At 44.0% G+C, this 72,089-nt stretch overlaps 3 protein-coding genes across 5 annotated transcripts; all 3 read left to right on the top strand.

Annotated features, from left to right (window-relative positions):
- The first annotated feature begins 954 nt into the window (after positions 1–954).
- LOC106604230 (septin-8-A) lies at positions 955–24,666 on the top strand. 2 transcript variants are annotated; one of them, XM_014198693.3, is made up of 10 exons: positions 955–1,309; positions 6,045–6,159; positions 6,407–6,602; positions 8,300–8,486; positions 9,253–9,414; positions 10,231–10,327; positions 11,746–11,914; positions 12,656–12,788; positions 13,558–13,739; positions 23,949–24,666. In XM_014198693.3, the coding sequence occupies exons 1-10, from the start codon at positions 1,280–1,282 to the stop codon at positions 24,001–24,003; spliced, it is 1,326 nt and encodes a 441-aa protein (XP_014054168.1). In that variant the 5' UTR covers positions 955–1,279; the 3' UTR covers positions 24,004–24,666. The 2 variants fall into 2 exon arrangements, with proteins under 2 accessions (XP_014054168.1, XP_014054169.1); XM_014198694.3 differs by lacking the exon at positions 23,949–24,666 and adding an exon at positions 15,486–17,836.
- Positions 24,667–29,797: 5,131 nt separating this feature from the next.
- On the top strand, positions 29,798–36,691 carry LOC106604232 (cyclin-G1). Of its 2 annotated transcripts, XM_014198696.3 has the most exons (7): positions 29,798–30,038; positions 32,354–32,617; positions 32,926–33,179; positions 33,843–33,921; positions 34,261–34,371; positions 34,578–34,672; positions 35,149–36,691. In XM_014198696.3, the coding sequence occupies exons 2-6, from the start codon at positions 32,354–32,356 to the stop codon at positions 34,647–34,649; spliced, it is 780 nt and encodes a 259-aa protein (XP_014054171.1). In that variant the 5' UTR covers positions 29,798–30,038; the 3' UTR covers positions 34,650–34,672; positions 35,149–36,691. The 2 variants fall into 2 exon arrangements, with proteins under 2 accessions (XP_014054171.1, XP_014054170.1); XM_014198695.3 differs by lacking the exon at positions 34,578–34,672.
- Positions 36,692–43,906: 7,215 nt separating this feature from the next.
- Positions 43,907–67,872, top strand: LOC106604218 (gamma-aminobutyric acid receptor subunit alpha-6). Its single transcript, XM_082974985.1, has 9 exons — positions 43,907–43,914; positions 44,710–44,816; positions 45,026–45,093; positions 45,682–45,902; positions 46,718–46,800; positions 47,436–47,579; positions 53,991–54,143; positions 64,509–64,651; positions 67,639–67,872. Exons 1-9 carry the CDS (start codon positions 43,907–43,909, stop codon positions 67,870–67,872), a joined length of 1,161 nt encoding a protein of 386 aa, XP_082831111.1.
- The last annotated feature ends 4,217 nt before the right edge of the window (positions 67,873–72,089 follow it).

Below are 72,089 nucleotides of genomic sequence, written 5' to 3'. Positions count from 1 at the left end.
TATATTGTCAAATTGCAGTGGTTGTGTCTGTGTAAAGGAAAGTAGTTGTAAAATATAATTCATATTAACGAGTACAACGTTGCTGCAGTTTGACAGGATTTTCATCCTCTCTAGGGCCAGGAGTTTTTCCAGAATTTCTTTACAACCATGTGACCTGTTTAGAACGTATCTGTATACCTAGGCAGCAGGTATCATAGTGGTCAATGGTTCGAATCCCTGAACTGACTAGGTGAAAAATCTCCCGATGTTCCCTTGAGCAAGGCACTTAACCTTAATCGCTCTGGATAAGAATCTGCTAAATTACTCAAATCAAAATCTGGTCTCACTCCCATCATTTCCCATATAAATACCTTTTTACAACTACTAATTAATCACTGTCAGACCCTATAAGGTCCTGATTTATACCTGGTTATGCTACCAGATTAGGAAATGCTCTGGGCCCCAGAGAAAACAATTTGCCCCACCACTCTGTGACCTGTGGTGCCACCTCACCGGTCTAAAAAATCATTGCATTGGGTTTCAAAGACTATTACTTAACCCGGACGACGCTGGGCCAATTGTGCGCCACCCTATGGGACTCCCAATCACGTCCGGTTGTGATACAGCCTGGAATCGAACCAGGGTCTGTAGTGACGCCTCTAGCACTGAGATGCACTGCCTTAAGACTTGAGACTTGCTTAGGACATGCAAAAATTGTGACTTGGTCCCATCTCTAAGTTTTACACCTTGGTTTTCTTTAGCAGAATAGTTTTTTTCATTTTGTCAGTTCATAAAACACCTGTTATTAGCCTACATGTTGTAACGAAGTAATAATAATGCGTAATAATGCATACTTGATGAATAATAAGAATAATGCATACTTTTTTTTCCAGGTCTTTGACTATTAGCCTATAATAAAATTAAATCACTTTCCAACCTCTTGATTTATAGTCTGTATTTCCAGCTCACCATCAGGACCGGCCCAGACCAACACAGCTCAGGTTGTCTGTGTTTCTCCTTCTCCGTGCGTAAAACTGTTCTCAAGGAAAACCAAGCCGCACCATCCGTCTCCTCGCTACAGTACTAAATCAATGCAATAGAGGCTCCACCGTGTACAGTACCGTCTTACTACATGTGAGACTATAACAAATTGCATTTCAGCACATAGGGGGTGTTGCCACAAAGTAGCCATATTGAATGAATTGAGACGTTCCACTGTCAACCATCGCAGTCAACCCAACTAGGTCCAGATGAAGACAGCTCCTCGTAAATTCTACTCCCCACACTTTTCTTCTTCACGATGGCCGCCACGGACATAGACATTTTCGCTGTAAGTAGCCTAGAGATTTGCTGCGTTTCACAAACATCGTGAATTAACAGCCTAGTGCATTATGCATAGCCTACGTTGCAGTGTGCCTACTGGTATATTCTGGTATAAGGTAGCTGCTGATTAGACGGATATGTTACATCTAAAGTGGGGTATCATCAACACCGGGAGAGCAGTGATTTCCTTCCCGTAGACTAGATAGCCTTTGGAGAACTGTAGCCTACGCTTGACGCATAATTGTCGACCATGTTCTAGGTTGTTTATAAAATGTTAATTGATGCTAGGTATGCAATTGACGCATTTTATACGTTGCACTCTGATATTGCTGATATTGACACCTCACTCTGCTGTCACTCAGAGATTAAACCAATAGCCACTCGATGCTACATTGTATCAATTCGGTCCACATATGCGTCATTTGCCACTGTCAGTGAAACATTGTAACAGTTTTAGAACGTGTTTATTATAGCCACGCAGGCATTGCATGTTTGTCGAGAGAAGAGGGTTGATACATTGTAACTACATCACTACAATGGAAGGAGGGAGAGTTCAACTGTCAGTGCAACACTAGCTAAGAGGATAATTAGTTTGAGTTGTTGTGAATTGAAGCTAACCTGCGGATAACAGGATAAGTAGGTAAGTAGCAGCCACTTGTCTCTCCATGAGGGAACTGAACGAATCCTCAGTTCAACAGGATAGGAACACACACACTCTGAGGACGTGTGTATCTGTCAACATGACATCCTTCAATGTTTGTTCGTTATGGCAGCCTACTGAATTTGAAATTGATCCCAAGGCCAGAGGGGTCATAATTTAAGGTTTGAACACAAGCCACTTGTCTTCATATCCAAGCTACTTATTTTCATATCCAAGCTACTTATTTTCATATCCAAGCTACTTATCTTCATACACAAGCCACTTATCTTCATATCCAAGCTACTTATCTTCATATCCAAGCCACTTATCTTCATATCCAAGCTACTTATCTTCATATCAAGCTACTTATCTTCATATACAAGCCACTTATTTTCATATCCAAGCCACTTATCTTCATATCCAAGCTACTTGTCTTCATATCCAAGCTACTTATCTTCATATCCAAGGCACTTATTATCATATCCAAGCCACTTATCTTCATATCCAAGCTACTTATCTTCATACACAAGCCACTTATCTTCATATCCAAGCTACTTATCTTCATATCCAAGCCACTTATCTTCATATCCAAGCTACTTATCTTCATATCAAGCTACTTATCTTCATATCCAAGCTACTTATTTTCATATCCAAGCTACTTATCTTCATATCCAAGCTACTTATCTTCATATCCAAGCCACTTATCTTCATATCCAAGCCACTTATCTTCATATCCAAGCTACTTATCTTCATATCCAAGCTACTTATCTTCACTCATTCTGAGCACATAGTTATTGAGTTAGTCCTTCAATTAATCACTGTAGTTCAGTTTGCACCACACACACACACACACACACACACACACACACACACACACACACACACACATTACGGCACATGGATGTGAAGCGGATGACAGATTGTGTTTGTTAAGGGTGTGAAATAACAGCTACACAGAGGGATCTTTGTGCCCGTGTGTACGTGTGTGTGTGTGTAGAGCACTGGGCCAGTGGCACAGATGATTGTTGTGTTGAGCTCATCCTTGTCCTCATGGCTAGTCCTCTGTGCTGTGAATAACAACATGCTGTCTTTCTGAAGACGGCCCAGCCTTCTGAGCTGTGAATAACAATACATTTTTTATTTAACCATTATTTAACTAGGCAAGTCAGTTAAGAACAAATTCTTATTTACAATAATGGCCTACCCTGGCCAAATTGTGCGGCGTGTTATGGGACTCCCAATCATGGCCGGATGTGATACAGCCTGGAATCAAACCAGGGACTGTAGTGACACCTCTTGCACTGAGATGCAGTGCCTTAGACAGCTGCGCCACTCAGGAGCCCAAACATGCTGTGTTTCTGAAGACGGCCCAGCTCTCTGTGTTGGGAATAACAACATGCTGTGTTTCTGAAGACGGCCCAGCTCTCTGTGTTGGGAATAACAACATGCTGTGTTTCTGAAGACGGCCCAGCTCTCTGTGTTGGGAATAACAACATGCTGTGTTTCTGAAGACGGCCCAGCTCTCTGTGTTGGGAATAACAACATGCTGTGTTTCTGAAGACGGCCCAGCTCTCTGTGTTGGGAATAACAACATGCTGTGTTTCTGAAGACGGTCCAGCTCTCTGTGTTGGGAATAACAACATGCTGTGTTTCTGAAGACGGCCCAGCTCTCTGTGTTGGGAATAACAACATGCTGTGTTTCTGAAGACGGCCCAGCTCTCTGTGTTGGGAATAACAACATGCTGTGTTTCTGAAGACGGCCCAGCTCTCTGTGTTGGGAATAACAACATGCTGTGTTTCTGAAGACGGTCCAGCTCTCTGTGTTGGGAATAACAACATGCTGTGTTTCTGAAGACGGCCCAGCTCTCTGTGTTGGGAATAACAACATGCTGTGTTTCTGAAGACGGCCCAGCTCTCTGTGTTGGGAATAACAACATGCTGTGTTTCTGAAGACGGCCCAGCTCTCTGTGTTGGGAATAACAACATGCTGTGTTTCTGAAGACGGCCCAGCTCTCTGTGTTGGGAATAACAACATGCTGTGTTTCTGAAGACGGTCCAGCTCTCTGTGTTGGGAATAACAACATGCTGTGTTTCTGAAGACGGCCCAGCTCTCTGTGTTGGGAATAACAACATGCTGTGTTTCTGAAGACGGCCCAGCTCTCTGTGTTGGGAATAACAACATGCTGTGTTTCTGAAGACGGCCCAGCTCTCTGTGTTGGGAATAACAACATGCTGTGTTTCTGAAGACGGCCCAGCTCTCTGTGTTGGGAATAACAACATGCTGTGTTTCTGAAGACGGTCCAGCTCTCTGTGTTGGGAATAACAACATGCTGTGTTTCTGAAGACGGCCCAGCTCTCTGTGTTGGGAATAACAACATGCTGTGTTTCTGAAGACGGTCCAGCTCTCTGTGTTGGGAATAACAACATGCTGTGTTTCTGAAGACGGTCCAGCTCTCTGTGTTGGGAATAACAACATGCTGTGTTTCTGAAGACGGCCCAGCTCTCTGTGTTGGGAATAACAACATGCTGTGTTTCTGAAGACGGTCTAGGTACACTCCCAAATTGCACCCTATTCCCTATGTAGTCACTACTTTTGACCAGGGCCTATAGAGCTCTCATCATAGCTAGTGCACTACATAGGGAATAGGGTGCCATTTGGGACTCTGAAGACAGCGCAGGTTCAGTATCTGGCTATGGGAAAATGGATTGCATGGACTGCATGCTAATATTCTGGGTTAAATATAACCTAGCATTATACAGGCCTTCATCCTGGTTTAAATATAACCTAGAATTAGACAGGCCTTCATCCTGGGTTAAATATAACCTAGAATTAGACAGGGTTCATTCTGGGTTAAATATAACCTAGAATTAGACAGGGTTCATTCTGGGTTAAATATAACCTAGAATTAGTCAGGGTTCATCCTGGGTTAAATATAACCTAGAATTAGTCAGGGTTCATCCTGGGTTAAATATAACCTAGAATTAGTCAGGGTTCATTCTGGGTTAAATATAACCTAGAATTAGTCAGGGTTCATCCTGGGTTAAATATAACCTATAATTATAGTCAGGCCTTCTTCCTGAATCCTGAAATTGCCAAGAAACTGAAGATCTTGTACAACGCTGTGTACTACCCCCTTCACAGAACAGCTTCATTAAATAGTGCCCGCAAAACACCAGTCTCAACGTCAACAGTGAAGAGGCGACTCCAGGATGCTGGCCTTCTAGGCAGAGTTACAAAGAAAAAGCCATATCTCAGACTGGCCAATAAAAATAAAAGATGGGCAAAAGAACACAGACACTGGACAGAGGAGCTCTGCCTAGAAGGCCAGCATCCCAGAGTCCCCTCTTCACTGTTGACGTTGAGACTGGTGTTTTGGGGGTACTATTTAATGAAGCTGCCAGTTGAGGACTTGAGGCATCTGTTTCTAAAACTAGACACTCTGATGTACGTGTCCTCTTGCTCAGTTGTGCACCGGGGCCTCCCACTCCTCTTTCTATTCTGGTTAGAGCCAGTTTGCGCTGTTCTGTGAAGGGAGTAGTAGACAGCGTTGTACGATATCTTCAGTTTCTTGGCAATTTCTCGCATGGAATAGACTTCATTTCTCAGAACAAGAATAGACCGACAAGTTTCAGAAGAAAGTTCTTTGTTTCTGGCCATTTTGAGCCTGTAATCAAACCCATAAATGCTGATGCTCCTGATACTCAACTAGTCTAAAGAAGGACAGTTTTATTGCTTCTTTAATCAGGACGTCAGTTTTCAGCTGTGCTAGCATAATTGAAAAAGGGTTTTCTAATGATCAATTAGCCTTTTAAAATGATAAACTTGGATTAGCTAACACAACGTGTCATTAGAACACAGGAGTGATGGTTGCTGATAATGGGCCTATGTAGATATTCCATAAAGAATCTGCCGTTTCCAGCTATAATAGTCATTTACAACATTAACAATGTCTACACTGTATTTCTGATCAATTTGATGTTATTTTAATGGACAAAATTCTTTGAGGGGAAAACAAGGACATTTCTAAGTGACCCCAAACGTTTGAACGGTAGTGTATATTTTTGGTTTACACATTTATAACATGTGATTGTCTCTCCACAGAATGAAGGGGAGCGTTGCCTGGAGCTGGGCGGCCATGTTGGGTTTGACAGTCTTCCAGACCAGTTGGTCAGTAAATCAGTCACACAGGGATTCTGCTTCAACATCATGTGTGTTGGTACGTAACGTCTGAGACCATTCCAGCCTGCAACATCTTACCGCGTCTCAGTTCTCACTACAGATACAACTCCAGCCTTAGTGCCAGTCTATTTCTACTGTAGCTAAAGGCAAGGATGTTTTCTGAATGCAGGAACATTCCGGTACCCAGGCTAAAACATCTTCAGTCACAGCATTTTTATTTTCTCACTCACATCTTTTTAAAATGTTCATCGTATTTTCTACTTTTCTCTTTTTCTTCATCTCAGGTGAGACAGGGATAGGGAAGTCAACGTTGATGAACACGCTATTCAACACACTGTTTGAGGCTGAGGAGGCCAGCCACTACCAGAACGGTGTGTACCTGCGGCCCAGGACCTACGACCTGAAGGAGAGCAACGTTCAGCTCAAACTGACCGTAGTCGACACCGTGGGGTTCGGAGACCAGATCAACAAGGAGGAGAGGTGATAGTACAGGAACAGCTGGATAGGAGGTGGTTTGGTGAACCACACTCACGTGATGAGTAACCTTGCCTGACATCTGGTTGAGATGTTTAGCTCATGGATTTGTGTAGGTACTGTAGGGAGAGGAATAGCATCAGGACTGTTCAGTTAAGGGTTCAGGTTGGGGTTCAGGTTGGGGTTCAGGTTAGGGTTCAGGTTAGGGTTCAGGTTGGGGTTCAGGTTGGGGTTCAGGTTGGGGTTCAGGTTAGGGTTCAGTTTGGGGTTAGGGTTCAGGTTAGGGTTCAGGTTGGGGTTCAGGTTGGGGTTCAGGTTAGGGTTCAGGTTATGGTTCAGGTTATGGTTCAGGTTATGGTTCAGGTTGGGGTTCAGGTTGGGGTTCAGGTTAGTGTTCAGGTTAGGGTTCAGGTTGGGGTTCAGGTTAGGGTTCAGGTTAGGGTTCAGGTTAGGGTTCAGGTTGGGGTTCAGGTTAGGGTTCAGGTTGGGGTTCAGGTTGGGGTTCAGGTTGGGGTTCAGGTTGGGGTTCAGGTTAGGGTTCAGGTTGGGGTTCAGGTTAGGGTTCAGGTTAGGGTTAGGGTTCAGGTTAGGGTTCAGGTTGGGGTTCAGGTTAGGGTTCAGGTTGGGGTTCAGGTTAGGGTTCAGGTTATGGTTCAGGTTGGGGTTCAGGTTAGGGTTCAGGTTAGGGTTAGGGTTCAGGTTAGGGTTCAGGTTGGGGTTCAGGTTAGGGTTCAGGTTGGGGTTCAGGTTAGGGTTCAGGTTAGGGTTCAGGTTGGGGTTAGGGTTCAGGTTAGGGTTCAGGTTGGGGTTCAGGTTAGGGTTCAGGTTGGGGTTGGGGTTCAGGTTAGGGTTCAGGTTGGGGTTCAGGTTGGGGTTCAGGTTGGGGTTCAGGTTATGGTTCAGGTTGGGGTTCAGGTTAGGGTTCAGGTTGGGGTTCAGGTTAGGGTTCAGGTTAGGGTTCAGGTTGGGGTTCAGGTTAGGGTTCAGGTTGGGGTTGGGGTTCAGGTTAGGGTTCAGGTTGGGGTTCAGGTTGGGGTTCAGGTTGGGGTTCAGGTTAGGGTTCAGGTTGGGGTTCAGGTTAGGGTTAGTCATTAAAATAGCACTTCTTCTTGGATGGTTTCTAGATACTGAACCTACTTTCATTCAGTGGTTAAAGGTTATTAAGACAGGCTGTAGCTATAAGAAGACCAACGGTGGACATTCAGCATTCCTCCTCAGGCCCTCTCAACTAGTGGCCCTCCAGCCAACACACATACAGTGGAAAGGATTGGCATAGCTCAAGGCTTTGGGTCTTTGTGCAGCCATGAATGGGAAGGAAGAGTAGGGAGAGGATGATTAGACGAGCTAATGCAATCTGAAAAGGAACTTGAATAGTCTAACAACAGGGACTGGGGAAGTGAATTTTTGGAGCGGTCTTATCGTGGGGGTTTGTAACCCAGATACTCAACTATTTGTTTCTTGAATAGCAGGGAAAACTTTCTACGATATTTATTTTCTGGTGAAAATTTGAGGTTGAGAATAAATACTGTATATGTTTTCAGACCGTGTATTGTTTTATCACTTTTCTCAGGGATGTGATTGTTCCCGGTTTAATCAGGAATTCCTGCTTTTCTAACATTCTCCATTCACTTGTAATTGAAACTGACCTATCCCCAAAGCCCAAATCCTGACCACATTCATGTTGGTCTTTCTGTGCGCTGCAGCTTCAAGCCCATAGTGGACTACATCGACACCCAGTTTGAGACCTACCTGCAGGAGGAGATGAAGATCAAGCGTTCCCTGTTCGACTACCACGACACCAGGATCCATATCTGTCTCTACTTCATCGCCCCTACTGGACACTCTCTCAAATCCCTGGATCTGGTCACCATGAAGAAACTGGACTGCAAGGTAACGTTTGAAATACACCATATAAAAGTTTGTGGACACCCCTTCAAATTAGTCTATTCGGCAATTTCAGCCACACCCGTTGCTAACAGTTGTATAAAATCGAGCACACAGCCATGCAATCTCCATAGACGAACGTTGGCAGTAGAATGGTCTTACTGAAGAGCTCAGTGACTTTCAACGTGGCATCGTCATAGGATGTGACCTTTCCGATAAGTCAGTTCTACAAATTTCTGGCCTGCTCGGGCTCCCGAGTGGCGCAGCGTTCTACGGCATTGCATCTCAGTGCTAGAGGCGTCACTACAGACCCTGGTTCAAGTCCCCGCAGCAATGTTCCAACATCTAATGGAAAGCCTTCCCAGAAGAGTGGAGGCTGTTATAGCAGCGAAGGGAGGGACCAACTCCATATTAATGCCCATGATTTTGGAATGAGATGTTTGACGAGCAAGTGTCCACATACTTTTGGTCATGTGGTGTACACATATTGTTGTATTAGGAGCTGCTCTTACACTGTCGCAGGAAAACATTTTTGGACATTGACGTGTTAGCATCTGAAGCGTTGGACATCATAGAGTTGAACAGGTGCTGTAGGCCTGAACGATACTGACAGGTGTTCAGGCACAACCAGTTCATGTTTTATATCAAAGTAGAGCTGCATTGCATTTTGATGCTTGTATTTGTGTCAGTCCAGAGTTAATATAAAAACCATAGTAGACCTGATGATTGAAACGCTATTGGAATGGAAAAGCTGCTCCTCCCTGTCCTCCAGGTAAACATCATCCCCATCATTGCCAAGGCAGACACCATATCTAAGAGCGAGCTGCACAAGTTCAAGATCAAGATCATGTCAGAGCTGGTGAGCAACGGTGTTCAGATCCACCAGTTTCCTACTGAGGACGAGGCTGTCACCGAGATCAACTCCTCTATGAATGTGAGTCTGACACACACACACACACACACACACACACACACCCTTGTCACATCACAGTGCAGTTGTGTATGCCAGGCACCTGTACACTGTAATCAGTTGTGTATGCCAGGCACCTGTACACTGTAATCAGTTGTGTATGCCAGGCACCTGTACACTGTAATCAGTTGTGTATGCCAGGCACCTGTACACTGTAATCAGTTGTGTATGCCAGGCACCTGTACACTGTAATCAGTTGTGTATGCCAGGCACCTGTACACTGTAATCAGTTGTGTATGCCAGGCACCTGTACACTGTAATCAGTTGTGTATGCCAGGCACCTGTACACTGTAATCAGATGTGTATGCCAGGCACCTGTACACTGTAATCAGATGTGTATGCCAGGCACCTGTACACTGTAATCAGTTGTGTATGCCAGGCACCTGTACACTGTAATCAGTTGTGTATGCCAGGCACCTGTACACTGTAATCAGTTGTGTATGCCAGGCACCTGTACACTGTAATCAGTTGTGTATGCCAGGCACCTGTACACTGTAATCAGATTGCTTGCCTTCCTGATTTACTGCGTCAGCCGAGGAGCCGATGATTGATTGATTGATTGATTGATTGATTGATTGATTAAAAGAGACAACAGTGTCTTCCTCTTCTTCAATGCCTTAAAGAAACACCAGCTTATTTGTGACACATTGCTGTGGTCTTGTGTTTTTCAACAAGTCATTGTTATATTATAACAGGGGTCATACATGCTCATGACAGTCTTATCATGCGTTATAAAGAGTTACTAAATGTTCCCATATTAAATGAAAACCTTTGTTCCAGGCCCATCTGCCCTTTGCTGTGGTGGGGAGTGTTGAGGAGGTTGAAGTGGGGAATAAGATGGTAAAAGCCAGACTGTACCCCTGGGGAACTGTACAGGGTAGGTATATCTCTATTGATCCTGTACCCCTGGGGAACTGTACAGGGTAGGTATATCTCTATTGATCCTGTACCCCTGGGGAACTGTACAGGGTAGGTATATCTCTATTGATCCTGTACCCCTGGGGAACTGTACAGGGTAGGTATCTCTCTATTGATCCTGTACCCCTGGGGAACTGTACAGGGTAGGTATATCTCTATTGATCCTGTACCCCTGGGGAACTGTACAGGGTAGGTATATCTCTATTGATCCTGTACCCCTGGGGAACTGTACAGGGTAGGTATATCTCTATTGATCCTGTACCCCTGGGGAACTGTACAGGGTAGGTATATCTCTATTGATCCTGTACCCCTGGGGAACTGTACAGGGTAGGTATATCTCTATTGATCCTGTACCCCTGGGGAACTGTACAGGGTAGGTATATCTCTATTGATCCTGTACCCCTGGGGAACTGTACAGGGTAGGTATATCTCTATTGATCCTGTACCCCTGGGGAACTGTACAGGGTAGGTATCTCTCTATTGATCCTGTACCCCTGGGGAACTGTACAGGGTAGGTATATCTCTATTGATCCTGTACCCCTGGGGAACTGTACAGGGTAGGTATATCTCTATTGATCCTGTACTCCTGGGGAACTGTACAGGGTAGGTATATCTCTATTGATCCTGTACCCCTGGGGAACTGTACAGGGTAGGTATATCTCTATTGATCCTGTACCCCTGGGGAACTGTACAGGGTAGGTATATCTCTATTGGAACTGTACAGGGTAGGTATATCTCTATTGATTCTGTACCCCTGGGGAACTGTACAGGGTAGGTATATCTCTATTGGAACTGTACAGGGTAGGTATATCTCTATTGATTCTGTACCCCTGGGGAACTGTACAGGGTAGGTATATCTCTATTGATCCTGTACCCCTGGGGAACTGTACAGGGTAGGTATATCTCTATTGATCCTGTACCCCTGGGGAACTGTACAGGGTAGGTATATCTCTATTGATTCTGTACATTGATTATACATTTATATAACCATACAAATAATTTGGAAAGTGGACAACACAGTAGCAGATCAAATAAGAACACACAGTAATCACTAAAAGTCCCTTTTTCTATACTACTGATGCAAGCAGAGCAAGACCTCAGAATCAATAGGCCTGGGCTAGAAAAGTGAATACATATCATCAATGCAATCGATATTACGCAATCGCTAGAGACCCGTATCATTAAAGCATCGATATATTACACAATCACTAGAGATCCATATCATTAAAGCCAATATAAAAAAAATACTTTAATTGTTATTTTCTCAAATGCGTATTGTTGTTAACTTGCTATTGAATGACCAGTCCCTTTCAAACTATAAGTTATTTGTCACCATATTAAACCAACCATATAACTCAGTCCTGTTGTGTTGATCAGTGGAGAACGAGAGCCACTGTGACTTTGTGAAGCTGAGAGAGATGTTGCTGAGAGTGAACATGGAAGACCTGAGAGAGCAGACTCACGCCAGACACTACGAGCTCTACAGACGCTGCAAACTGGAGGAGATGGGATTTACAGATACAGACCCCGACAACAAACCCTTCAGGTGAGACCAGCTCTTGTTCAATGTTACATAGCGGGCAGGTTGTCTACCCTTTTTTTGGGCTGAAGGTTTGTCATCAAATATGCACAATATAAACTGTAATTAGACCAGTGATAGAAGTGAAAATACGGCCAAAGCATCAGAACACCTGGCTCTCCAGGGGCCGCATCAGAACACCTGGCTCTCCAGGGGCCGCATCAGAACACCTGGCTCTCCAGGGGCCGCATCAGAACACCTGGCTCTCCAGGGGCCGCATCAGAACACCTGGCTCTCCAGGGGCCGCATCAGAACACCTGGCTCTCCAGGGGCCGCATCAGAACACCTGGCTCTCCAGGGGCCGCATCAGAACACCTGGCTCTCCAGGGGCCGCATCAGAACACCTGGCTCCCCAGGGGCCGCATCAGAACACCTGGCTCCCCAGGGGCCGCATCAGAACACCTGGCTCTCCAGGGGCCGCATCAGAACACCTGGCTCTCCAGGGGCCGCATCAGAACACCTGGCTCTCCAGGGGCCAGTGAGTACATCTACAGTAAGGAGCAAAAGCCCATGGACGTCTCACAGCAGTCAGAGACCTAATACACATTCTACAATGAAATATAGACACCTTATTCCCTACTTAGTGCACTACTAATGACCAGGGAACCCTGTTCCCTATGTAGTGCACTATATAGGCAATAGGGTGCATTTGGGATGCATCCATATGCCTGTTTAACTGTAACTACCTTGTCTTCCCTCACCAACCAGTCTGCAGGAGACGTATGAAGCCAAGAGGAAAGAGTTCCTGGGGGATCTGCAGCATAACGAGGACCACATGAGACAGATGTTTGTCAACAAGGTGAAGGAGACCGAGGCAGAGCTGAAAGTAAAGGAGAGGGAGGTAATCATTCACGGGTACTTCTAGGAGTTTGTTTTGTTTAGATTATGATGTTGTTCTGCTCCCTTTCATACTTGAACTCATCCTCATTTTGTGACCGTGTGTCTACAGACATAAGGTTACGGGGCACTTTGTGACCGTGTGTCTACAGACATAAGGTTACGGGGCACTTTGTGACCGTGTGTCTACAGACATAAGGTTACGGGGCACTTTGTGACCGTGTGTCTACAGACATAAAGGTTACGGGGCACTTTGTGACCGTGTGTCTACAGACATAAGGTTACGGGGCACTTTGTGACCGTGTGTCTACAGACATAAGGTTACGGGGCACTTTGTGACCGTGTGTCTACAGACATAAGGTTACGGGGCACTTTGTGACCGTGTGTCTACAGACATAAGGTTACGGGGCACTTTGTGACCGTGTGTCTACAGACATAAGGTTACGGGGCACTTTGTGACCGTGTGTCTACAGACATAAGGTTACGGGGCACTTTGTGACCGTGTGTCTACAGACATAAGGTTACGGGGCACTTTGTGACCGTGTGTCTACAGACATAAGGTTACGGGGCACTTTGTGACCGTGTGTCTACAGACATAAGGTTACGGGGCACTTTGGGAGCTTCTAACAGTTCGGACCCTTTTCATTTAGTTTGAACTGTTTGCTCAGTGCAGCACTCCGAGACATTTCCTTGGATGTTCCACTGCCTATGTTATTAGACGTTAAAGCACAAAGTGCCTATATGTTACCATGTTACCAACCCCTCCAATCCAGCTCCATGAGAGGTTTGAGCAGCTGAAGAAGATGCATCAGGAGGAGAAGAGAAATCTGGAGGAGAAGAGGAATGATCTGGAGGAGGAGATGAATGACTTCAACAGGAGGAAGGTGGCAGCTGAGACGCTGATTGGTCAGTCTCTACAGGGATCCTCACAACCATTCAGAAAGGACAAGAAGAAGTAAGTATTTTCTTTCTCTATCTCTCTCTCTCTCTCTCTCTCTGTCTGTCTGTCTGTCTGTCTGTTGGTCTCTGTCTGTCTGTCTGTCTGTCTGTCTGTCTGTGTGTCTGTCTCTCTGTGTGTCTGTCTCTCTGTGTGTCTGTCTGTCTGTCTGTCTGTCTGTCTGTCTGTCTGTCTGTCTGTCTGTCTGTCTGTCTGTCTGTCTGTCTGTCTGTCTGTCTGTCTGTCTGTCTGTCTGTCTCTCTCTCCCTCCTTTACTTTGTTTTTCTGTTGTTTTTAGCATTGAATCCATTATTTGATATACTATAGCACTAGTGATAGTATAGCATTCACTAGAGCCCTGAAGCTCTGGCCTAGTCATCTGCTTGTCTCTATGGGACTGACACTCGCGCAGTTGCAGTCAGGAAGTGACTAATGATATAGCATTACAGTGCCAGGAGACATCTTGGCTTGGAAACTGTGATACAGGGGACGGATTGAGTCTGACATTGTTTTCCCAGACAGTGGAGGAGGTCACAGTTTGGCCTGTCACCGCCTGATCGCCTGATGCTTGTGGTTCTGCAACACACACACATTCAAACACAATAACACACACACATTCAAACACAATAACACACACACAACACACCACCACCAGACTGTCTCTGCCAGTCTCTGTCTGTCTCGATATCCGCTAGGCTGGGTCACTGGTGTTTAGCTACACACAAAATGAATTGATAGGGTAACACTAGTCTTTTCTCACAGCCTCAGTGTATGACAACAGAAATATGACTAGACTGTGATAACACCAGTCATATGTAGCTAGGCTGAGGCTGTGGACTGTATGTGTCATTCACTGTTTGGGTGCTACCAGAAACATAGACTTGTCTGTGGGTGACGCTTAGATGCTTCAGAGTTAGACATCTAACTCTGAACCATCTAAGATGTCTAACTCTGAACCATCTAAGATGTCTAACTCTGAACCATCTAAGATGTCTAACTCTGAACCATCTAAGATGTCTAACTCTGAACCATCTAAGATGTCTAACTCTGAACCATCTAAGATGTCTAACTCTGAACCATCTAAGATGTCTAACTCTGAACCATCTAAGATGTCTAACTCTGAACCATCTAAGATGTCTAACTCTGAACCATCTAAGATATCTGAGATGGTAGCCTATTCAGTTCAGAGTTAGACATCTTGCATAAAGAATATCAGTGGTTACAAGCTTCTGTCTGTATTTCTATCCCAATGTCAATCTGTCTATTGTAATGGAATAATGATCTCTCTCCTCAGACCAAAGAGAGATCTGTTGGACATTTAACTTCATAGAGTCTCAATGACAGCAAATGTTAAGCAGCACACTGATGAGGAGGAGAAAGTGTGATGAAATGTGAGGAAATAAAGGTTGACCATGACTCTGCTGACTCCATAGACTTGGCTGATTCACCAAGTTAATGTGGAGGTTATACTGCCCTCTATTGGACAGTTCCCACATTTCACATTATAACCAGTTCATTTTATTCGTAGAGAGATGGTCCCTGTTTTCTTTCTTTGTGTGAAGATGGACAGATCATAAAACGGTTTGGTTTGATCTGTAAAACTGAAACATCCATAATGTTGAAATGATTGCGATCATTGTTAACACACTATTCTCAACTTTTTGTTTTGTTTTGCATACTATTTTCTTCTTATGATTTTCAACTCATCAAATTCTATATATGTTCCTTTTACCATATTTTTTTGCCATATTTTCTTTATTTCAGTTGATTTGTGGCACCACAGCATCACCAAGGCAACCAGGAATGTGTCTCTTCATCACCATGGAAACAAGGGACTTATTTAATTCTCAAATTGTATGAATGGACCCCAATGGCACCTCTTTGACACTACATGTGAGAGAGCGAGCGAGAGAAATGTGTGTGATGATGATGAGTTGGCTGTGAGCCGCTCTGGATTCAAGGATCAGAAAGATGACCTTACACAGTGGACTTCATGTCCAAAATGGCCCCCTATTCCCTACAGTATACATGTCTTGTGGAGTCAGCACTGGAGATCAAAGTGTGCATCCTAAATGGCCCACTATTCCCTATATAGTGCACTACTCTTGACCAGCGCCAAGTATTGCACTATATAGGGAATAGGGTGTAATTCAGGACGCAGGCTTTCTCTCCAGTGCTGACTCCACAAGACGTGTGAAAACAAAACCTGTGGACTCAGTTATGATAACTTTAGCGTATGTTGTTTTACGTTCCTGGTGTGAATGTGTCAATCTACCATCTGAAACGTACATAGACATTAAAACCAGGAAACGTAACGCATGTTTTTTCCCCAGCGGAAACATGACTAGGACTGTTTTACTGTTGCTAGGAAGAAAGTATGTATAGTTCTATCATGGTTTCCAAACTGCTTCTGAAACAGAGCAACAGCTCGCCTTCCAGGCTAATATAGTTTACCCATCATTGTGTCAAATATTGACTGTGAACTGTGAAGTGTGTGTGTGTGTGTGTGTGTGTGTGTGTGTGTGTGTGTGTGTGTGTGTGTGTGTGTGTGTGTGTGTGTGTGTGTGTGTGTGTGTGTGTGTGTGTGTGTGTGTGTGTGTGATGTGTGTATTAATTAACTGATAATGCCAGAGAAGACAGTTTTTGGAGGATATATTGGCACGGATGTTGTTAGGCATTATCACTTTTATACAACGGGCTACCAACATATTCAAATAATGATTTACATATTTTCATTAAAAAAGTGTATTTTGATGAATTTATTCATACTATTTCATCTTTCCACGAGATATAGTCCCGACACAAATTTAAGGTTGCTACCCAATCCAGCTGATTGCTGGTCGTTCGTTCTATCGGTTTGGTTGCCAGAGATGCGACCCAGTCGTTAAGTATTTTTGTTCTGTATCTACAGACCCAGTCGTTAAGTCTTTTTGTTCTGTATCTACAGACCCAGTCGTTAAGTCTTTTTGTTCTGTATCTACAGACCCAGTCGTTAAGTCTTTTTGTTCTGTATCTACAGACCCAGTCGTTAAGTCTTTTTGTTCTGTATCTACAGACCCAGTCGTTAAGTCTTTTTGTTCTGTATCTACAGACCCAGTCGTTAAGTATTTTTGTTCTGTATCTACAGACCCAGTCGTTAAGTCTTTTTGTTCTGTATCTACAGACCCAGTCGTTAAGTCTTTTTGTTCTGTATCTACAGACCCAGTCGTTAAGTCTTTTTGTTCTGTATCTACAGACCCAGTCGTTAAGTCTTTTTGTTCTGTATCTACAGACCCAGTCGTTAAGTCTTTTTGTTCTGTATCTACAGACCCAGTCGTTAAGTCTTTTTGTTCTGTATCTACAGACCCAGTCGTTAAGTCTTTTTGTTCTGTATCTACAGACCCAGTCGTTAAGTCTTTTTGTTCTGTATCTACAGACCCAGTCGTTAAGTCTTTTTGTTCTGTATCTACAGACCCAGTCGTTAAGTCTTTTTGTTCTGTATCTACAGACCCAGTCGTTAAGTCTTTTTGTTCTGTATCTACAGACCCAGTCGTTAAGTCTTTTTGTTCTGTATCTACAGACCCAGTCGTTAAGTCTTTTTGTTCTGTATCTACAGACCCAGTCGTTAAGTCTTTTTGTTCTGTATCTACAGACCCAGTCGTTAAGTCTTTTTGTTCTGTATCTACGGACCCAGTCGTTAAGTCTTTTTGTTCTGTATCTACGGACCCAGTCGTTAAGTCTTTTTGTTCTGTATCTATGGACGCGACACAGTTATGCGTTCTAAATGTTCCATTGCCATACTGGCTGGCAACGTTCTTATCCCTTGCTTGCCAGCTAGCCAACTATGGCTAATATACAGTCACGTCAAACAGTGCAGCCAGGATAACAGCAAAGTAGCTGCGTTTGGGTTTGTTTAAGGTGTTTTCTAGTGACATTTATTTGGATACATCCATAACAATGAGCTAATGATGCCTGGCATAGAATGTGCTCTCTCGTCAGGACAGTGTTGTTCAGAGGAGCTAGCCAACAACACAGCTAACACAATCACTAGCTGCATTTCGTTTCGTTTTACCTGTTATCTATTGACATTTCTTTGTATATATCCATAAAAATGATGCCAGCTGATTCATGATTTCCACTGGCTGAAAAAAGCTGTCTGTCTCTCTCATCCCGACTCCCAACACGTTCATTACTATGGGACAGCCAGAGAAGGGAATTTCAAGATTGAAACAATGTTGCAAATGTCAAAGAGACAGACAGTAAGGATTATACAAATCTCCGCTGTTGAAAACCAAATTGCTAGTCCATAAGAAATGGGATATAATGTCCAAATGTTTTTTATAATGGAGATCAAGTTTATAAATGACCTGGCTGGACTGATGAGACAGTGGATTGTGCAGTGAGATGGAACAGAGTAAATAGATATTTCAACGTCATAGGTTTAGCCGGTGGTGACTAGTGGAATAGACACTGGCTGGAATGCGGTTTTAACCAATCAGCATCCAGGATTAGATCCATCCGTTGTATAACATAGATTATGCATTTGTGTATTTATACATGCAAATGTATGTAAAGTCATCTAAATATGACTAAACCATAGTCAATAGAAGTGTAATAATTAATCCAGTGCTGTTTTACATGAATACAGAACTTGTATACTGTATATGAATATATGCATATTAATACTAGATTTTCAAGTTGCTGATAGTTTTTATGTATAAAGTATGTTATGATACTGTTGCTAGGTAGAGTCCAGTATGTTATACTGTAGCTAGGTAGAGTCCAGTATGTTATGATTCTGTAGCTAGGTAGAGTCCAGTATGTTATACTGTAGCTAGGTAGAGCCAGTATGTTATGATGCTGTAGCTAGGTAGAGTCCAGTATGTTATGATACTGCAGCTAGGTAGAGTCCAGTATGTTATGATGCTGTAGCTAGGTAGAGTCCAGTATGTTATGATACTGCAGCTAGGTAGAGTCCAGTATGTTATGATGCTGTAGCTAGGTAGAGTCCAGTATATTATGATGCTGTAGCTAGGTAGAGTCCAGTATGTTATGATGCTGTAGCTAGGTAGAGTCCAGTATGTTATGATGCTGTAGCTAGGTAGAGTCCAGTATGTTATGATGCTGTAGCTAGGTAGAGTCCAGTATGTTATACTGTAGCTAGGTAGAGTCCAGTATGTTATGATGCTGCAGCTAGGTAGAGTCCAGTATATTATGATGCTGTAGCTAGGTAGAGTCCAGTATGTTATGATGCTGTAGCTAGGTAGAGTCCAGTATGTTATACTGTAGCTAGGTAGAGTCCAGTATTTTATGCTGTAGCTAGGTAGAGTCCAGTATGTTATGCTGTAGCTAGGTAGAGTCCAGTATGTAAATACTGTAGCTAGGTAGAGTGTAGTATGTTATACTGTAGATAGGTAGAGTCTAGTATGTTATACTGTAGCTAGGTAGAGTCCAGTATGTTATGATGCTGTAGCTAGGTAGAGTCCAGTATGTTATGCTGTAGCTAGGTAGAGTCCAGTATGTTATGAGCTGTAGCTAGGTAGAGTCCAGTATGTTATGATGCTGTAGCTAGGTAGAGTCCAGTATGTTATGATGTAGCTAGGTAGAGTCCAGTATGTTATGATGTAGCTAGGTAGAGTCCAGTATGTTATGATGTAGCTAGGTAGTGTCCAGTATGTTATGATGCTGTAGCTAGGTAGAGTCCAGTATGTTATGATGCTGTAGCTAGGTAGTGTCCAGTATGTTATGCTGTAGCTAGGTAGAGTCCAGTATGTTATGATGCTGTAGCTAGGTAGAATCCAGTATGTTATGATACTGTAGCTAGGTAGAGTCCAGTATGTTATGCTGTAGCTAGGTAGAGTCCAGTATGTTATGATGCTGTAGCTAGGTAGAGTCCAGTATGTTATGTTGCTGTAGCTAGGTAGAGTCCAGTATATTCTATAATAATAATAATAATAATAATAATAATAATAATAATGATTTATTACATTTCTATAGCGCTTTTCATAGAATCTCAAAGCGCTTCAATTGCAAAAAAACAAGCAAGCAATGTAACATGACAGGTTAACCAATAAAGAGTCTTTGAAAGCTGCATCCTCAAGATAGAGAAGGTCAGTTCAGAGAGAAGGTCAGTTCAGGGTTTGAGCGGAGAAAGCTGGTCAGAGGATGGTAGAGGATGGTGATGGAGTCCGCTGATGATCTTGTAGTGGGCAAGTCTGGGAACCAGCCTGAGTCTTATAGCCGCCGCTGGACTTCTCTTCCACTCTGTGTAACACTGATGCCTCAGCAGCTCTGGGCACCAGAAAGTTTACCACACAAAGTTCAAGAATAAGTAGCCAGTCATCCTCACTATGAGCCCTCTGCCTCAGCACTGCTGTATTCCTCTGTCTGCTCTTCTGCTCACGCCACTCCTCAAATTATGTTCTTAGAAGATCAGGAATTAGCAGCCAGGTAAATAAATAAAAAATAAAAAAAAGCTTGTACTGCGTCCAGATGCATAATTCAAATAAAAACATTAGCCATTTAGCTAGCTAGCCAAGCCAAAAAGTGTTAACCTGTCTGTCAATCTGCAAAGCCATGGCTCAAGAACACCAGTTATATGCAATGTTATCAAAAACAAAAGAGATGATTTTAAAAATCAACAATTAAAAACACCTAAAAAATAACTAAATATATACACATTTACAGGAGCTCTGTGCTTAGGCTGCTACTAGGGCACCATGGCAACTAAACTCAGCAAAAAAAGAAACGTCCCTTTTTCAGGACCCTGTCTTTCAAAGATAATTCGTAAAAATCCTATTAATTTCACAGATCTTCATTGTAAAGGGTTGAAACACTGTTTCCCATACTGACTCTGAAACACAACAAAAGAAAGATGCCAAGGGTCCCTGCTCATCTGCGTGAATGTGTCTTAGGCATGCTGCAAGGAGGCATGAGGACTGAAGATGTGGACAGGGCAATAAATTGCAATGTCCGTACTGTGAGACGCCTAAGACTGTCACGCCCTGACCTGAGAGAGTCGTTTTTCTCTGTTTGGTTAGGTCAGGGTGTGACATGGGGTAGGCATTCTATGTGTTGTATGCCTATGTTGTTTTTTCTTTATTGGCTGAGTATGGTTCCTAATCAGAGGCAGCTGTCATTCGTTGTCTCTGATTGGGAATCATACTTAGGTAGCCCTTTTTTCCCCACAGTCAGTTGTGGGATCTTGTCTTTGTGTTGCATGTGTTTGCACACCTAGCTTTTCGTTCATTGTATTGTTTATTGTTTTTGCTGGTTCACATTTAAAATAAAGTATGATGAACCCAACTCACGCTGCGCCTTGGTCTACCTTTAACGACGGACGTTACAAAGACAGTGCTACAGGGAGACAGGACGGACAGCTGATCGTCCTCGCAGTGGCAGACCACGTGTAACAACACCCACACAGGATCGGTACATCCAAACATCACACCTGCGGGACAGGTACAGGATGGTAACAACAACTGCCCGAGTTACATCAGGAACGCACAATCCCTCCTTCAGTGCTCAGACTGCAATAGGCTGAAAGAGGCTGGACTGAGGGCTTATAGGCCTGTTGTAAGGCAGGTCCTCACCAGACATCTACGGCAATGACGTCGCCTATGGGCACAAACCCACCGTCGCTGGACAAGACAGGACTGGCAAAAAGTGCTCTTCACTGACGAGTCGCGGTTTTGTCTGACATGGGGTGATGGTCGGATTCGCGTTTATCATCGAAGGAATGACCGTTACACCGAGGCCTGTACCCTGGAGCGGGAGCGATTTGGAGGTAGAGGGTCCGTCATGGTAAGGGGCGGTGTGTCACAGCATCATCGGACTGAGCTTGTTGTCATTGCAGGCAATCTCAACGCTGTGCGTTACAGGGAAGACATCCTCTTCCCTCATATGGTACTCTTCCTGCAGGCTCATCCTGACATGACGCTCCAGCATGACAATGCCACCTGCCATACTGCTCGTTCTGTGCGTGATTTCCTGCAAGACAGGAATGTCATTGTTCTGCCATGGCCAGCGAAGAGCCCGGATCTCAATCCCATTGAGCACGTCTGGGACCTGTTGGATCGGAGGGTGAGGGCTAGGGCCATTCCCCCCAGAAATGTCCGGGAACTTGCAGGTGCCTTGGTGGAAGAGTGGGGTAACATCTCACAGCAAGAACTAGCAAATCTGGTGCAGTCCATGAGGAGGAGATGCACTGCAGTACTTAATGCAGCTGGTGGCCACCAGATACTGACTGTTACTTTGGACCCTCCCTTTGTTCAGGGACACATTATTCAATTTCTGTTAGTCACATGTCTGTGGAACTTGTTCAGTTTATGTCTCAGTTGTTGAATCTTGTTATGTTCATACAAATATTTTACACATGTTTTGTCACGGCTGTTTAAAGGTTCGGACCAAGGCGCAGCGTGTTTGTAGTTCCACATATTTATTATTACCGTGAAACATTTGCAATACACAAAAAACTTGAAACAACAAACTGTGACGCAGAGAGAAAACACACTACTCAAAAATTAACAACCAACAAACACAAGTGGAAAAAAACCCTACATAAATATGATCTCCAATTAGAGACAACGAGAACCGGCTGCCTCTAATTGGAGATCATCCCAACAACCCCAACATAGAAATAGAAACCTAGAAAAACCACATAGAAACAGATAACAAGAAAACCACCCAAAAACACCCCCTGTCACACCCTGACCTACTCTACTATAGAAAATGTCATCTTACAAGGATCAGGACGTGACATGTTTGCTGAAAATAAACACAGTTGACAATGAGAGGACGTTTCTTTTTTTGCTGAGTTTATACTATGCAATAAGGGTGAAAGCGACCATTCTATACAATTGAATTAAATATGTAAAGGTAAAAAGTTGAGAGGAGATATGGTTTACAGAGCTGAAGGACATGCTTCTGACTGCTGTTTATTCTCTGAAATGTTACTGTTAAAGGGAAAGAGGAGAAGACCTCTGTATGCCTTTTCATTCCAATCAAGAAGTAAAAGGGAATTCACTTGGGACGTGTATGCATTGTTCTGGGACTTCAGAAGGCGAATCATGGTTTTATCAATGCTGTATATTTGCAGCCTATAATGAATGTATAGATACAATTCATGCGTTTTTACCAGCCACACTGATCACTTACCTGTACTTTACTTCTCTGTCCTCTGTATCACTTGGCTGACAACTCAAACTGAATTATTCCACTGCTCTATCGTTTGCTACGTACTTCAGTCAGAGACTGACATCATTTAAGTCGTTTGTGGTGATGTCATAATGAGGGGTGTTGTACAAAACATAGTCATCAAAGATTGGATCATTGATAACCAATCAATGTCTCAAAGCCAATGACACATTTTCAAAACAACGCTTTACCCACGTGTGTTCTGGCCCTGGCCCAACACATCGGTTTCTGGGACCAATCAGACGGCCTAGAATTGATTTCCATTCTAGAAATCGTCAGATCCAGACTCATTGCGGAGAAGAATCTAATGTCTGTGGGTGTGGCGTAGCATTTGGCCAGAGCAAGGAGTTTGGGTAACCAGGCAACTGTATTGCATGTAATGATGCAACCATATCCTATAGCAGCAGGATTTAAAGTAGGGCGTCTTAAAATACCCAAGACCTGGTTGACTGTGGTGTTTGTGGGTCATGAATGTTGTTTCCCAACCCTGCATATCCTCCACCCATTACTTTGCTCTGAAAGTTTTATTTTAGCCTGAGTGCTAGTGTGTTTGTGCTATCATGCCTACAGCATGTATGGCTTGACAATGAGCAGTGGAATTGACAAGAGCACAAAGAAATCTGTGACCAGGCTAGTTTTTTATTTCTCCAGTAAGCCTGGGTTATCTGAGTTACATAGGAGAGATTGCTTTATTGTTCCCAGGCAATGAATCAATGAATAGCAAGTATTGTCATAGTTTTAACCTGTTTCAATCGAGGGCTAATTATGTAATAAACAGTTAATCTAAGGATTGGCATATGCAAAATACTGGTCATCAAAATACTAACTTACTTATAGACTACTTTTAGTCACATAATCATCATATTCATGTCCATAAATGTACAGTACTCAATTCCCAGTGAGTAGAGGTTTACAGAAAGTGTTATAGTTTTATGTTCTGTTCATTTATCATGACTTTCCTGGGCATGCAGTATGTATACTCTTGTAGGCTAGCCTGCCTCCTTGTCTCCTGTTCAAATCAATGACCTGAGCTTTTTCTTTTTCTTTTCATAGCTTCTTTAGTCTTCCGTCTGCGTGCTCCCTAACATCAGGAAGGAATTTAAATTAGAAGACTGACTTTCTACCACGCCAAAAGGATGGCTGTTCTATTCTTCCCCGATTTAACTATTAACAATCTATTGAGGTTACTATTTTTTACAGCGTGATTCAAAGCTTCATTTTTGTAAAATCCTTTGAGTCCCAAATGGCACCCTATTACCTATGTAGTGCACTACTTTTGACCTAAGCCCCTGGCCAAAAGTAGTGTACTACTTAGGGAATAGAGTGCCATTTAGGACAGACCCCTTGCTGTGATGTGCTCTCCTTTCTGAACTCTTCAAGTGATGTTCCTACCAATACCTGGTCCTGGAGTCTTCAATACAGTGCAGGCCAAGCTCAGCATAATATTAAACCCGTTCTCTAATACTTAGAAAGTATACAGGCTATCTATAGGGCAATAAAGTAGTGCACTATATAGGGAATAGGGTGCCATTTGGGATCCAAACTTGGTTCATTAAAAGCTGATGCTCTAAAGCCGTCAAACTCAACTCTGGACCTCAAAGCCAGTTCCACTGCATTTTTTTCATTGACCACGTTTACATGTGCACAGTATTCTGGATAATAGAGCTCATATCCTGCTTAAGGTCTTATTCAGGATAAGCTATTTACATGCACCCTTTGATATCCCGCTCATGAGTATCCCTGTATCCATGAATAAACTGAATATTCCTCATTTAATTATATGGCTTAAATGGATTAGTAACTGAAATATGGACACTGAATGTAAGCTTATAACCTCATGTAGTGTAATATAATATTAACTCTTGCAGAATAATGAATTTCTTGCAGTGAAATTATACAACAAATGTTAATTTTGGCTGGGAAACATGAGTGGAGAATAATCATTTCTTTTTTTCAGCATTTCTTGAGAAAATGCAAATGCACATGTGATGCATTATCTTTGACACTGTTATGCAAGCAGACAGTATTTCAACCATATCAAATATTAACCCAAGTCAAACTGAAGTCTTATCAGAAACTTTTGTCGTTTTCTCAGGTTTTCATTTCCTTAAAACCCTTCAAACTGATTAGATGTTTTGGACATTTTGCACAGGACCAAGCTTTCCACTGTTTTGGAGTTATTGAGTTTTCTCCCCGGTCCCTAAACGAGAAACAACTTTACAAGTGTTCATTTGAATGCATTAGTAGCCTAATCTTTCTATTGATGTAAAACATTATTCTGGTGAGCCACTACTTTATTTAGTCTTCTGGGGCAATAAATTATGACAGAAGTTTATAGTTTGCATGAATCAAACTATAGTTGACAAACAAATGGCCTACCAAATGTAGGAAATTATAAGCAGAAACGTTTGTAAATTAGGGGTGAATGTAGCCAGTAGTAAATTAATTACAGTAGGCTAAATTACTATTGAATTATTATGGTGGATAGAACTGAGCAGGTAGCCTACCTTTTTGAAGTGATTTGTTTGACAATCAGATGAAAACATCACACAATACCCATGATATGCGAAACTGAACCTGCGTCGACCGCAAAAACAACAGTAAACGGGATAAGATGTTTACATGCCACAGTATCCCGTTTTACATCATCATATCCAATGGCATGTCTAATCTTGGTGGATGCATGCTAGCAAAGCCACTACACAACAAAACACTAAACAATACATGAATTGCACTATAACGGCGACAAACGATGCCCACAAACTGTTAGGGCCTACATAAAGCTGTCCCAACAGCAGAGTCCCAACAGCAGTCCCAACACCTTACCACTGCTACACCTGGCTATCAGCAGAACAGTTCATTCAGCCTCATTTACTGCCTTTAGAACGAAACATAGCTGATATGGCTGACTTGCTTAGACAAATGTGGTTTCTACTGAACTGGGTTGCAATTGAGATGTACAAACTATGGCATAAGGGGACGACAAGCGGATAAGAGGCAATCCATAATTTGGATTAAGACATTAATGAGCGAGCTAGGACGTACTAGTCAATATAACTACTTGTTCAGCACTTTTGAAATGTACAGCGACAGAATTCAGAACATGGGCCGTTCTTACAGTGTTCTCCCTGTACACCAAGTCAGAACCGTAGAATAAATAAAAGGGGCATATAAACAGACAATGAAAGCTCTTACAATGTTCAATGATTACATTTCTCTTAAACAGGTTATAGGCTACATGTTCACCAAGTCAGAACACTAGGTGAAATTAAGAGGGGTAAATAGACCAAATTATTAGCGTGAGGCACATGGGCTACTAAATGTTTACTGCACAACATACACTTATGTATACTGTAGCTAAGAAAGTAATACTATCTCCCTGGCATATTTCATAATTTATGCAGCAGCATACAATACATTTTTGGACTCACCTTGTTGTGCTGTGCTCACTTGAACAGGAAGGTGGCGCGGCGGTCCTACGTGTGCAAATTTTGTCATCAAACTTTGTAAGCAAAGTCTGTCATTCTCTGGACTTATGGTGCTTTCAAGACAACTGGGAACTCAGGAAAAAACAAGGTTGAATCATGATGATGTCAGTGATCTTCAGCTCTAGAAAGAGGCCAGAGTTCACACTTACAATTCCGAATTGGATGACCGTTCAAAACGTATTTTCCCAGTCCAAGCTCGTTTTTTCAGAGTTCCCAGACAGGATGGCCAGTGTTGAATGTTTATCATTTTTAACTTAAAAAAGAGACCCTTAAACCCAGACTTTGGACCACACACCCTCTCCACTGAATAGCAGGCTAGTGATTGCTTTGCTGTGCTTGCAGTTAGCCACTGATTCCTTCCAAACCACTCATTGTTGAATTTGCAATTTCCAACTTTTTGTATAATTTTTTATTTTATGATTTTTTTTAAATTAATTTGATTTAATCTTTATTTAACTAGGCAAGTCAGTTAAAAACAAATTCTTATTTACAATGACGGCCTACCAAAAGGCAAAAGGCCTCCTGCGGGGTCGGGGGCTGGGATTTAAAAATATATATATATAAATATAGGACAAAAAACACACATCACGACAAGAGAGACAATACAACACTACATAAAGAGAGACCTAAGACAACAACATAGCATGGTAGCAACACAACATGACAACAACATGGTAGCAACACAACATGGTAGCAGCACAAAACATGGTACAAATGTTATTGGGCACAGACAACAGCAAAAGGGCAAGAAGGTAGATGTTTATGTCCAATGGTCGATGAGCACTGATACGTTTTATCTTCATTATTTCTCTTCATATGACAAGGATTAAAAAGGATTTACCAGTAGATTGTCGACTTGATTCATGATGATGACTGCTAGCTAAGATTTTGAAGTCCAATCAAAGCTACTGTAGATATAATGTGATTTGATGTAATTTTATCTGTGGCCAATGACCTCGAGCCTTCTTGGATGCCCAGTCCAATCAAAGCTACTGTAGATATAACGTGATTTGACGCAATTTTATCTGTGGCCAATGACCTTGAGCCTTCTTGGAAGGGCACTTCTTATGTAAGTCTATGGCAGCACCCAAGGGGCTTGAATTTTCAAGCTCTACCCTTAAATTTGGCGGTAACATAGTGTCCCCATGAGTGACAGAACACTGAGCCAATCACGGTGCAACTAGAGAACATTACCAACCCCCACACTCCGCATTTTCCGCTGGCTGCCCCACCACCATAGAAAGCACTAAGCTAGGCTGAAACACCTGCATTTTGGAGCTGCGTTACTCAAGGAAGCAATAAAGAGACCATGTATGTGGCTTTATTAACTACATTTTTTTTTTTTTTATTGTTTACATTGTTTTCAAACTGATATGTGAGTGGTATTAATGCCAAAATAACATGCAAAACAGGCAACCCAAATAAATGTGGGGCTCAAAGCCCCACCTGCCTTGAATGACGGGTCGCCACTGATCATATCCCAGGCATCTTATCCGGGTTTATCATAACCAGGTTACAAGCTTTTTTCGGGATATTTTAAACAAGATATGATGTTTATATGCATCAACTCAAAAATGGAATACTTGAGTATCCCGAATAATAACGGGATATTGGTGTGCATGTAAACGTGGTGATTATTGTTGATTTAGACCTGGGCCACCAGGTGTGTGAAATTAATTATTAGGTAGAAGAGAAAACCTGCAGACTCTGGACCTCGTAGGGTCAGTTGAATGCCCTGCTCTACAGCATACTTCTCTGCATGGCATTTTACAGATGGTTTTCTTAAACAAGCATTAGATAACTAGCCTGGGTGCCAGTCTGTTTCTATTCTAGAAAGCAGTTGGCAAGAGAGCAGAAGCAGACTGGCACCCAGGCTATAATATAACAATGTTCAGATTAAAAGCCCCCAGAGGTTATAAATTAATTTGATTAACGAATGTGCTTTCCTTGCTGTTGTCTAGGTGAGGGTCCCCCCCCACCCACCCCCCCCACCCACCCAGGTTACTGTTCTAATTAGGGTTGCAACTTTCACTTGGGATGGAGGGACATTCTGAAATGGCCTTTTTGTCCCCCCCAAAGTTTTATCATTGGAATGTGATACAAAACGAGGCAACAGTGGGCTTTAGGACCATGCAGACGCCTCAGAGCAGTTGGGTAGGCTGTTTGGAGTGTATATCCGACTGGATAACTAAAAAAATATATAATTATGTCCCCCCCACTTCTAAAAACAAAGTTGCGCCCCTGGTTCAATTTATTGCCTTTGACTAGTACATTGTCTTATTACACTGTGAAATTGTAGTGTAAGAGTTTTATTAAGGGTGCTGCAACCTGTAAGAGGTTGTTACGGTTGTTTATTTATAAGGAATAAGAACTTGATTTAACATACTGACTTTGTGGACCCCCCATATGATCTATGGATTAGTATACCTACTTATAAATAATAATGTGATTTATGGGGTGGTGTTAACAGTTGGGAATGTATCATTTGATGGCTGTAGATTAATCATTAAGGTGTATTGTTGAATTTGTCTGAAATTGAGAACAATATTCCAACAGAACAAAACGAGACACTAAAACTACTGAAAAATATTAATATTATCCTGAAGTGTCCAAGAGTTTAACTATAATACCTTAAAATATATTGTCTTATAAAAGTTATTGATTATACCTATCTTGTATAGATTAGTATTTGCTCGCTATGAATAAAAATACTTTGAAAAATTATCTTCACCTTTCTTTTATTCAATGTTAATGAATACATTTTGACAGCTATGAACTTTGGTTTTTACCTCTCCTCATGTCCATACAGGCTAATAGGGTGTCAGAGCGAGCCACTGTACTCTCTCCCTCGAGCCCCTGGCTTTCTAGAATGTTCCAGAGTCCAGACCAATGACTGATTGGTCCAGACACAGAGCTACTGGTTTCCAGTTACCAAATAGACTTAGTTTTGAATTGTTGGTTTTACATTCATTGTGAAAATGTTATAGATTAAAGCCAATCTGCAAATAGTTGTTTGGACCTATATGCGTAATGGTTCATAAATAATTTCAATGCATTCGATTTATGGAAACTCAATTTACAACAGTAGTTTGACACAGTACATGTATATGCCTAATTATTCTGGAGATACCGTTTACATTGGTCAACCAAAAACTGTCTGCAACTGTTCAAAACTGTTCATCGTGTCCACAATATGGCACAATAACTATCCTGGAGATTGTACAGTGCGTCGGAATGGAACTGCATTCCATGGTGCCCGGGTGGGTCGTTCTTCCTCTAAAGAAGGTATCTATCTCACCATGATAATAACATAACCCCACCCAGTACTGGGACGGGCGTGACTTTCTTGCTGATTGATGGGTTTATATCGAATGAAAACTGAGAAGTAGGGAGTGTCGTTTCAACATTGGCCAATTAGACCGTGCTATTTTTGGGCATGGTCTGGACTAGTACTAAAGGCTGAAAAGCCCTTTCCTTTCGCCTTACGCCAAGGGTAAGGGGTGTGTATAGGAGGAGAAATAACGTTTGCGTACAGCTTTCTGATTGAAAGTACATACTGTCGTCTTAACCTTTCTTTTCCTGAAACTATATATTTAATCCGCTTGGGTTATTGTCCACCGCAACAACCAACGCTCCTCATCATATCAAAGACAAGGTAAGAGCCCTCCCTTTCACCATTATACCTATTTCTTTGGTGTCCAACTTCTAAGTACAATGTTAAACCATCTCGTTGTCTAGCCATATTGTTTCAACGATATCCTACATGTTCGTTTAGTTATTTTGTAGCCTCGACGGCCTACCGGTGTATTTAGCCATGGCCTGTTGTCCACTTGCTCGGCCTTCAACCCTTAAAACCGCCTGTTGTGTGAATAATCTTATTTTTTTTTACATGAAAATATAACACTAACATCAATGTATAATGTAGAAAAGTATTATTTGGAAGAGAAGCGTATACGTTCCGGTGTTTCGGGTCGTCCATTGGTCTCCATGGGCAGGGAACATGTCCTAACAACACGCAGACCTCGCGTTGCCCGTGTAATAACGTCCTGGCGCTTGGGGCCTTGCTTGTTCACGTTTCACACTATTAAAAACCAGTCGTTTTATATTTTAAATACTACTGGTTTATTATCATTGTGAACTGTATTCCTAATGGTTTACACAGAGATAATTCTAACCTTTTTGGGTGGGTGTATGTGAACGTTTTGACATGTCCAGACATGCCCCCATGTAGTATTAAGTTGCGGCCCCTGTAGTAGGATTCCGACCAGTTCAATCCAGTTAAATGACAATTCAAGAGATCGTGGTGACAGGGACCACTAGTGAATAATAACTATATAATAATCTAACGTTAGTTAGATCAAGAGGCTTAAATCTGATCTTGCCCAGGGACCCTTTCCCAGGTAAACCGGTGACCCCCATCATAAGTATTATCAGCTGAAATATAATGGCAAGGAGAAGTAATCAACATTTTAGTTAGAAATTATTTTGATCACATTTTTATATAACTGGAAGATGCCGTGTAAACTCTAACATAGCGTATTAGCTCAAAAGGTAACAGATTTTCGATAAGAGCAAGCTATTTAGCTAGTCAAACAACGGTTAGGCATGTGTTGGCAAAAAATGAATGTCCAAGCCCAGAAAGCTTACCAGGAGCCAGCGGTTTCCGCACCGGTAGTCTCTTATCCGGTGTTTTTCCCAGGTTTAATGTCACGTGCACAAGTACAGTGAAATGCCTTTCTTGTGACCTCTAACCCCAACAATGCAGTAATCAATGTATTACTAAAAATACCAAGGTAGAACCAGAAACACACGAGATATAAAAATTAGAAGAACACGATTAAGTAAGCGTACTATATACAGGATCAGTTCCGGTGCCATATTTGCAATGTGCAGGGATACTGGATCGATAGAAATTTATAGCAAATTATTGAGTGTTTGTATGTGTGTTGTAGTATCAGTGTGTGTAGGGCCCTGTGAGGGTTCATGGAGACAGTGCAAAAAATAAGCCAGTGTCGCCATTTCGTTAGCAATTTAGCAGTTTTATGGCATGGTGATAGAAGCTGTTCAGGAGCCTGTTGGTGTCAGACTTGATTAACTTGCAGTGCAGAAGCAGAGAGAACGTCCATGGCTTTGGTGGTCAGAGTCATTACGGGCCTTCCTTTCACACACCGCCTGATAATAGAGATCCCGGACAGCAGGGAGCTCAGCCCTAGTGATGTACTAGGCTGTCCGCACCACCCTCTGCAGCGCCATGCGATCCAGGGCGGTACCTACTGCCATACCAAGCAGTGATGCAGTCAGGATGCTCTCATTGATACAGCTGCCCATGCCAAACCTTTTCTAAGACTATGTTAGATACTCCAATGAGTGGCATTTGATCAATATTAGGAGTTGCGAAATAAAGTTGATATTAATAGAAAGCTAAATATATTTTCAACTGTAGGTATAATAAAATGTTTGTTTCTAGCTATATATATTTATATCCATTTTTTATTTCCCACTTTAAAAAATTATATTTTGGCAGACCCCCAGTTGAATATTCCTGCTCTAGATAAATGGAACATTATTGTCTCTACTAGGAAGGAGTAGCAGCCTTGGACAATAACATCTCCTAAATATTATGTAACATGTTTCCAACGTACCAGTACCATTGTGGCGCGTTCTGCCAGAACATCCCCAAACGGGTTTTAAATTCACCTCAAATAAATGCTTAATCATCAAGTTGATATCAAATGTTACTATCAATACCATTCCTCTTAGTCACCATTCCATCGGTGTAATATCTTAAATATGGAAATCTCTTATTAACCAATTCCCTTGAATTAATGTATTCACCATACATTCTGTCCCCCGTTCGTCAACTGATGGTGACAGTACTCATGAAGTTAATTTGAGACATTATATAATCAATTCCCATGCATGAATAATGCATTACATTATTAACACATTCTCTCCTCTCCCTCTCAATAGATGCTTCCCACAGTGACTGGACCAGGGGCTCTGCCCTTTGCCGTGCAGTTGAAGGCTCTGACTGACCAGGAGTTCAGGTACCAGCCCAAGCTGAGCGGGCTGAGGATCATTGAGATGGCCCATGACAACGGCCTGAGGATGACCGCCCGGCTCAGGGAGTACGAGGTGAAGGACCTCCTGTCTCTGACCAGGTTCTTTGGCTTCAGTGCAGAGACCTTCTCCCTGGCCATCAACCTGCTGGACCGCTTCCTCGCTGTCATGAAGGTAAGACCTCGACATCAGATGGGGTTTGATTAGAATTCATTAAAATTCGTCCTTAGTTCATTTGGTTTTAGGGTGAGCAATACAGACAGGGAAACGCATGACTGTTATTAGACGTGCGAGGACTGTAAAATCACCACTCTATTAGGTACATTAAGTAATATCAGAATGTTCTACATCTCTTCACTGTGAAAATATTTCAAAGGTAAAACCCCCAAAATCGATTAAATTATATTCAATATCTATCAGTGTGACCAGTAACTTCAACCATTTGGTAAATAACATTCCTCTCATTCTTCTCCCATCCCCAGATCCAGCCGAAGCATCTGTCATGTGTGGGCCTGTCCTGTTTCTACATCGCTGTGAAGACCTCGGAGGAGGAAAAGAATGTCGCCATGGCCAACGAGCTGATCCGGATCAGCCAGAACCGCTTCACCGTGTCCGACATGATGAGGATGGAGAAGATAATTCTGGAGAAGCTCTACTGGAAGGTCAAAGCCCCCACCGCCCTCCACTTCCTCAGACTGTTCTACAGCTGCATACAGGACACGCTCGAAGATGACTGGTACGAAGACTGTAGGCTTGGACGGTAAACCGTGTATGTACCAGGGGTGTCAAACATACAGCACGTGGGCCAGATCCTGCATGGGGGTCCATAACAGGTGTCCAATCCGGCAGGTGGTTTGAGAAAAAACCAAAACCAAAGGAACAAACTCGGTATACTTTAAAAGGACTAAAACCAAACCCACTGACTAAATGATAATGACCTGTATTCTTAGTTTCTTGACTGTCCAGCTTGTTAATCCCCACGTTTTAGTGCGGCCCTCTGGACTTCGTGGAAGACCGACTGCGGCCCCGGTGCAAAATGAGTTTGACACCCGTAGTGTATACCAGGGTATCACGGTGTGATGTTGTTTTTGCAGTCAACTTGTGCACTAGGTTAATAGATAAGGCCCCTTTTGCATTATTAGTTCATTATGAAGGCGTTCCACAAAGCAGCTGATTGAGCCTGTGTGATGGCTTGTGACAACACATGCTCTTTAAAAGTAGCGGCTTGATAATGGGGATTTGAATAACGTTGATGCTTTTATCTTAAACTCAGTTTCATAGATAGATAGATATATCTATCTCCATTACATATGGACATTTCTCTTTAGCTCTTATGCTTTATAAAAGACTTGACAAACATCTTGAACAAACGTTATTAAAACACATTTTCTTTCCATAGCAAGGAGATCCTGAACATTGAGAGACTAGAAGCCCAGCTGAAAGCCTGCCATTGCTCTTTCACTTTCTCTAAAGTCAAGGTAAGATACTTTAGTTCTGTTTTGGTCTCATTTAGAATCTCTCAATACTATGTGTATGTAGCTAGTTCATGTTGTGACATCAGATCTAGGTCTATTTTGGGCAGGGCACTTGGGAAAGGGCCTGGGGGTTGATATGCTTTGAGTGTGGGTGGAAAAACGTACTCAAAATAGTTTCAAACCAACTGTAAAATGTTGATGTATACAAATATCCTTCTTAATGTGTAGCTTTCATGCCAACCTAATGTCTCTTTCCCACTCTTTCTCTCTCTCTCCACCCCTCTCGCCCCCCTCTCTCTCCACCCCTCTCCCCCCTCTCTCTCCACCCCCCTCCCTTCACAGCCCTCTCTGCTTGCCCTGTCCTTGTTGGCTCTGGAGCTTCAGGAGCAGCATGACCATGAGCACGTAGACAAGCTGCTAAACGCCTTCCAATCTCTCCAGCAGCAACTCACTGTGAGTGTTTACTGTCCAGTCTAGCCAGATAGCCTGGTCTCCGCTGTTTGTACTGTCTTGTTCCTATGTCATCACACCAAACATTGGGCATAGGAGTTGGCAAGAGAGTAGAAACAGATGTGGGACTCAGGCTACCACCCAGTGTCATATCACTCCCCAAACATGTCTGTTTTAACCAGAACACTAACCAGGGTCTTGTTCATTAGGGCATACAACGGAAAACGTTTGAAATGTTTTGCAACGGAAAACGAGAGAAAAGACGCACTCAAAGAAAATGAGTTTCTTATTGGACAAGTCCAAGGTAGTTTCTCCCCGTTTGAGTGTTTTTGTTTCCCCGTTTTGGTGCCTAATGAACACAACCCAGCAATGGAAGGTGTTTACACTGGGGCTGCTGCGTCTCAAATGGCAACCTATGGGGCCTGGTCAAAAGTAGTGGACTACAGGAACTAAGGGTCCATTTGAGACACAGCCACTGTTAGCTATGAGGTGAAGTGTTTGCGCTGCTCTGTGTTGGAGCCCCAAGGCCTGTTGCCCAACGGATTGCCTAATGTTGCGGGATCATGGAAAATGTAGACAAGTTGATGATTAATGAAGACTCTGGAGAGACGCTGAGTTTGAGCTTTGGCATTGGGAACCCTCTGTGATGTTTTGAATGATACAGAGAATAAATGGGCAAACAGACCAGCAGCAGCACTAACACACTCTGATTGGCAGGATTTTAAATAAATGAATACTCTGATGTGCTGTATAATAATGATTTTTTTCTTGTTTCCTCAGGTCCGAGAAGGAGACCTGGTTATCGTGACAGAGTTGGTTATGAAGTGTCTGATTGACTATTCAACCACCAGGGTCTCCAGGCCCAACAGTCAGAGGCTTCGTTGGATCCTCTCTGGCAGAACGCAACGCACGTTAAAACACAGCTATTACAAGATCGCCCATATGCCCACAATCCCCGAGTCTGCCTACTGAAGCCTGGGGCTGGGTGACCACCGATACAAAAGTAGGAGTACACCGATACAAAAGGAGAAGTAGGCTACCACCTCTTCTCCCCTAAAAACGTTTTGTTTTTCAGTTTCATGGAAAAATAGCAAAAAGCCCCAAAAAAAACAACTTCCTGTACTCTACTTTTGCTACACGGTCACCCACCTCCACCACTAACCCATTTCCTTTACAGAACTGCATTATGGATGATGTAGTTCTTTAAGGGGAAAAACCTGTTTCCTTTTCTTTCCCTTTCTCCTGGTTTTTCTGTTCTGTTCTTTTTGAATAAGCTCACTATTTATTAGCCTACATCTGCTTCATTGACTAAGGCTGCATCTGAAATGGCACCCTATTCCCTATATAGTGCGCAACTTTTGATAAGGTTGGATCGCTCTTTATAGGGAATAGGGTGCCATTGAGAAGGCAAGCTAAGGGAGTAATGCCCGGTCAAGAGTGGGTTTATCCGCTGCCACCTAGCGACGGTTAAATCCTTCCTGGTTGAAATGCTTGCACATGTGTATACAGTATGTTCTTATCTGAATCAGTACCAACATGAGTACTCTGCATAGTATTCTATTGTGGTTGCTGGTTTTAAGCAATGAAGTATAGAACCACCTAGGTCCTCAGTCCACTATGTGGAAGAGGAGGGGGAAGGGTTTTGTGAAAATGCAAAAACAATGGAACCAAGAAATCGGACCCAAAACCCTTAACTTCCACCCTAGGTTGACGAACTGGCCTAAAAATGCACACTCCTCTACCCAAGGTGATGAAAAATATTTTATTTCGATTTTTTTTTTTTTTTTTTGTACTTGTGAGGGCGTTTTTGTTGCGGTTTCCTCAGTGATGTGATGAAACTAGCAACGATCCTGCACATGTATTGGTTTTAGCTTGCAGGATAGCATGCTCTTGGAGCTGAGACTGGCTGTGGATGACACCCCCCATTATCTACTGTGACGTCAATATAACTAACAATGGTTACAGATGAACACGATCACTATTACAGAATGTGATGTTGAATTATCTTGATTTGTGGCAAAAACCGTAGCCTTTTAGAAAACAACCACTCACAATGAATTTATTGTATTATGCTAAAATGCACTAAGTCACTTAGATAAGCACAGTAGATATAGGAAATGAAGTTAGTTTGATCTGCATTTACTAAAGTATTTGATCTGCTGAGGCCATAGCCAACCACAATTGAGCAAAGTATTTTGTTAAGAATTTGAAATAAAGTTGATGTTCTGGAATTTGAAAACTTTGCCTCAAAAAAAAAAGAAGTTGCAACTAAATCTCTTTAACCCATGTTTGGACCTTTCAATAAAACCAAATTGAAAAGCTGTGTGGTTGCACTGTCTTCAATGTTTTGAAACCACACGTCCATAAAAAAACACTTTTCAACGATTCCCATACCGGCAGCTAGTTAACTGAATTATGGCTTTGAAGTCTGCTATGACAAAGGTTTGGCTGAATAAAACTCCAATCTTAAATAAAACACAGGCTCAGAGAAAAGGCAGGATGTGGGGTTGTATATTATTATGGCTTATAGTTCAGTTTCAAAGGACTGAATATTCTAATTGTTTCAGAACACATTGTCCATTCTTTGCCCAAAGGCAACTGCGCTTCCTTTGCTGTGTTCATAACAAAGAGGGAAGGTGGTAATTACAAGTTGTGAAATTCAAAATCTCAGTTGGATGCATTCGCATGCTTTGAGAAACGCCAATTGGCTAATAAGCTGCATCAACTATAAACTAAAAGTACAGCTATCATGCTTGTGAACAAATTAGTGTTATAAAACCATACTAATTGATTGCATTTTGTAAATGTTTTATGTTTAACTGCTGAAAATGCTGTTATCGAGTTCATTTCATTAGTCAGTGACAGAGGTCCGCATGTGGGAGAAGTCAGAGCTCAGGGATGATAGACGAGTTTCCCACTAGTAATTACCAGTTGGAGGGCCGTTCAAGTGGATTTTCCCCTGTCTTATGTGTAAATACCACCTTCCCACTTGGTTATGAACGCAGCACTAGTCCTTGTACAGTACAATCTCTTCACCCCTAGGCAGGCCTCAACAGTGTCCATATGACAGAAGTCTTGGGTATACTGTACAGTGAGTGAGTCCCTCTTGCTGTTTGACCTCACTTTACTTCTGCAAGCTGTAGAAGGCTGGCCCACCACCTGCAAAGTTCCCAGAGATCTCTGCTCCACTGAAGTCAAAGCCAGGGTTCTGTTGACAGAGTGGGAAGTGACACAGAGGTGGAAGAAGCAAGTCAAATCTAATTTTGTCACCTGTGCCGAATACAACAGGTGTAGACCTAACTGTGAAATGTTTACTTACAAGCCCTTAACCAACAATGCATTTCAAGAAGTAGAGTTAAGAAAATACAAATAAAATCAAAAAGTAACAAGAAAATTACATAACGAGGCTATATACAGGGATACCGGTACCGAGTCAATGTGCGAGGGTACAGGTTAGTCAAGCTAATTTGTAAAGAGACTGCACGGAAAATAAACAGCGAGTAGCAGCAGTGTAAAAACAGAAGCAAGCCTGCATGTTAATATGCCTTCATCTATCCAGGTTTTTCAGATAATGTGGATGAAGAGGCTTGAGGTTTTAGGCTATTGAGAAGTGTAATCAGTGTTAGTGTTAAGGCTCCTTGTGTGACTGTCTATAGCAGTGGTGGGCAAACTTTTTGACTTGAGGGCCACATCGGGATTTTGAAATTCAACGGAGGGCCACAGTTTTTGGAGGACCAATTGTTTGTTAAAATCAATTTGCGGGGTCCTCCCAAGTGGCGCAGTGGTCTAAGGCACTGCATCGCAGTGCTTGAGGCGTCACTACAGACCCGGGTTCGATCCCAGGCTGTGTCACAGCTGTCCGTGACTGGGAGACACGCTGGGAGAAGCACGCTGATACAGTCGTCAGGTGAACAGTGTTTCCTCCGACACATTGGTGCGGCTGGCTTCCGGGTTAAGCGGGCATTGAGTCAAGAAGCATTGCGTCTTGGCTGGGTTGTGTTTCGGAGGGACGCATGGCTCTCGACCTTCGCCTCCCCCGAGTCCGTACGGGAGTTGCAGAGATGGGACAAGACTGTGACTACCAATTGGATACCACGAAATTGTGGAGAATGTCATGATATCCCCACCTCTATGGAACCTCTCCAGAGTTAGTTTCCTCTGCATCTGGTCCTGGAGCCAGGCATCAGCACAGTACTCTCCCTCTAGCAGGGAGGCTCAGCAGTTACCTGCCTCTGTTCATCTTCATCAGCACAATACTCTCCCTCTAGCAGAGAGGCTCAGCAGTTGCCTGCCTCTGTTCATCTTCATCAGCACAATACTCTCCCTCTAGCAGAGAGGCTCAGCAGTTACCTGCCTCTGTTCATCTTCATCAGCACAATACTCTCCCTCTAGCAGAGAGGCTCAGCAGTTACCTGCCTCTGTTCATCTTCATCAGCACAATACTCTCCCTCTAGCAGAGAGGCTCAGCAGTTACCTTCCTCTCTGTTCATCTTCATCAGCACAATACTCTCCCTCTAGCAGAGAGGCTCAGCAGTTACCTGCCTCTCTGTTCATCTTCATCAGCACAGTACTCTCCCTCTAGCAGAGAGGCTCAGCAGTTACCTGCCTCTCTGTTCATCTTCATCAGCACAATACTCTCCCTCTAGCAGAGAGGCTCAGCAGTTACCTGCCTCTGTTCATCTTCATCAGCACAATACTCTCCCTCTAGCAGAGAGGCTCAGCAGTTACCTTCCTCTCTGTTCATCTTCATCAGCACAATACTCTCCCTCTAGCAGAGAGGCTCAGCAGTTACCTGCCTCTCTGTTCATCTTCATCAGCACAGTACTCTCCCTCTAGCAGAGAGGCTCAGCAGTTACCTGCCTCTCTGTTCATCTTCATCAGCACAATACTCTCCCTCTAGCAGAGAGGCTCAGCAGTTACCTGCCTCTGTTCATCTTCATCAGCACAGTACTCTCCCTCTAGCAGAGAGGCTCAGCAGTTACCTTCCTCTGTTCATCTTCATCAGCACAATACTCTCCCTCTAGCAGAGAGGCTTAGCAGTTACCTGCCTCTCTGTTCATCTTCATCAGCACAATACTCTCCCTCTAGCAGAGAGGCTCAGCAGTTACCTGCCTCTCTGTTCATCTTCATCAGCACAATACTCTCCCTCTAGCAGAGAGGCTCAGCAGTTACCTGCCTCTGTTCATCTTCATCAGCACAGTACTCTCCCTCTAGCAGAGAGGCTCAGCAGTTACCTGCCTCTGTTCATCTTCATCAGCACAGTACTCTCCCTCTAGCAGAGAGGCTCAGCAGTTACCTGCCTCTGTTCATCTTCAGCAGCACAATACTCTCCCTCTAGCAGAGAGGCTCAGCAGTTACCTGCCTCTCTGTTCATCTTCATCAGCACAATACTCTCCCTCTAGCAGAGAGGCTCAGCAGTTACCTGCCTCTCTGTTCATCTTCATCAGCACAATACTCTCCCTCTAGCAGAGAGGCTCAGCAGTTACCTGCCTCTCTGTTCATCTTCATCAGCACAATACTCTCCCTCTAGCAGAGAGGCTCAGCAGTTACCTTCCTCTCTGTTCATCTTCATCAGCACAATACTCTCCCTCTAGCAGAGAGGCTCAGCAGTTACCTGCCTCTCTGTTCATCTTCATCAGCACAATACTCTCCCTCTAGCAGAGAGGCTCAGCAGTTACCTGCCTCTGTTCATCTTCATCAGCACAATACTCTCCCTCTAGCAGAGAGGCTCAGCAGTTACCTGCCTCTCTGTTCATCTTCATCAGCACAATACTCTCCCTCTAGCAGAGATGCTCAGCAGTTACCTTCCTCTCTGTTCATCTTCATCAGCACAATACTCTCCCTCTAGCAGAGAGGCTCAGCAGTTACCTGCCTCTCTGTTCATCTTCATCAGCACAATACTCTCCCTCTAGCAGAGAGGCTCAGCAGTTACCTTCCTCTGTTCATCTTCATCAGCACAATACTCTCCCTCTAGCAGAGAGGCTCAGCAGTTACCTGCCTCTCTGTTCATCTTCATCAGCACAATACTCTCCCTCTAGCAGAGAGGCTCAGCAGTTACCTTCCTCTCTGTTCATCTTCATCAGCACGATACAGATCAGACACATGACTTAGGGTTTATTTTCAACCAATAACGGCTTATCCACTGGATGAGAAATGTGTAGAGAGAAATAATTGAGTCTATCTTGTGGAAGACTGATTTATTATGCAAGCTTTACACTTAACCATTATGTGTTGATTGAATTAGGAGAGAGTGGATGACCCACCTGATGTCCACGTTCCTTCCATAGCCTGTAGCCTATGTTCTGTTCAGTTCGAGAAGGAGAGCGTGAAGAAGAGGAGGACCGGTCAACTTTGATAGCTTGCCACTACTATAACTGAGTTTATTAAACACAATATATGTGTCTTGCCCCTGATGTCTTTATCAGACTTATTACCTCACAATAAGTCAGGTTCTAATAACTTACATTGTGGTGCCGAAACTTGAAACAGCAGCCCCTGCACAATCAATGGGAAATGGACAGCTCATGGTGCTGAAAGGAGGTAAATTCGAGTAGGCATAATTAATTTCAATATCTTCATTTTAATTAGACTTTACTAACGACAAGAGGGCTTTGTGTTGGATACTATTTCTTCCTATTTAAGTAATAAGAGTTAGGCCAACCAGTTTGACAGACGACATTAGGCTATAGGCCGTTATATCCATAGATTCGTCCATCAATTCCTCAACCCACCATGCACTCTTCAAGTAGCCTACCTCCATGTCAGTGAAGGGCTGTTAAGTTAAAACTAAAACTCAAATTTAGGGGGTATGAGAGGGTATGCCATAGACCTACCTTTTATTAAAGAAAATGGCAAAAAAACTCAGGGCTACCCTTGTAAGCTTAAGATTTTGATGAATCAGATTATATAAAGTGATCTATAACAACACTTTGGTCCACCATGCTTTATGCTAGACACAAGCTAACATACCTGGGAAAGACGTGACTACAATGAAAATGGGGATATTATTGTTTCCTTTCTTTGACGTTTAGAGGCTGCGCTGCAACCTTCTTTAGTCCAGGAGACATAAATATAGGCTTTACTTGGGAAGTAATCTAACTCTGTAACTATCAATTGATGAAGCGATTCACGTTCGGTACAATAGAAGCTATTTAAACCCAGAGAGCTTTTAGGGAAACACTTGTGACCTTCTCTCGTTGGGTTAAGACACGGAAGAAGAGTAGCCAGCAACTAAAGCTTAAAACGTTCTGCGTTGGTAGGCTCCTGAGTGGCGCAGCGGTCTAAGGCAATGCATTTCAGTGCAAGAGGTGTCACTACAGTCCCTGGTTCAGATCCAGGCTGTATCACATCTGGCTGTGATTGGGAGTCCCATAGGGCAGCGCACAATTGGCCCAGCGTCGTCCGGGTTTGGCCGTTATTGTAAATAAGAATTTGTTCTTAACTGACTTGCCTAGTTAAAATATATATCTTTTTTTATTTACTCTGTCTGGTGTGGAAAGGTAGGCCTACTCTGTCTGGGGTGGAAAGGTAGGCCCTACTCTGTCTGGGGTGGAAAGGTAGGCCTACTCTGTCTGGGGTGGAAAGGTAGGCCTACTCTGTCTGGTGTGGAAAGGTAGGCCTACTCTGTCTGGGGTGGAAAGGTAGACCTACTCTGTCTGGGGTGGAAAGGTAGGCCTACTCTGTCTGGGGTGGAAAGGTAGGACTACTCTGTCTGGGGTGGAAAGGTAGACCTACTCTGTCTGGGGTGGAAAGGTAGGCCCTACTCTGTCTGGAGTGGAAAGGTAGGTCTACTCTGTCTGGGGTGGAAAGGTAGACCTACTCTGTCTGGGGTGGAAAGGTAGGCCCTACTCTGTCTGGGGTGGAAAGGTAGGCCTACTCTGTCTGGGGTGGAAAGGTAGGCCTACTCTGTCTGGGGTGGAAAGGTAGACCTACCCTGTCTGGGGTGGAAAGGTATGCCCTACTCTGTCTGGGGTGGAAAGGTAGGCCTACTCTGTCTGGGGTGGAAAGGTAGGCCCTACTCTGTCTGGGGTGGAAAGGTAGGCCTACTCTGTCTGGGGTGGAAACCCACAACCTTCTGGTCATCAGCCCTGTGTTGCCATCTAATGCTTTCACGACAAAGAACAGTTTCTAATGCGACATATCTAAGGATCTGGTCTGCCCAAGAAGTGAGGGTAACCAGTAGAGACATGTTCAGACATGTCCACTTTGTTTTAATTATTATTTTGGTGTCGGGAGAGTCATTTTTTCTGTTTTGTTTTGCGTTCGGGAAGGTAAAATATATTTTGCTGAAGGGAGGGCCATCCAGTTTCATTTAAAAGAAATACAATTTTCTCATTGTAACTCTTATTTTAAATAACATTGACTCCCTAACTTTGAAATGTGTTTGTTGTGTAGCCTAACGGTGAAGACTATCCAAGATTACATTTGACTTCTTTGCCAGACGTCCCACGGGGTGCATTCACTTTAATAAATACCTCCTCCATGGTTTGGGACCAGTTTCACATGGGATAACACCGCTTCTCTCCTCCATGGTTTGGGACCAGTTTCCCATGGTGTTTTACATGGGATAACACCGCTTCTCTCCTCCATGGTTTGGGACCAGTTTCACATGGTGTTTTACATGGGATAACACCGCTTCTCTCCTCCATGGTTTGGGACCAGTTTCCCATGGTGTTTTACATGGGATAACACCGCTTCTCTCCTCCATGGTTTGGGACCAGTTTCACATGGTGTTTTACATGGGATAACACCGCTTCTCTCCTCCATGGTTTGGGACCAGTTTCACATGGTGTTTTACATGGGATAACACCGCTTCTCTCCTCCATGGTTTGGGACCAGTTTCACATGGTGTTTTACATGGGATAACACCGCTTCTCTCCTCCATGGTTTGGGACCAGTTTCACATGGTGTTTTACATGGGATAACACCACTTCTCTCCTCCATGGTTTGGGACCAGTTTCACATGGTGTTTTACATGGGATAACACCGCTTCTCTCCTCCATGGTTTGGGACCAGTTTCCCATGGTGTTTTACATGGGATAACACCGCTTCTCTCCTCCATGGTTTGGGACCAGTTTCACATGGTGTTTTACATGGGATAACACCGCTTCTCTCCTCCATGGTTTGGGACCAGTTTCCCATGGTGTTTTACATGGGATAACACCGCTTCTCTCCTCCATGGTTTGGGACCAGTTTCCCATGGGATAACACCGCTTCTCTCCTCCATGGTTTGGGACCAGTTTCACATGGTGTTTTACATGGGATAACACCGCTTCTCTCCTCCATGGTTTGGGACCAGTTTCCCATGGTGTTTTACATGGGATAACACCGCTTCTCTCCTCCATGGTTTGGGACCAGTTTCCCATGGGATAACACCGCTTCTCTCCTCCATGGTTTGGGACCAGTTTCCCATGGGATAACACCACTTCTCTCCTCCATGTGGACCGACATAGCGGCTGGCTAGCAACTCTCTCACGCCCCCTGATCTGATGGTTAGCTAACCGGCTAGCTAGTTAAATGTTGTTTATTCTCTCAAACGATGTTCAGGTACCGACCTAATGATATGGCACCATCCCAAAAACATATACTTATATGAATAAACTATCTGGAAAATATTACAAAAGTTGTGTGGGATAGTATTTACACCAGTCAGCTGATCCAGAAACTTCCTGGAGTTACTTCCTCGCTGATTGATTTTCTGGTGGCTCAACCGACAAAGTGAATAGATAGCGCCACCTACTGTTTAGACGCGCAGGGATCAAGACTCTTGATCTAAAAATAACCCTTTACAAATATCCTTGAAATTCCATCCAAGATTATACATTTTAACAACTGGAAGATTATAGCTCCCCGAGGATACAATAAAACTGTTTACATGTTTACACATTTTCCCAGCTTTTCTGTAATCCAACTGTCACTGTCTCTTTTCCTAAAGAGTGCCCCAGTCTAAACATGGGTTGGATTTTCTGTGCTAATCTCCTAATTCGATTACTTCACACGTCCTTGTGTTTAAAATACATTCAGTTTAGACTAGTGGAGGACAGAGAAAGGCTGACTGTTTCATTTACACTCAGAGAGTTGACAGGGAACGTTTTTCCATCACACCTGCTGCCAAGGATGGCTCTCTTGATTCTGACATTGGTCACTTTGCCCTGGTGAGAAAAATAACCTTTTTCTAATTTTATCAATGGTTAGGCCTCTGTAGTTTCTTGAATGTATATCAATGATGTATGGTAGTAAACATAACAATCCTAATCCTAATAGGTTTAACCTACTAATCTTATAGGTCTACACAGGACAGTCTAAATTGTCATCAATTATGATTGTATTGATTTCTTACAGTGTTGGCTGTGTCTATGGACAAGAAAGCTACGCAGGTGAAAACATCACCCGTATTCTGGACCGACTACTAGATGGATATGACAACTGGTTACGACCAGGATCCGGAGGTAGGCCTGTCCTCCTCTATTCTGATTTATTTTACTATATTTTACATCTACAGAACTTTTCAATGAATAAGTAGGAAATAGCATAGTTTGGCTATTACATTGTACAGAATTTTTTACCTGGTTAGTTTCTCTAAACGAATTGTTCCTAGTCTATTTACAGTTTTCCATATTTTTATGAGCAACAATTAAAATCACCAGATCCTTTTCAGGTATGATTACAGAGGTGAAAACAGATATCTTTGTCACAAGCTTTGGCCCAGTGTCAGATGTGGAAATGGTAAGAAACACTCAGCGTATTCCCACATAGGCTTACTGTCACATACATGTGCAGTATGTCGAGTAAGCAACTGTGTTTATATGTTATGTTTACACACAGTTTCTCATGCATTTATTATGCTTTATTGTCCACTGCACAGCTGCCTTATGGGTAGACTGTAGATTAGATAATGAGCCATTTAGTTTCATTAGTCTGTTTCAATACACTAACTAGGGGAGTGTCCTGGCCTGGCGGAATGTTTATTTTAGCCTCTAAATCAATATGTCAAGCAAACTGAATCTTCAAACGGATTGATAAATGAATATCTATAGGTAGTTATTGTCATAATCATCTCATCATCTCTCTGGACCGTCTTGTCGGATAAGGATTTAACTGTAGATATTTAGTTACAAACACATTTATTATGTCTATGGTTTGGAGCAGGACCTGCATTTTGTAATGTGTATTCCTCTGGCCTTCTTCAGGATTGTAGAATCTAGATTCTAGGTCTACATTCTAAATTCTAAAGTCCAGATTCTACATTCTACATTCTAGATCCAGATGTCTGGTGATCAGTCATCTAACGCCAGCCTTCTATCTCCTCCTCAGGAGTACACCATAGACATGTTCTTCCGCCAGACCTGGGTGGACGAGAGGCTGAAGTACGACGGCGCCGTGGAGATCCTGAGTCTCAACAACAAGATGGTGGATAAAATCTGGACACCCGACACGTTCTTCAGGAACTCCAGGAAGTCCATCGCCCACAACATGACCACTCCCAACAAGCTGTTCCGCATCATGCAGAACGGGACTGTCCTCTATACCATGAGGTAACCTGAGCCCCAAGCCCCTCCTCCCTGGACCCTCCTGCAGAACCTCTTCACCATGAGGTAGCCCCTCCTCCCTGGACCCTCCTGTAGAACCTCTTCAACATGAGGTAACCCCTCCTCCCTGGACCCTCCTGTAGAACCTCTTCAACATGAGGTAACCCCTCCTCCCTGGACCCTCCTGTAGAACCTCTTCAACATGAGGTAACCCCTCCTCCCTGGACCCTCCTGTAGAACCTCTTCAACATGAGGTAACCCCTCCTCCCTGGACCCTCCTGTAGAACCTCTTCAACATGAGGTAACCCCTCCTCCCTGGACCCTCCTGTAGAACCTCTTCAACATGAGGTAACCCCTCCTCCCTGGACCCTCCTGTAGAACCTCTTCAACATGAGGTAACCCCTCCTCCCTGGACCCTCCTGTAGAACCTCTTCAACATGAGGTAACCCCTCCTCCCTGGACCCTCCTGTAGAACCTCTTCAACAGGAGGTGAATAAAGACTGACTATTATTGTTATTTAACCTTTATTTAACTAGGCAAGTCAGTTAAGAACAAATTCTTATTTTACAATGACAGCCTAGGACCAGTGGGTTAACTGCCTTGTTCAGGGGCAGAACAACAGATTTTTACCTTGTCAGCTCGGGGATTTGATCTTGCAACCTTTTGGTTACTAGTCCAACGCTCTAACCACTAGGCTATTATGCTGGTGCAGTGCTGCTTTGCACAGAGGAAACCAGTTGTGTTGTGCTGTGTACACAGTTTTTACACAGATCTATATGATGAAATCAGAAGTCTAAAGTTGTGTATTCTGTGTATCTCAGACTAACCATCGTTGCTGAGTGTCCCATGAGGCTCATGGACTTCCCTATGGACGGACATACCTGTCCTCTGCGGTTCGGCAGCTGTGAGTACTCAGTCCTTCGTTTGGCTCTTTCATAAAGTAATTAGCGCTGTCAGAGTTAATCAGTTCACTTTTTTGTCATTTTATTTCACAGATGTTTTTTTTAATCGTGATTAATTGCATTGTCTAAAAAGCGATCAAAATACACTGAAAACATCATCTACACTGCTAAAAACAACAATGTGATGTCAAAACGAGTTGATATTGAGGTTAAAGAAAGTGTGCTTCGAACTGTTACTGTAGACACAATCAATCCATATTCTTGTCATGGGTTTTTTTTTGTATGAAAAAGCATAAATTACAGCTTCATTTGAGCAAATTCTGAATTTGCGATTAATCGTGATTAATCACAGCAAATCCTGTGATTTAACTCAATTAACTGTAAAAGTAACATTTTGAAATGATTGATCGTAACAAAACAGACTTTGAGCAGAGAGAGAGAGTTTGCTTCATGCACTGAAACCATAACCTTCGTATGCTTCATCTTCCTCAAAACAGTTTGCTCCATATCCCCTTTATAACGCACCGTATAAGGAACAAAGGGCCATTTCAGACGCGATCGATGTCTTGTTATTTCTGTCAACATTATATATAGGAATGGTGTGACAACTGAATGATCTTGTCGCTGTATACTTCAGATGGGTACACGAACAGTGAGATCACCTTCACCTGGAGGAAGGGTCTGGAAGCTTCTGTAGACTGTCCTCAGGAGTCTATCAGTCTGCTACAGTACGACCTGGTGGGACAGAAGTTATCCACGGAGACGTTCAAGTCCAACACAGGTAAGGACCCACAGGAGGACTGAAACCACTGGGAAGGATCTCGTTTATCAACTCAACGTTCATGATTCTCATTAGAAAACAGTCTAGGTCTTGGTATATAAGTGCCATAGTTTTTTAAATTCGATCATCATTGTTTTAAAACCATTACTTAATGGACAACATTTAATATTTTGTAGGCTAATATACAATTAGAAATTATTGGTATACCGAAAAGTGTGTGTGTCAAACTTTATATTTACAACACCTAAATTCATGAATTAATAATGGGGATAACCCATAATTTTTGTTTTACATTTACACATTTACATATTAACTGTAATATAAGTGTGTGGACAAAATGTATTTGGTATTTCCAGGAAAGCACATTAAAATGTAAAATTCAGACAAAAAGTCTGCGTCCCAAATGGCACCCTATTCCCTATGGGCCCTGGTCAGAAGTAGTGCACCCTATTCCCTATGGGCCATATGGTCAGAAGTAGTGCACCCTATTCCCTATGGGCCATATGGTCAGAAGTAGTGCACCCTATTCCCTATGGGCCATATGGTCAGAAGTAGTGCACCCTATTCCCTATGGGCCATATGGTCAGAAGTAGTGCACCCTATTCCCTATGGGCCATATGGTCAGAAGTAGTGCACCCTATTCCTCCTCCTATTCCTCCTAAGAGCTCATATTTCCTTGAACAGCCATCTAAGATGCTTAAGTGGTCAAGCCTAATGCATGCGGTCTGCCTTAAAAAAAGAACTGTGGGGCTTAGAGCCTAGAGAGTGATCCTAGAGAGAGGTGGGAGGGAGTAGGAGAGAGAGAGAGGTGGGAGGGAATACGAGAGAGAGAGAGAGAGAGAGAGAGGTGGGAGGGAGTAGGAGAGAGAGAGAGGTGGGAGGGAGTAGGAGAGAGAGAGAGATGGGAGGGAGTAGGAGAGAGAGAGAGAGGTGGGAGGGAGTAGGAGAGAGCGAGAGGTGGGAGGGAGTAGGAGAGAGAGAGAGAGGTGGGACAGAATACGAGAGAGAGAGAGAGAGAGGTGGGAGGGAGTAGGAGAGAGAGAGAGGTGGGAGGGAGTAGGAGAGAGAGAGAGAGGTGGGAGGGAATACGAGAGAGAGAGATGGGAGGGAGTAGGAGAGAGAGAGAGAGGTGGGAGGGAGTAGGAGAGAGAGAGGTGGGAGGGAATAGGAGAGAGAGAGAGAGGTGGGAGGGAGTAGGAGAGAGAGAGAGAGTTGGGAGGGAATAGGAGAGAGAGAGAGTGTTGGGAGGGAATAGGAGAGAGAGAGAGAGGTGGGAGGGAGTAGGAGAGAGAGAGAGAGGTGGGAGGGAATACGAGAGAGAGAGAGGTGCGAGGGAGTAGGAGAGAGAGAGAGAGGTGGGAGGGAGTAGGAGAGAGAGAGAGGTGGGAGGGAGTAGGAGAGAGAGAGAGGTGGGAGGGAGTAGGAGAGAGAGAGAGGTGGGAGGGAATACGAGAGAGAGAGAGGTGGGAGGGAGTAGGAGAGAGAGAGAGGTGGGAGGGAGTAGGAGAGAGAGAGAGGTGGGAGGGAGTAGGAGAACGAGAGAGAGGGGAGGGAGAGAGAGAGAGAGAGAAAGAGGTGGGAAGGAGTAGGAGAACGAGAGAGAGGGGAGGGGAGGGAGAGAGAGAGAGGGGAAGGAGAGAGAGAGAGAGTGAGATAATGTTTCTCCAGGCAGGACCCAGAAGATCTCTAGAACAGCACTGAGAGGCGAGGAGGAGGCAGTCTCGCAAAGATAGGGATGGCGTGGCCCAGATACCATAACAAGGAGGGAGAGGACGAGAGAGAGCGAGACTACAACTATTTGCACATTGCTAAATAGCTGATAATATAACACTTGAAATGTCTTTATCTTTTTGAAACCTTTTTGAGTGCAATGTTTAATGTTAATATCTAATAGTTTTGTTGTTGATGTTGTTAAATTAGTTTCTTCTCACTAGTTTGTTTATTTCACTTGCTTTGGCAATGTAGACATATGTTTCCCATGCCAATAAAGCCCATTTGAATTGAATTGAGAGAAAGCAGTGAGAGGGAGTGTTTAGACAAAGGGTCATAGTGTAGTGTAGTAGTGTTGTGATTCTGGTGCTGTCTCACACTATCTTTCCTTCCCCCGTTCCATTCTTTCTCCCTCCCTCCCTCCCTCCCTCCCTCCCTCCCTCCCTCCCTCCCTCCCTCCCTCCCTCCCTCCCATCCTCTCCTCGCCTCTCCTCTCCTCTGTCTTTCTCTCCCTCCCTCTCTCCACTCCTCTCTTCCTCTCTCTCTCTCCCTCCATCCCTCCCCTCCTCTCCTCTCCTCGCCTCTCCTCTCCTTTGTCTTTCTCTCCTCCCTCTCTCCACTCCCCTTTTCCTCTCTCTATCCCTCCTCTCCTCTCCTGTCTTTCTCTCCCTCCCTCTCTCCACTCCTCTCTTCCTCTCTCTCTTTCTCTCCCCTCTCCCCTCCTCTCCTCCTCTCCCTCCCCTCCTCTCTCTTTCTCTCCCTCCCCTCCTCTCTCTTTCTCTCCCTCCCCTCCTCTCTCTTTCTCTCCCTCCCCTCCTCTCTCTTTCTCTCCCTCCCCTCTCTCTCTCCCTCTTTCCACTCCTCTCTCCTTCGGTCTCTCTCCTTCCCCCCTCTCCCCTCTGTCCTTCTGTCTCTCTCTCCCTCACCTCTCCTAGGCAATCAGCAATCAGTAGAGGGAGGTGTGCTCTCCACTTCTGCTAGGCAAAAAGCAATTTGGCAGAATGTTTATTTTAGCCTCTAAATCAATATGTCAAGCAAACTGAATGCTCAAACGGATTGATGAATGAATATCTATAGTTATATCAATGGGCAGGCCGTGTTATTGGCGGTTTTATCACAAAACTAAGATCGTCGCCGAAACAAAGACTGTTCTGCCATGTTGTTCTGCAGAAGGAAAGAGAGGAAGACTCTACCTAGTTATTTTCAGATCTCATGTTTGCTCTTTTTGTAGCTTTGGCAACTATGTGTCTGTTTTATTTTATTATTATTGTTTAAAAAGACCGCCTTTTTCGATCTTGTCTCATCGCTCCAACTCCCCAACGCGCTTGGGAGGCGAAGGGCCAGTCACCAGCCAAGCTGCTCTTCTTACATCCGCCCGCTTAACCCGTAAGCCAGCCGCACCAATGTGTCGGAGGAAACACCGTTCACCTGACGACCGTGGTCAGCCTGCAGGCCCCCGACCCGCCACAAGGAGTCGCTAGAGCATGTTGAGCCCCCCCCCCCCCCGGCCAAACCCTCCACTAACCCGGACGACACTGGATCAACTCCCAATCAAGGCCGGTTGTGATACAGCCCAGGATCGAACCCGGGTCTGTAGTGATGCCTCTAGCACTGCGATGCAGTGACTTACATTTACATTTAAGTCATTTAGCAGACGCTCTTATCCAGAGCGACTTACAAACTTAGACCGCTGTGCCCCTCAGGAGGCCTTTATGTGTATGCAGGGTTGGGGGCTAACGGATTACATGTTAAAACAATAATACGTTACATGTAAGGGATTACAAAAAAAAAACGGTAACTGTAATTCGTTACCAGCAAAAATCTTGTAATCAGATTACAGATACTTTTGAAAAACTAGATGATTACTTCAAGGATTACTTTTAAATTCAGAAAGGATGAAAGGATGCGAGAAAAAAATATTTGAAACTTCTCTGTTTTCTCAATGACATTCAAATCAGCATTGAAAAAAGGTGCAAGTTTAAGTTTGTTCCACGTGAGTGAGTCTGACCACAAGTCAGAGACCACTATGATGACACACCAATTAAAAAAAAAGAAATATATATATATATATATATATATATATATATATATACACATACCATATACACATATACATACCATTTTTTATTTATTTAACCTTTATTTAACTAGACATGGGTTTGATGCATGTGTGGTTCCCACCGTGAAGCATGGATGAGGAGGTATGATGGTGTGGGGGTACTTTGTTGGTCACACTGTCTGTGATTTATTTAGAATTCAAGGCACACTTAACCAGCATGGCTACCACTAACGATCTTGAGACGACAGATGCTGGGAGACAGGAAGCAAGTACAGGGTGAGGATTTAATAATAAATAGACATGAAACAAAGCAAAAACAGCATCTGGACAAGTGAAATAAAACAACTTCAATGCAGACACGGGGATGAAACTGAGGAGGTGGCAGATATAGGGGAGGCAATCAATGATGTGATGGAGTCCAGGTGAGTCTGATGAAGCGCTGGTGCGCGTAACGATGGCGACAGGTGTGCGTAATGATGAGCAGCCTGGCGGCCTCAAGAGTCAGAGAGGGGGAGCGGGAGCAGACGTTACAGTACCCCCCCCTCTAGGGGCGCCACCGGGCGTCCTACCTGGGCGAGCCTGACGGACCGGTCGAGGAGCGGGAGCCTGACGAGCCGGCAGAGGCACGGGAGCCCGACGAGCCGGCTGAGGCGCGGGAGCCCGACGAGCCGGCTGAGGCGCTGTCACGTCCTGATCATAGAGAGCTCGTATTTTTCTATGGTAGAGTTGTTCAGGGCGCGACTGGGGGGTTTTGTCTAGTTTAATTTTTCTATGTTGTGTTCTAGTTTCTTTTTTCTATGTTGGGGTTTGCGTATGATTCCCAATTAGAGGCAGCTGGTCATCGTTGTCTCTAATTGGGGATCATATTTAAGTAGTTGTTTTTCCCACTTGTGTTTGTGGGAGATTATTTTGAGTTAGTGCATGTTGCACCTCTGTCGTCACGGGTTGTTGTTTTGTTTATTGTATGTCTTGCTGAGTTTCACATGTTAATAAAGATGTGGAACGATACGCATGCTGCGCCTTGGTCTTATCCTTAAGATGAACGTGACAGGCGCGGGAGCCCGACAAGCCAGCTGAGGCATTCCCAGTTGCTTCGGCAGTGGCACCCGGACCCGATGTCACCAACAAACAAACAAAAAACTCCCTGACGCTTCCAATTGTGGTGTCTGCATTCTGTAACAGTCTTGAGACGAAAGACGCTGGGAGACGGGAAGCAGGTACAGGTTGAGGATTTAATAATAAATAGACGTGTCACGGAGGCTCTCCACACTTCCAAAGCTGACTATCTTCTCTGTTCTCATCCTCCTAGATCTATCCGCTGCCTTTGACACTGTGAACCATCAGATCCTATTCTCCACCCTCTCAGGCCTGGACGTCTCAGGCTCTGGACACTCTTGGATTGTATCCTACTTGGCATGCCGTTCCTACCAGATGACGTTGAGAGGATCTGTGTCTGCACCACGTACTCTCACTACTGGTGTCCCCCAGGGCTCGGTTCTAGGCCCTCTCCTCTTCTTTCTCTCCACCAATTCACTCGGCTTTGTCATATCCTCACATGGTCTCTCCTATCATTGTTATACAGATGACACTCAACTACTTTTCTCCTTCCTCCCTACTGACACCCAGGTGGCGACACGCATCTCTGCGTGCCTGGCAGATATCTCAACTTGGATGTCGGCCCACCTCCTCAAGCTCAACCTCGACAAGACGGAGCTGCGCTTCCTTCCGGGCAAGCCCTGCCCGCTCAAAGACGTCTCCATCACGGTTGACAACTCCACAGTGTCGCCCGCCCAGAGTGCAATGAACCTTGGCAACACCCTGTCGTTCTCTGCAAACATCAAAACAGCGACTCGCTCCTGCAGGTTCATGCTCTACAACATCCATAGAGTATGACCCTAACTCACACAGGAAGCAGCGCAGGTCCTAATTCATACACTTGTCCTCTCCCGTCTGGACTACTGCAACTCGCTGTTGGCTGGGCTCCCCGCTTGTATCATCAAACCCCTGCAACTTATCCAGAACTCCGCAGCCACCTGGTTATCAACCTTCCCATGTTCTCTCATGTCACGCCGCTCCTCCACACACTCCACTGACTTCCAGACGAAGCTCGCATCCACTACAAGACCCTGGTGTTTACCTACGGAACAGCAAGAGGAAGTGCCCCTCTCTACCTTCAGGCTATTTTAGGACAGCAGAGACCCTGACCATCTTCTGAAAACATCAGAAACCCTACCTCTTCAAACAGTATCTTAAATAGTCCTCCTCCTCACCTAGACCCCCCCCCAAAAAATTACAATTTAAAATAAAAACTGAACCAGCACTTGCACCCCCCCCCCCTGTGATATGTGGTCCCACCAAGTTTAAGTCGCTCTGGATACGAACGCCTGCTAAATGACTCTAATATAAAATAAATATGATTTGCTGATCTGTTCTGTCTTAGGGCAGGGGGTTAATCACGTCCCGTGAGCAGTCAGATACAGTATCTTCTCTATATGTCTCTAATTGGTTATATCCCTACAGCCTTTCCAGGTCCAAGGACACCCAAGGACATTAATTCTCCTCTCTTCTCCCGCCGTATCTTCTTCTCCCCGTATCAGTGTTGTGGTCTCTCTCTCCTGATACCTATTCTGTTTATCTTCCAGGTGACTACTCTGTCATGGTAGTCCATTTTCTACTACAGAGGAAGCTAGGCTACTACCTGATTCAGACGTACATCCCTCTGATTATGGTGGTGGTGCTGTCACAAGTAGCCTTCTGGATCAACAAAGAGTCTGTACCTGCACGCACTGTGGCTAGTATGATACCAACCCTCTCTCACTGTGTCTAGTATGATGATAACAACCCTCTGTCACTGTGTTTAGTATGATAACAACCCTCTGTCACTGTGTTTAGTATGATAACAACCCTCTGTCACTGTGTCTAGTATGATGATAACAACCCTCTGTCACTGTGTCTAGTATGATAACAACCCTCTGTCACTGTGTCTAGTATGATGATAACAACCCTCTGTCACTGTGTCTAGTATGATAACAACCCTCTGTCACTGTGTTTAGTATGATGATAACAACCCTCTGTCACTGTGTCTAGTATGATGATAACAACCCTCTGTCACTGTGTCTAGTATGATGATAACAACCCTCTGTCACTGTGTTTAGTATGATAACAACCCTCTGTCACTGTGTTTAGTATGATAACAACCCTCTGTCACTGTGTCTAGTATGATGATAACAACCCTCTGTCACTGTGTCTAGTATGATAACAACCCTCTGTCACTGTGTCTAGTATGATGATAACAACCCTCTGTCACTGTGTCTAGTATGATAACAACCCTCTGTCACTGTGTCTAGTATGATGATAACAACCCTCTGTCACTGTGTCTAGTATGATGATAACAACCCTCTGTCACTGTGTCTAGTATGATGATAACAACCCTCTGTCACTGTGTTTAGTATGATAACAACCCTCTGTCACTGTGTCTAGTATGATGATAACAACCCTCTGTCACTGTGTTTAGTATGATAACAACCCTCTGTCACTGTGTCTAGTATGATAACAACCCTCTGTCACTGTGTCTAGTATGATGATAACAACCCTCTGTCACTGTGTCTAGTATGATGATAACAACCCTCTGTCACTGTGTCTAGTATGATAACAACCCTCTGTCACTGTGTCTAGTATGATGATAACAACCCTCTGTCACTGTGTCTAGTATGATAACAACCCTCTGTCACTGTGTCTAGTATGATAACAACCCTCTGTCACTGTGGCTAGTATGATGATAACAACTCTCTGTCACTGTGTCTAATATGATAACAACCCTCTGTCACTGTGTTTAGTATGATAACAACTCTCTGTCACTGTGTCTAGTATGATAACAACCCTCTGTCACTGTGTCTAGTATGATAACAACCCTCTGTCACTGTGGCTAGTATGATGATAACAACCCTCTGTCACTGTGTCTAGTATGATAACAACCCTCTGTCACTGTGTCTAGTATGATAACAACCCTCTGTCACTGTGTCTAGTATGATGATAACAACCCTCTGTCACTGTGTCTAGTATGATAACAACCCTCTGTCACTGTGTCTAGTATGATGATAACAACCATCTGTCACTGTGTCTAGTATGATGATAACAACCCTCTGTCACTGTGTCTAGTATGATGATAACAACCCTCTGTCACTGTGTCTAGTATGATAACAACCCTCTGTCACTGTGTCTAGTATGATGATAACAACCCTCTGTCACTGTGTCTAGTATGATAACAACCCTCTGTCACTGTGTCTAGTATGATGATAACAACCCTCTGTCACTGTGTCTAGTATGATAACAACCCTCTGTCACTGTGTCTAGTATGATGATAACAACCCTCTGTCACTGTGTCTAGTATGATGATAACAACCCTCTGTCACTGTGTCTAGTATGATGATAACAACCCTCTGTCACTGTGTCTAGTATGATAACAACCCTCTGTCACTGTGTCTAGTATGATGATAACAACCCTCTGTCACTGTGTCTAGTATGATAACAACCCTCTGTCACTGTGTCTAGTATGATAACAACCCTCTGTCACTGTGTCTAGTATGATGATAACAACCCTCTGTCACTGTGTCTAGTATGATGATAACAACCCTCTGTCACTGTGTCTAGTATGATAACAACCCTCTGTCACTGTGTCTAGTATGATGATAACAACCCTCTGTCACTGTGTCTAGTATGATAACAACCCTCTGTCACTGTGTCTAGTATGATAACAACCCTCTGTCACTGTGTCTAGTATGATGATAACAACCCTCTGTCACTGTGTCTAGATATGATAACAACCCTCTGTCACTGTGTCTAGTATGATAACAACCCTCTGTCACTGTGTCTAGTATGATAACAACCCTCTGTCACTGTGTCTAGTATGATAACAACCCTCTGTCACTGTGTCTAGTATGATGATAACAACCCTCTGTCACTGTGTCTAGTATGATAACAACCCTCTGTCACTGTGTCTAGTATGATAACAACCCTCTGTCACTGTGTCTAGTATGATGATAACAACCCTCTGTCACTGTGTCTAGTATGATAACAACCCTCTGTCACTGTGTCTAGTATGATGATAACAACCCTCTGTCACTGTGTCTAGTATGATGATAACAACCCTCTGTCACTGTGTCTAGTATGATGATAACAACCCTCTGTCACTGTGTCTAGTATGATGATAACAACCCTCTGTCACTGTGTCTAGTATGATGATAACAACCCTCTGTCACTGTGTCTAGTATGATGATAACAACCCTCTGTCACTGTGTCTAGTATGATAACAACCCTCTGTCACTGTGTCTAGTATGATAACAACCCTCTGTCACTGTGTCTAGTATGATGATAACAACCCTCTGTCACTGTGTCTAGTATGATGAACAACCCTCTGTCACTGTGTCTAGTATGATGATAACAACCCTCTGTCACTGTGTCTAGTATGATAACAACCCTCTGTCACTGTGTCTAGTATGATGATAACAACCCTCTGTCACTGTGTCTAGTATGATGATAACAACCCTCTGTCACTGTGTCTAGTATGATGATAAAAACCCTCTGTCACTGTGTCTAGTATGATGATAACAACCCTCTGTCACTGTGTCTAGTATGATAACAACCCTCTGTCACTGTGTCTAGTATGATGATAACAACCCTCTGTCACTGTGTCTAGTATGATAACAACCCTCTGTCACTGTGTCTAGTATGATAACAACCCTCTGTCACTGTGTCTAGTATGATGATAACAACCCTCTGTCACTGTGTCTAGTATGATGATAACAACCCTCTGTCACTGTGTCTAGTATGATAACAACCCTCTGTCACTGTGTCTAGTATGATGATAACAACCCTCTGTCACTGTGTCTAGTATGATGATAACAACCCTCTGTCACTGTGTCTAGTATGATAACAACCCTCTGTCACTGTGTCTAGTATGATAACAACCCTCTGTCACTGTGTCTAGTATGATAACAACCCTCTGTCACTGTGTCTAGTATGATAACAACCCTCTGTCACTGTGTCTAGTATGATGATAACAACCCTCTGTCACTGTGTCTAGTATGATGATAACAACCCTCTGTCACTGTGTCTAGTATGATAACAACCCTCTGTCACTGTGTCTAGTATGATGATAACAACCCTCTGTCACTGTGTTTAGTATGATAACAACTCTCTGTCACTGTGTCTAGTATGATGATACCAACCCTCTGTCACTGTGTCTAGTATGATAACAACCCTCTGTCACTGTGTCTAGTATGATAACAACCCTCTGTCACTGTGTTTAGTATGATGATAACAACCCTCTGTCACTGTGTCTAGTATGATGATAACAACCCTCTGTCACTGTGTCTAGTATGATGATAACAACCCTCTGTCACTGTGTCTAGTATGATAACAACCCTCTGTCACTGTGTCTAGTATGATAACAACCCTCTGTCACTGTGTCTAGTATGATAACAACCCTCTGTCACTGTGTCTAGTATGATGATAACAACCCTCTGTCACTGTGTCTAGTATGATGATAACAACCCTCTGTCACTGTGTCTAGTATGATAACAACTCTCTGTCACTGTGTCTAGTATGATGATAACAACCCTCTGTCACTGTGTCTAGTATGATGATAAAAACCCTCTGTCACTGTGTCTAGTATGATAACAACCCTCTGTCACTGTGTCTAGTATGATGATAACAACCCTCTGTCACTGTGTCTAGTATGATAACAACCCTCTGTCACTGTGTCTAGTATGATGATAACAACCCTCTGTCACTGTGTCTAGTATGATGATAACAACCCTCTGTCACTGTGTCTAGTATGATGATAACAACCCTCTGTCACTGTGTCTAGTATGATAACAACCCTCTGTCACTGTGTCTAGTATGATAACAACCCTCTGTCACTGTGTCTAGTATGATAACAACCCTCTGTCACTGTGTCTAGTATGATAACAACCCTCTGTCACTGTGTCTAGTATGATGATAACAACCCTCTGTCACTGTGTCTAGTATGATGATAACAACCCTCTGTCACTGTGTCTAGTATGATAACAACCCTCTGTCACTGTGTCTAGTATGATGATAACAACCCTCTGTCACTGTGTCTAGTATGATGATAACAACCCTCTGTCACTGTGTCTAGTATGATAACAACCCTCTGTCACTGTGTCTAGTATGATAACAACCCTCTGTCACTGTGTCTAGTATGATAACAACCCTCTGTCACTGTGTCTAGTATGATAACAACCCTCTGTCACTGTGTCTAGTATGATGATAACAACCCTCTGTCACTGTGTCTAGTATGATGATAACAACCCTCTGTCACTGTGTCTAGTATGATAACAACCCTCTGTCACTGTGTCTAGTATGATGATAACAACCCTCTGTCACTGTGTTTAGTATGATAACAACTCTCTGTCACTGTGTCTAGTATGATGATACCAACCCTCTGTCACTGTGTCTAGTATGATAACAACCCTCTGTCACTGTGTCTAGTATGATAACAACCCTCTGTCACTGTGTTTAGTATGATGATAACAACCCTCTGTCACTGTGTCTAGTATGATGATAACAACCCTCTGTCACTGTGTCTAGTATGATGATAACAACCCTCTGTCACTGTGTCTAGTATGATAACAACCCTCTGTCACTGTGTCTAGTATGATAACAACCCTCTGTCACTGTGTCTAGTATGATAACAACCCTCTGTCACTGTGTCTAGTATGATGATAACAACCCTCTGTCACTGTGTCTAGTATGATGATAACAACCCTCTGTCACTGTGTCTAGTATGATAACAACTCTCTGTCACTGTGTCTAGTATGATGATAACAACCCTCTGTCACTGTGTCTAGTATGATGATAACAACCCTCTGTCACTGTGTCTAGTATGATAACAACCCTCTGTCACTGTGTCTAGTATGATGATAACAACCCTCTGTCACTGTGTCTAGTATGATAACAACCCTCTGTCACTGTGTCTAGTATGATGATAACAACCCTCTGTCACTGTGTCTAGTATGATGATAACAACCCTCTGTCACTGTGTCTAGTATGATGATAACAACCCTCTGTCACTGTGTCTAGTATGATAACAACCCTCTGTCACTGTGTCTAGTATGATAACAACCCTCTGTCACTGTGTCTAGTATGATAACAACCCTCTGTCACTGTGTCTAGTATGATGATAACAACCCTCTGTCACTGTGTCTAGTATGATAACAACCCTCTGTCACTGTGTCTAGTATGATGATAACAACCCTCTGTCACTGTGTCTAGTATGATAACAACCCTCTGTCACTGTGTCTAGTATGATGATAACAACCCTCTGTCACTGTGTCTAGTATGATGATAACAACCCTCTGTCACTGTGTCTAGTATGATAACAACCCTCTGTCACTGTGTCTAGTATGATGATAACAACCCTCTGTCACTGTGTCTAGTATGATGATAACAACCCTCTGTCACTGTGTCTAGTATGATGATAACAACCCTCTGTCACTGTGTCTAGTATGATAACAACCCTCTGTCACTGTGTCTAGTATGATAACAACCCTCTGTCACTGTGTCTAGTATGATAACAACCCTCTGTCACTGTGTCTAGTATGATAACAACCCTCTGTCACTGTGTCTAGTATGATGATGACAACCCTCTGTCACTGTGTCTAGTATGATTATAACAACCCTCTGTCACTGTGTCTAGTATGATGATAACAACCCTCTGTCACTGTGTCTAGTATGATAACAACCCTCTGTCACTGTGTCTAGTATGATGATAACAACCCTCTGTCACTGTGTCTAGTATGATGATAACAACCCTCTGTCACTGTGTCTAGTATGATAACAACCCTCTGTCACTGTGTCTAGTATGATGATAACAACCCTCTGTCACTGTGTCTAGTATGATAACAACCCTCTGTCACTGTGTCTAGTATGATGATAAAAACCCTCTGTCACTGTGTCTAGTATGATGATAACAACCCTCTGTCACTGTGTCTAGTATGATAACAACCCTCTGTCACTGTGTCTAGTATGATAACAACCCTCTGTCACTGTGTCTAGTATGATGATAACAACCCTCTGTCACTGTGTCTAGTATGATAACAACCCTCTGTCACTGTGTCTAGTATGATAACAACCCTCTGTCACTGTGTCTAGTATGATGATAACAACCCTCTGTCACTGTGTCTAGTATGATGATAACAACCCTCTGTCACTGTGTCTAGTATGATAACAACCCTCTGTCACTGTGTCTAGTATGATGATAACAACCCTCTGTCACTGTGTCTAGTATGATAACAACCCTCTGTCACTGTGTCTAGTATGATAACAACCCTCTGTCACTGTGTCTAGTATGATGATAACAACCCTCTGTCACTGTGTCTAGTATGATGATAACAACCCTCTGTCACTGTGTCTAGTATGATAACAACCCTCTGTCACTGTGTCTAGTATGATGATAACAACCCTCTGTCACTGTGTCTAGTATGATAACAACCCTCTGTCACTGTGTCTAGTATGATGATAACAACCCTCTGTCACTGTGTCTAGTATGATAACAACCCTCTGTCACTGTGTCTAGTATGATGATAACAACCCTCTGTCACTGTGTCTAGTATGATGATAACAACCCTCTGTCACTGTGTCTAGTATGATGATAACAACCCTCTGTCACTGTGTCTAGTATGATGATAACAACCCTCTGTCACTGTGTTTAGTATGATAACAACCCTCTGTCACTGTGTCTAGTATGATGATAACAACCCTCTGTCACTGTGTTTAGTATGATAACAACCCTCTGTCACTGTGTCTAGTATGATAACAACCCTCTGTCACTGTGTCTAGTATGATAACAACCCTCTGTCACTGTGTCTAGTATGATAACAACCCTATGTCACTGTGTCTAGTATGATGATAACAACCCTCTGTCACTGTGTCTAGTATGATGATAACAACCCTCTGTCACTGTGTCTAGTATGATGATAACAACCCTCTGTCACTGTGTCTAGTATGATAACAACCCTCTGTCACTGTGTCTAGTATGATAACAACCCTCTGTCACTGTGTTTAGTATGATAACAACCCTCTGTCACTGTGTCTAGTATGATGATAACAACCCTCTGTCACTGTGTCTAGTATGATAACAACCCTCTGTCACTGTGTCTAGTATGATAACAACCCTCTGTCACTGTGTCTAGTATGATGATAACAACCCTCTGTCACTGTGTCTAGTATGATGATAACAACCCTCTGTCACTGTGTCTAGTATGATGATAACAACCCTCTGTCACTGTGTCTAGTATGATAACAACCCTCTGTCACTGTGTCTAGTATGATAACAACCCTCTGTCACTGTGTCTAGTATGATAACAACCCTCTGTCACTGTGTCTAGTATGATAACAACCCTCTGTCACTGTGTCTAGTATGATAACAACCCTCTGTCACTGTGTCTAGTATGATGATAACAACCCTCTGTCACTGTGTCTAGTATGATGATAACAACCCTCTGTCACTGTGTCTAGTATGATAACAACCCTCTGTCACTGTGTCTAGTATGATGATAACAACCCTCTGTCACTGTGTCTAGTATGATAACAACCCTCTGTCACTGTGTCTAGTATGATGATAACAACCCTCTGTCACTGTGTCTAGTATGATGATAACAACCCTCTGTCACTGTGTCTAGTATGATAACAACCCTCTGTCACTGTGTCTAGTATGATAACAACCCTCTGTCACTGTGTCTAGTATGATGATAACAACCCTCTGTCACTGTGGCTAGTATGATAACAACCCTCTGTCACTGTGTCTAGTATGATGATAACAACCCTCTGTCACTGTGTTTAGTATGATGATAACAACCCTCTGTCACTGTGTCTAGTATGATAACAACCCTCTGTCACTGTGTCTAGTATGATAACAACCCTCTGTCACTGTGTCTAGTATGATGATAACAACCCTCTGTCACTGTGTCTAGTATGATAACAACTCTCTGTCACTGTGTCTAGTATGATGATAACAACCCTCTGTCACTGTGTCTAGTATGATGATAACAACCCTCTGTCACTGTGTCTAGTATGATAACAACCCTCTGTCACTGTGTCTAGTATGATAACAACCCTCTGTCACTGTGTCTAGTATGATGATAACAACCCTCTGTCACTGTGTCTAGTATGATAACAACCCTCTGTCACTGTGTCTAGTATGATGATAACAACCCTCTGTCACTGTGTCTAGTATGATAACAACCCTCTGTCACTGTGTCTAGTATGATAACAACCCTCTGTCACTGTGTCTAGTATGATAACAACCCTCTGTCACTGTGTCTAGTATGATAACAACCCTCTGTCACTGTGTCTAGTATGATGATAACATCCCTCTGCCTTTTTCTTGAATTGAGAGAGACAGAGAGACAGAGGCAGAGAGAGACAGAGGCAGAGAGAGACAGAGGCAGAGAGAGACAGAGAGACATTTCAAACAGAGATAATGTTAGATGGTTGGCTGCTACTTCCTGAGCAGTAGATGAGACGATTAAAAATTATGTGGACCTGACAGAGACAATGGAATATTTTGGCAATTGAATGTTCACTCTGTCTCTCTCTCTCGCTCACTCTCTGTCTCTCTGTCTGTGTCTCTCTCGCCTCTACCTCTCCTTCGCTCTCTGTGTCTCTCTCCCTCGCTCTCTCTCTGTGTGTCTCTCTCTCTCTCTCTGTCTGTTTCTCTCTCTCTCGCTCTCTCTCTCTCTCTCTCTCTCTCTCTCTCTCTCTCTGTCTCTGTGTCTGTGTCTGTCTGTCTGTGTCTCTCTCGCTCTCAATAGTGTTCCAAAACTTAATTCAGCCTACACTGTATATCACTTCATATACCCAATGCATGATGTGACTGGGAGAGACTGTATCCAATGCATGATGTGACTGGGAGAGACTGTATCCAATGCATGATGTGACTGGGAGAGACTGTATCCAATGCATGATGTGACTGGGAGAGACTGTGTCCAATGCATGATGTGACTGGGAGAGACTGTGTCCAATGCATGATGTGACTGGGAGAGACTGTATCCAATGCATGATGTGACTGGGAGAGACTGTATCCAGTGCATGATGTGACTGGGAGAGACTGTATCCAGTGCATGATGTGACTGGGAGAGACTGTATCCAATGCATGATGTGACTGGGAGAGACTGTGTCCAGTGCATGACGTGACTGGGAGAGACTGTGTCCAATGCATGACGTGACTGGGAGAGACTGTGTCCAATGCATGATGTGACTGGTCGAGACTGTATCCAGTGCATGATGTGACTGGGAGAGACTGTATCCAATGCATGATGTGACTGGGAGAGACTGTATCCAATGCATGATGTGACTGGGAGAGACTGTATCCAATGCATGATGTGACTGGGAGAGACTGTGTCCAATGCATGATGTGACTGGTCGAGACTGTATCCAATGCATGATGTGACTGGGAGAGACTGTATCCAATGCATGATGTGACTGGGAGAGACTGTGTCCAATGCATGATGTGACTGGTCGAGACTGTATCCAATGCATGATGTGACTGGGAGAGACTGTATCCAATGCATGATGTGACTGGGAGAGACTGTGTCCAATGCATGATGTGACTGGGAGAGACTGTATCCAATGCATGATGTGACTGGGAGAGACTGTATCCAATGCATGATGTGACTGGGAGAGACTGTATCCAATGCATGATGTGACTGGGAGAGACTGTATCCAATGCATGATGTGACTGGGAGAGACTGTATCCAATGCATGATGTGACTGGGAGAGACTGTGTCCAATGCATGATGTGACTGGGAGAGACTGTATCCAATGCATGATGTGACTGGGAGAGACTGTGTCCAATGCATGATGTGACTGGGAGAGACTGTGTCCAATGCATGATGTGACTGGGAGAGACTGTATCCAATTCATGATGTGACTGGGAGAGACTGTATCCAACGCATGATGTGACTGGGAGAGACTGTGTGTATACAGAGGCTCTGAGAGGGAACAGGCAAACGAGCCACAGATATAGGGTTGCAGATGTAATCCTCTCTCTATCTCTCTCTCTCTCTCTCTCTCTCATACAATAGTGTTCTAATTCTGTTTCTATGGTCTCCATCTCCCCCTATCCTAACAACCAACAGGCATCACCACGGTCCTCACCATGACAACCCTCAGCATCAGCGCCCGCCAGTCTCTGCCCAAGGTGGCCTACGCTACAGCCATGGACTGGTTCATCGCTGTGTGTTTTGCCTTCGTGGCGTCTGCGCTCATCGAGTTCGCCGCTGTCAACTACTTCGCGACGCTGGAGGCCAACAGACTGAAGAAGAAGAAGAACGCCAGGCAGAAAAAAATGGAGGTCCTGGCTGAAGCAAGTTATGATGAGGAGGATGATGAGAGTGCTTCATCTGTAAGTTATTTACTGGACGGGTGGATGGCTTGACACACTCACAAATACACAGACATGGTTAGGGTTGGTAGCTAGGGGGTCTACACTATGCAGCTGTAACGAGCAGCATTCACCAAGGCTGGCTATCTCCGTTCAACTACAGAACACCATCACAAAGACTGTCCCCGTTCAACTACAGAACACCATCACTAAGACTGTCCCCGTTCAACTACAGAACACCATCACTAAGACTCTCCCCGTTCAACTACAGAACACCATCACTAAGACTGTCTCCGTTCAACTACAGAACACCATCACTAAGACTGTCCCCGTTCAACTACAGAACACCAACACTAAGACTGTCCCCATTCAACTACAGAACTCCATCACAAAGCCTGTCCCCGTTCAACTACAGAACACCATCACTAAGACTGTCCCCGTTCAACTACAGAACACCATCACTAAGACTGTCCCCGTTCAACTACAGAACACCATCACTAAGACTGTCCCCGTTCAACTACAGAACACCATCACTAAGACTGTCCCCGTTCAACTACAGAACACCATCACTAAGACTGTCCCCGTTCAACTACAGAACACCATCACTAAGACTGTCCCCGTTCAACTACAGAACACCATCACTAAGACTGTCCCCGTTCAACTACAGAACACCATCACTAAGACTGTCCCCGTTCAACTACAGAACACCATCACTAAGACTGTCCCCGTTCAACTACAGAACACCAACACTAAGACTGTCCCCATTCAACTACAGAACTCCATCACAAAGACTGTCCCCGTTCAACTACAGAACACCATCACTAAGACTGTCCCCGTTCAACTACAGAACACCATCACTAAGACTGTCCCCGTTCAACTACAGAACACCATCACTAAGACTGTCCCCATTCAACTACAGAACACCAACACTAAGACTGTCCCCATTCAACTACAGAACTCCATCACAAAGACTGTCTCCGTTCAACTACAGAACACCATCACTAAGACTGTCCCCGTTCAACTACAGAATACCATCACTAAGACTGTCCCCGTTCAACTACATAACACCATCACTAAGACTGTCCCCGTTCAACTACAGAACTCCATCACTAAGACTGTCCCCATTCAACTACATAACACCATCACTAAGACTGTCCCCGTTCAACTACAGAACACCATCACTAAGACTGTCCCCGTTCAACTACAGAACACCAACACTAAGACTGTCCCCGTTCAACTACAGAACACCATCACTAAGACTGTCCCCGTTCAACTACATAACACCATCACTAAGACTGTCCCCGTTCAACTACAGAACACCATCACTAAGACTGTCCCCGTTCAACTACAGAACACCATCACTAAGACTGTCCCCGTTCAACTACAGAACACCATCACTAAGACTGTCCCCGTTCAACTACAGAACACCATCACTAAGACTGTCCCCGTTCAACTACAGAACACCATCACTAAGACTGTCCCCGTTCAACTACAGAACACCAACACTAAGACTGTCCCCGTTCAACTACAGAACACCATCACTAAGACTCTCCCCATTCAACTACAGAACTCCATCACAAAGACTGTCCCCGTTCAACTACAGAACACCATCACTAAGACTGTCCCCGTTCAACTACAGAACACCATCACTAAGACTGTCCCCGTTCAACTACAGAACACCATCACTAAGACTGTCCCCATTCAACTACAGAACACCATCACTAAGACTGTCCCCGTTCAACTACAGAACACCATCACTAAGACTGTCCCCATTCAACTACAGAACACTATCACTAAGACTGTCCCCATTCAACTACAGAACACCACACATTAAATAATAATGTACACAGTTGTCATGCTCTCATATCTTTGTGGACGTAGCTAGCTAGATAGCTATATGCTATATGCTATATTCTACATGCTATATTCTACATGCTACATGCTACATGCTATATGCTAATCCAGTAAGCTACTATGTATGGAAGGCTGGCGTCCTGCGAGAGCTTGATCACGTCTCAGTAGTGTCAGGCTCATGGTTAGATGTTTCTAATGAGTGTGAAAATAAACAGAGCACAACTAGGAGCTCAGAGCTAAAGGCTTGAATCCCAAATTACACCCTGTTCTCTATGGGTCCTGGTCAAAAGTAGTGCACTATATAGGTTATAGTGTGCCATTTGTGACTCAGCCTTAGAGTACTGAGCTCCTCCCTGAGTAATCTCCTTCTTCTTATGGGCATCCACCCCTAACCCTCCACCCCTAACCCTCCACCCCTCCTCTACATCCACCCCTAACCCTCCACCCCTAACCCTCCACCCCTCCTCTACATCCACCCATAACCCTCCACCCCAACCCTCCACCCCAACCCTCCACCCCTAACCCTCCACTCACCCCTAACCCTCCACCCCTAACCCTCCACCCCTCCTCTACATCCACCCCTAACCCTCCACCCCTAACCCTCCACCGCAACCCTCCACCCCAACCCTCCACCCCTAACCCTCCACCCACCCCTAACCCTCCACCCCTCCTCTACATCCACCCCTAACCCTCCACCCCTAACCCTCCACCCCTCCTCTACGTCCCACCCTAACCTTCCACCCCAACACTCCACCCCTCCTCTACATCCACCCCTAACCCTCCACCCCTCCTCTACGTCCCACCCTAACCTTCCACCCCTAACCCTCCACCCCTCCTCTACATCCACCCCTAACCCTCCACCCCTCCTCTACGTCCCACCCTAACCTTCCACCCCTAACCCTCCACCCCTCCTCTACGTCCCACCCTAACCTTCCACCTCCAACACCCCACCTGTCCTCTACATCCACCCGTAAACCTTCAACCCTATTCTACCTCCACCATCACCCCCTTTCCCCCTGCCCCCATCAGAGAGTGGGGGCCTGATGAAGAGGTATAACTCCATAGCCCAGAGTGATCCGTTGCCCATCTTCCTGCTGCAGGGTTCAGCTGTGCCCCACATCTCAGCGCGGGCTGGTACCAGCCCCATAGACCAGTACTCCCGCATCATGTTCCCCCTGGCCTTCGCACTCTTTAACCTCTTCTACTGGATCATATACCTGGGCAAGGACACCATGGAACAGGCCAGGTATGGGTTAAACTATTAGGACAGCATGGAACAGGCCAGGTATGGGTTAATAAACTATTAGGACAGCATGGAACAGGCCAGGTATGGGTTAATAAACTATTAGGACAGCATGGAACAGGCCAGGTATGGGTTAATAAACTATTAGGACAGCATGGAACAGGCCAGGTATGGGTTAATAAACTATTAGGACAGCATGGAACAGGCCAGGTATGGGTTAAACTATTAGGACAGCATGGAACAGGCCAGGTGTGGGTTAATAAACTATTAGGACAGCATGGAACAGGCCAGGTATGGGTTAATAAACTATTAGGACAGCATGGAACAGGCCAGGTATGGGTTAAATTATTAGGACAGCATGGAACAGGCCAGGTAGGGGTTAATAAACTATTAGGACAGCATGGAACAGGCCAGGTATGGGTTAATAAACTATTAGGACAGCATGGAACAGGCCAGGTATGGGTTAATAAACTATTAGGACAGCATGGAACAGGCCAGGTATGGGTAAATAAACTATTAGGACAGCATGGAACAGGCCAGCTATGGGTTAATAAACTATTAGGACAGCATGGAACAGGCCAGGTATGGGTAAATAAACTATTAGGACAGCATGGAACAGGCCAGGTATGGGTTAATAAACTATTAGGACAGCATGGAACAGGCCAGGTATGGGTTAATAAACTATTAGGACAGCATGGAACAGGCCAGGTATGGGTTAAATTATTAGGACAGCATGGAACAGGCCAGGTATGGGTTAATAAACTATTAGGACAGCATGGAACAGGCCAGGTATGGGTAAATAAACTATTAGGACAGCATGGAACAGGCCAGGTATGGGTAAATAAACTATTAGGACAGCATGGAACAGGCCAGGTATGGGTTAATAAACTATTAGGACAGCATGGAACAGGCCAGGTATGGGTTAATAAACTATTAGGACAGCATGGAACAGGCCAGGTATGGGTTAAACTATTAGGACAGCATGGAACAGGCCAGGTGTGGGTTAATAAACTATTAGGACAGCATGGAACAGGCCAGGTATGGGTTAATAAACTATTAGGACAGCATGGAACAGGCCAGGTATGGGTTAATAAACTATTAGGACAGCATGGAACAGGCCAGGTATGGGTTAATAAACTATTAGGACAGCATGGAACAGGCCAGGTATGGGTTAAACTATTAGGACAGCATGGAACAGGCCAGGTATGGGTTAATAAACTATTAGGACAGCATGGAACAGGCCAGGTATGGGTTAATAAACTATTAGGACAGCATGGAACAGGCCAGGTATGGGTTAAATTATTAGGACAGCATGGAACAGGCCAGGTATGGGTTAATAAACTATTAGGACAGCATGGAACAGGCCAGGTATGGGTAAATAAACTATTAGGACAGCATGGTACAGGCCAGGTATGGGTTAATAAACTATTAGGACAGCATGGAACAGGCCAGGTATGGGTTAATAAACTATTAGGACAGCATGGAACAGGCCAGGTATGGGTTAATAAACTATTAGGACAGCATGGAACAGGCCAGGTATGGGTTAATAAACTATTAGGACAGCATGGAACAGGCCAGGTATGGGTAAATAAACTATTAGGACAGCATGGAACAGGCCAGCTATGGGTTAATAAACTATTAGGACAGCATGGAACAGGCCAGGTATGGGTAAATAAACTATTAGGACAGCATGGAACAGGCCAGGTATGGGTTAATAAACTATTAGGACAGCATGGAACAGGCCAGGTATGGGTTAATAAACTATTAGGACAGCATGGAACAGGCCAGGTATGGGTTAATAAACTATTAGGACAGCATGGAACAGGCCAGGTATGGGTTAAATTATTAGGACAGCATGGAACAGGCCAGGTATGGGTTAATAAACTATTAGGACAGCATGGAACAGGCCAGGTATGGGTAAATAAACTATTAGGACAGCATGGAACAGGCCAGGTATGGGTTAATAAACTATTAGGACAGCATGGAACAGGCCAGGTATGGGTTAATAAACTATTAGGACAGCATGGAACAGGCCAGGTATGGGTTAATAAACTATTAGGACAGCATGGAACAGGCCAGGTATGGGTTAAATTATTAGGACAGCATGGAACAGGCCAGGTATGGGTTAATAAACTATTAGGACAGCATGGAACAGGCCAGGTATGGGTTAATAAACTATTAGGACAGCATGGAACAGGCCAGGTATGGGTTAATAAACTATTAGGACAGCATGGAACAGGCCAGGTATGGGTAAATAAACTATTAGGACAGCATGGAACAGGCCAGGTATGGGTAAATAAACTATTAGGACAGCATGGAACAGGCCAGGTATGGGTTAAACTATTAGGACAGCATGGAACAGGCCAGGTATGGGTAAATAAACTATTAGGACAGCATGGAACAGGCCAGGTATGGGTTAATAAACTATTAGGACAGCATGGAACAGGCCAGTTGTGTTGACCCAAAAAAATGTAGGCTAAACTTGTAGGCCATACAAAGATCATTCAAAATAAATAGCATTTTCAGGCCAGATACAGTTTCTGACAATGTCTATGACATTAAAACTCAACTCTGGACCGCAAAGCCAGTTCCACTGTTTTGTTCTCTAATCAGGGACTGGTTTAGACCAGGGGCCTCATTTATAAAACTGTGCGGAGGATTCACGTAAAAATGTGGCTTATGGACGAAACACAGAAAGTGCTTACGCACAGAAATGTCTGATTTATAACAGTGTGTGCACAAATGTCCAACGCTGGTTTCCCTTTATAAATCCCAATCAACTCCAAATTTGGCGCACGTCTTGTGCCACCCTTTTAACGCCCATAGTTGCCTGTAGATAGTCAGTGAAATGCCCCTAACTAATATTCATCCATACTGACATGACAGAAAGGCAAAAAAAAGGTAACCTAGTGTGAAATGGAAATTCTTGTTGGGGAGGTTGAAGCAAGAAAGAAAAAAAATGTTTAGTGGACAGTGTGGGCATTAAATGCCAAAAAGGCGTTAGTGGCAGCATGTTGCGGACGCTGTGAATGCTGCTGGCTCAGAAGAAAAAAGTGTAGGCCAAAAGGCGCATAGCCTTACACAGACAAAGTGTGTGCCACGGGCGGAGGAAAGGGGACACCAGGGGGACACGGACGTGCCAGACGCACCGGATGATCCAGGTATGTCATTTGTATTCCCTCGTTTGAAAAGAGTAAACCAAATGCATTCAAGTTTAAACATTTATTTACCAACAATTTACATTTTATATTATTTTTAGTCGCCGAGTGTTCCAGCGGGGTCGGTGGTGCTGCAGCTGAGCAGGAGCTGAGTGTTCCAGCGGGGGCGGTGGTGCTGCAGCTGAGCAGGAGCTGAGTGTTCCAGCGGGGGCGGTGGTGCTGCAGCTGAGCAGGAGCTGAGTGTTCCAGCGGGGTCGGTGGTGCTGCAGCTGAGCAGGAGCTGAGTGTTCCAGCGGGGTCGGTGGTGCGCAGCTGAGCAGGAGCTGAGTGTTCCAGCGGGGTCGGTGGTGCTGCAGCTGAGCAGGAGCTGAGTGTTCCAGCGGGGTCGGTGGTGCTGCAGCTGAGCAGGAGCTGAGTGTTCCAGCGGGGGCGGTGGTGCTGCAGCTGAGCAGGAGCTGAGTGTTCCAGCGGGGGCGGTGGTGCTGCAGCTGAGCAGGAGCTGAGTGTTCCAGCGGGGGCGGTGGTGCTGCAGCTGAGCAGGAGCTGAGTGTTCCAGCGGGGGCGGTGGTGCTGCAGCTGAGCAGGAGCTGAGTGTTCCAGCGGGGGCGGTGGTGCTGCAGCTGAGCAGGAGCTGAGTGTTCCAGCGGGGGCGGTGGTGCTGCAGCTGAGCAGGAGCTGAGTGCGCCCAGCCCCGGCGTCTCCACTGCACCTCGTACGTCACAACCCTCCAGCGGCCGTGTCCTCGCAGATGCAGTCCTGCAAACACATAGAGACACCGTCGACGCTATTAACGAGATTTCCAAGGAGTTGAAGGAAATAAATGTTTTGACATAAGCTGTACATTGAAAGAATTACTCAGTGTTATGTTTCATACCTTGTTCTTACAAGCGACGCATCACATTCACACGCTGGCGCACGGCGCCGCCTTTGGTCACCATAGCAGCACGCGCTCCAGCAGGTATCTCACTGGTCACCCCCAAAGCCAATTCCTCCTTTGGTCGTCTTTCCTTCCAGTTCTCTGCTGCCAATGACTGGAACGAACTGCAAAAATCTCTGAAGCTGGAGACTCATATCTCCCTCA

Source organism: Salmo salar, chromosome 05 (assembly GCF_965601325.2).
Source record: "Salmo salar chromosome 05, fSalSal1, whole genome shotgun sequence".
NCBI lineage: Eukaryota > Metazoa > Chordata > Actinopteri > Salmoniformes > Salmonidae > Salmo > Salmo salar.
This window is presented reverse-complemented; position numbering and strand designations above follow the sequence as displayed.

Bases quoted from the DNA above. Each gene is read 5' to 3' on its own strand.
- LOC106604230 (XM_014198693.3), top strand. From the start codon at position 1,280: ATGGCCGCCACGGACATAGACATTTTCGCT. The intron at 6,160-6,406 runs GTACGTAACGTC...TCTTCATCTCAG, and splicing joins CTTCAACATCATGTGTGTTG to GTGAGACAGGGATAGGGAAG. The intron at 8,487-9,252 runs GTAACGTTTGAA...CCTGTCCTCCAG, and splicing joins TGAAGAAACTGGACTGCAAG to GTAAACATCATCCCCATCAT.
- LOC106604232 (XM_014198695.3), top strand. From the start codon at position 32,354: ATGCTTCCCACAGTGACTGGACCAGGGGCTCTGCCCTTTGCCGTGCAG. The intron at 32,618-32,925 runs GTAAGACCTCGA...TCCCATCCCCAG, and splicing joins GCTTCCTCGCTGTCATGAAG to ATCCAGCCGAAGCATCTGTC. The intron at 33,922-34,260 runs GTAAGATACTTT...CTCCCTTCACAG, and splicing joins TCACTTTCTCTAAAGTCAAG to CCCTCTCTGCTTGCCCTGTC.
- LOC106604218 (XM_082974985.1), top strand. The intron at 47,580-53,990 runs GTAAGGACCCAC...TTTATCTTCCAG, and splicing joins GACGTTCAAGTCCAACACAG to GTGACTACTCTGTCATGGTA. The intron at 64,652-67,638 runs GTCAACTACTTC...CCCCCATCAGAG, and splicing joins CGCTCATCGAGTTCGCCGCT to AGTGGGGGCCTGATGAAGAG.